This window comes from Sceloporus occidentalis, unplaced genomic scaffold (assembly GCF_023333645.1).
Source record: "Sceloporus occidentalis isolate IW3139 unplaced genomic scaffold, rSceOcc1.0.p SCAF_22, whole genome shotgun sequence".
In the NCBI taxonomy this organism is placed as follows: domain Eukaryota; kingdom Metazoa; phylum Chordata; class Lepidosauria; order Squamata; family Phrynosomatidae; genus Sceloporus; species Sceloporus occidentalis.
The window spans coordinates 12,723,933-12,796,021 of NW_028317002.1; positions in this window are offsets into that span (position 1 = coordinate 12,723,933).

Below are 72,089 nucleotides of genomic sequence, written 5' to 3' on the forward strand. Positions count from 1 at the left end.
AGAGGAAAGCCACATCTGAATTGTGTTCATGAGGTGTCACGTTCTGCCCAGGCTGCGGAGCTGCATATCTGTCTTGCTTCAGTTTCCCTGTTTTGCTTCGATCCATTCCTGGATTTCCTTTTGCGCTGTTCTGATCTTCCATTCCTTGCTTCTGCTTCAGCTCTTTGCTTCAGCTCTGTTTCCTTTATAAGGTGTGCCCCACCTGTGTGTTCTGTTTGTCTCAGTCTGCAGTCTAAGGTATGTCTCAGTGCTATGTGTTTTGATTACATGTTTGGTTTGTTTCGTACCACTGTCAGCAGGGATTAGCGTTAGGACCCACCGTCATTAGTGGTGGGCTAAGCATACTATGGCCATATGATGTGACGGAATCTCCAATTGTTATCACATAGTTCTAGGCTAGTTTCTGTATTCTTGTTTGTTTGTCTGTCTCTTATGTACCTTTGCCCTTCTTCCTTGTATCATCTGAGGATTCTGGTTCCTCTCTCCTCTCCCTTTGTCCTAGTCAATATGGCCTATCCTTGCTTAAAGGAGAAGCGCCCGAGGATTCCGGCTCCTCACTCCTTCCCCTGTGTTCCTTGCCTTGTTCCCTGTGCTTTGTTGTGCCCTGTATTATGTATATCTTGTCTAGTAATGTTTATTCCTTGTCTGGTTCACTGTAGTGCCCTGTAACATGTATATCTTGTCTGGTTATGTTTCGTGCCTGGTCTCCCTGTCCCTTGCTTGTTATGTTTCTGCTATATCCTTTGCTTAGCTTCTATACTCCCAGCATGCAGCATCCTGCACGTGATTCCAGTGATATGTTTCATGCCTGCTCCAGGGTGCCTGCAGGATATCACTTTGTTTCATTCTGGACTTCATCCGCTGCTATATCAGGGCGCTGGTGTTTGGCTGCACAACCCTAGGTGCTCAACACCTGGGTGAGTGTGGTCGCCCTGCAACCAGGCCCTGTTTAACTCCACTACTGCACTGTGACTCCTGCACACAATCTTTGGGCGCGCTGGGTCCTTTCAGTCATCTGTTTGGACCCAGTCCGTGACATGAGGTAGGAGATAAAGCATTGCACTTGGTTGCCACAAAGAAAATGTAGCTGTATATTTGAGGTGGATCCTGATATAAATCGAATCCTAATAAACACAGTGTGAAAAATTATCCGTATGGTGTCTCATGCTACTTGAAATATATTTTTAATGACCAATTTTTGCGAGAAAACACTTATGCTTTAGGATATGTAGGGAACAAACAACTATGTTTTCTGATTTCTGGCATTAACTGTAAATCATGTTAGGAATAGTGATAGTCATACAGATTGATCAGGATGAAGGTCCAGATGCATGTTAGTATTTGCCAAGTAGTAAGAAAAACAAGCAACAAAAAACTTTTTTTTAATAGACTTTGAAGCACATGTAAGTAAACATACTGTTTATTGTGTTAAATCATGATTCTACTACACACATAAGGTAATTTGAAAAAGAAGGTACATCATCAAAACACAGATTTTTTTTAATGCTTTCTTTAATAGCGTAAAGTCTAATTTAGGTGACAGATCAATGTTAAGGCACATCTCATTTCTTTTCCGGCCTCATCTCTGCAGCTAAATATAATACTATAAATGATGACCATGATAGATTTATATTTTTTAGCATTGGATCTAATTTCATTATGCTTATTAATTGCATGGATTGAAATAATGAGATATTACATTTCACTTGATTAGTATACAGTGCTTATCCACGGTACAATATTAAATCTCTGATCCTTCACATTTAACAGGAAAGGTAGATTAGACACAGTGAGATTAACAGATGGTTTTCCAATACAGCAACATGGAAAGTAATCAGCACAGGCCGGTAGTGACTCAAAAATGAGTGTTCTCACAGCCAAACAATCTAGCTCCAATTTTATCAAACATTTTTGAAGTATATGAATAGAAATTTTTGGTTTAGCAGGCACAGAGATGAATAACATTATAAACTTCCAGCATACAAAAACTACAAAGTACAATTATTACCAACAAATCAATCATAATGCAACAACCACCAGTTTATTCTTTAAATGGCTTTCAGAGGAATTCTTTTTTTGCAGTTTCCATTGTTTTAAGTGAAATTAGCCTACCTAAGTAAGTACCCATCTGAATTTACACACAAGTCTATTCTAGAAAAAGGATAACTGTGAGGGAAGTTTACAGGAGAGCTGTGTTTCAAGTCTTTGACTGAAAGGCCAAGACCAGTTAGCTCCTGCTCAGGAAGAGCTGAGATGGCCTAGTATAGTTAAATCAGCTAGATTTATTCAGTCTCTTAAAGCATTGCATTATGCTAAGTCAGCTCAGTTCTTGTTGCTAGAGAAATGTGTTAGGGATTGCCTTTCCTATTGAATAGTGAATTGAGTAAGCTGAAATCACCTGGTGACTCTCCCTTTAGTGAAAGGACATTGCTACTCAAGAAAAAAAATAAGGGCCAGCCAAGAGCCAGAACCAACCAAGCTCTTAAAACTGGTCTGCCATCGACTTCTCATGTGTGTCTCAAAGGATGACTTCTGGGAAGTCATATCTTTAACTCAAGACAAATTTTACTATATTGTTAAGTAATCTAATAAAACATTTAAAAAAAAACATTTCATATTCAGTTGAAACTCATAGCAAGTCAAATCAAGAGAAAACTGGATACCAGAGCACCAATAACCTTCGGCCTGTCCACTCAAGATGTGTCTCTTATTTAAAGCACCTTTAAACACTGAAATTGAACATAGAACATAAATAAAGTATCCCGCACATTAGAGTTTCTTCATAAGAGCAGATGCAGTTTATGATTTTTTTAGTTGCTATTCATTTAATATAATAATTTGTGATGCCATACACATGGTTATAGATACTAATTAAAATATATTGATTGAGGAGACTGAATCAGGGTTTACTCCAGTTGGGGTCATTTGAAATCACTATGTGTCATTTTTTTTTGCCTCCTTCACTAGGTACTCCAAAAAATAAGAAACATGGAATTTGATGACATATTTTTGTTAAATGCCACCAACACAATCATTTTGTAACAAAGTTAATAATAATGAAACATATCATGCTATTCTAAAGACAAAGGCACTGGCTTGGGGCTACTCATCAATGTGACACCTTAGTAAACAGAAGAACAATCTATAAGCACCATGCTATTGGCCATGATACACAAAATAATAATAATAAATAAAAGTAGCAACATATTGTTTGTAAACTCCATTTTCATTATATTTAAAGTAAAGTGGGATTGGATGCAAGGATGAGAAATATCGAAAGTCACTTTCCATTGCAGAAAAAAAATATAAAGCAATTTTTCTAAAGCAAACTTCTGCACATTTGGCATGATTATATCATCCATACTATGTGAAAATATTTACTGGAAATCTCATTTACACAATATTTTTAGAAAAAACTGTCTGCTATTTTATTGCTGTAAAGGATGCTCTCAATGGGCTGCATGTAATGCTCAGTGATGACATTTATCAATTAATCTGAGCAGCATATTTTTAAAATGAAGCTCAAAGTATACCATGTGTAGAACTGCACCATTTGTTCAAATTAAAAATAACTAGCCCAAGTCTACCAAAGTCTACCAAATCTACCAGTTTCAAAGATTCACATCAATCTATTTTTATTTTATGTGATAATCTAATGGTACATCCCTGTTTTAATAAATATTTATTCAAATAAAGGAAAACAACTTAAAGGGATACCCTGTAGAATTTGATCACAATATATATGATACGATATGGTATGAGAAACAATATTCTTAGTGGTTTTGATGCAAATGTCAAATTCTAGCATTTGAACAAAACAAGCCTTTTCCACATTACTTGTCTTTATATAAAGCAATATTATTTATTATTAAAAATCAGAAATGTTAGAAGAGTTTAAATGATATATAAGAAAGTATTTTTCTGTAGAACTACTGATTGAGCCATGTATAAAATATGTTACACAGTCGAGTGAAAAATAAAGTACACCTTCTTTGAATTTGATGAGTTTCTTGAGTTTTACATATCAGGACATAATAACAATCATCTGTTCCTTAGCCGGTCCAAAAATACAACCTCAGATGAACAACAACACATGACATATTACACCATGTCATGATTTTTTCAACAAAAATAAAGCCAAAGCTTTATACACAGACACACATGCTAACATACTCAGACACACACACAAACCCAGACAGTAAGAAGCACAAATATAACAACCTCCAGCTGCAGATGTGCATTAAAGATAGAGTTCACCAAGAGGAAAAGAGCTTGATGATCAAAGCCCATAGGTTTACTCTTCATCATATCCTGATATTTTTCAAAATATAAATAACCAATCCTTCAGCCATTCACAGCAGCACATTTTCTAGGAACATTTCCATGGCACAAGTCCCCTGTTCCTGGAGGGTTCTAATCACCCAACCTGGAACAAACATATGACTAGTTAACACTAGTTAAACCTCCATCCTGTACTTTTTTAAGTGTTTCTGTTACACCTCTCTGTCGTCTCTCCTCCGAGCTACACTTTATGACATAAGTATGTGAACACCTGACCATCACACCTATGTAAACTATATTCACCTACTGTGAAGTATGTGGACATCCTATTCTAAAATAATAGGCATTAATATAGAGTTGCCCCCTCCTTCCCTTTGCAGTTATACTAGCCTCCACTACTCTGGGAATTGTGGAGTGCGTCTTTTGGGATTTGTGCCCATTCAACCAAAAGAGCATTTGTTAGGTCACACTTTGATGTTGAGCAAGAATGTCTGGCTCACTATTGTTGTTCCAATTTATCCTAAAGGTTTTCAGGGACGTGGTTAGTGGGCCAGAGAAAATAGCCTCTTAACTAGCATGCTCTGGCAAGAAGGTGCTGCATATTACTTCATAATGGCATCAGATGACACAAGGTTTGCACCAGATGCATCGCCAGCTAGCATATGGAATACTGTGACAGCACACATAAAAAAGAGGAAAGATATTCCGATTTGTGTAGCAAGTGGCAAACACTGGAAAACCTTAATGAGCAAACCTTCAATGCAGATACCCTATAGCAAATTAAACAAAAAAAGTCAGAATTAACACATTGGATTAAGTAAACAGAACACATGGTATGCTGTCTTAAACAGCAGTACTATGCCAAGAGTAATAAGACAGACTCCATACTTGCAGGAAAACTTTGAGTCTGTACTTCCCAGACCCAACCCCCTTATCTTCCAGACAATAGGGATAATATGGTTCTACACCCTGCAAAAATTGCTGATCAATTAACAAAATATTATATACTTCTCTACAATTTAAAGGAGGCTTCTCTTTGATTGATATTAGCCTTGCCATCAAGCAATTGAAACCTGATCGTCTGTCAAATCTATATTTTAAGACCTTTAAAGGTGTTGGGCCCTAAATTATTTCAGTTGTTTAGCCTTATAATGGGGAGGAGGAAGTCCCAAGATAAAATCTGGGGGCCATTATAGTCGTTGCCCCAAAATGAGGCCAATTTTCTGCTAAATTGTGATATAAAAATCTATGTAAACAGGCTCACTCCTATCTTACCCAATCTACTGCATACAGACCAAGAATGATTTGTCTCAGGTGTCAGCCTTCAGTCAATATGCAGAAGGTTGTTAATGTTATAGCAGATGCATCCAGATCCAGTGGCACCAGACAGGAATGCCCAATTTCTCCCTTGCTCTATGTGTTTCGGAACCTCTTTTGCTGGGAAAAAGTTTGGATTTTGTTTTTTTTTGATTGGGGGGAATGAGGTCAATCAAAATGATGACCTTCCCCAAAATATGACATTAAAACGATCCCAGTGCAGATTTTGGGGGCTCAATTTAAAAATATCATGAAGGGGAGGACAAGTACAAAGGGTGGATCAGGAAAATGATTATGTGTGTGTATACTCATCAGATCAACTATTATAGCTCAAAAAGAGTCAAAGCCTTAACTTGCCAAATGCTCTACCCACAACCCTCCTCTCCCCGGTGACTTGGGATGGGGTCTTCTGTAAAATCCCATCTTTGACATCACTTTCCAGAACTTTGTCTATAGAGTCCCTATAACTTTTTACAGAAACAAGGTCCTTACAAGACTAGAAGAAGGCCAGGGTCAGTAGCATAAGCAATTTATTAGATAAAGGTCAGCTGTTAACCTACGGATAAATGTGAACACCATTTGGCTCCCACCCTAGAGGTCTATGTATACATGATACTTATGTGTGCAAAGCCATCTCTAGATTCGTGCTTGATAATGCTGTACTGTTCAACCAAACTTTCATATATGGCCACATGAGAAAAAGATCTAAAACGCATGTGCCCCTAGGATCAACAGGCATGTGCAGAGGAAAGCAATGCACAAATTTGATTGAAACACAGAAAAATGTGGCTGGTACATAACTCCATAGCGTCTTGATAACCACATTTCACCACATTTCTTTCCAAACACATTATTAACATTTTAAAAGAAACTAGCTGTAACACTCTAGCCAATATGGCTTTGCACATAGATATCTTAGCCTTGTGCTACTTGGCCATGGAAACCCATTTCATGAAGCTCCAGAGGTACATTGCTTATACTGAAATTGCTGATATTTAAACTTGTATGAATCACACAAGTATAGTCCCTTGCACCTTTCAAGGTCAGACTGCATTTCAGACAGTTTATCCCATGAAAGTGATCAAGGTATGGTGTACAGTTATACAAACTTTGTGAAAGCAGTACAGGATATACAAGTAGACTTTTGCATTTGGATTTGTACAGACATGGACCAAATGAAACAAACCAAATTAAATGGCAAAACCATAAAAAAAAACTATTTAAATTTCATTCATTTGTTTGCCTGTTATAGATGAGTCATCTTTCCCTCACACATTTTCTGGGACATTTGCCAGTATTTAACATGTGGTCACCCGGGCTTAAACAAGCTGTGATTAGTATTTTTGGCAGCATTCACAGAAAATGGGGTTACGATTCAAAGTGGGTATTTAGTGTCCAATAAATTGGTGCTGCTTATTAAGTATTACCAAATGCAAACTACTCAGGAAACAATTAAGGCCAGGATGCAAGAGGTTACATACAGCATAAAAAAGTATAGTATCTATTCTGAAAAAAATTCCTACTTCAGATTACTCTAAAACTAACTTTTTAATAGTATCTGTCAGGGCCCGGGTAATCAGGTTGGGTAGGAGCCTCATTGCAGGGGATACCTGGGGTTCTGTCTGCACACAGTGATGCATGATAACTGAAGGATAAGACAGACAGGCACAAAGGAATACACCACAGGCAGAATTCCAGGTATGCTATGTATTGTATATTATGGCAGGACAAGCAAATACAGGTTAAACAGTCTCTTAGCAAGAAAACTGACGTATGGCAGAAAGCCCACTGGCAGGGGAGACGGCAGGAAGCCCTCTGGAGGGGCGCACGGCAGGAAGCCCACTGGACAGGGCACAAGGTAGGAAGCCCACTTGGAAGGGCTGAAGTTAGGAAGCCCACTTGGAAGGGCTGAAGGTAGGAAGCCCACTTGGAAGGGCTGAAGGTAGGAAGCCCACTTGGCAGGGCTGAAGGTAGGAAGTTCACTTGGAAGGGCAAAAGGTAGGAAGCCCACTTGGAAGGGCACAAGGTAGGAAGTCCACTTGGAAGGGCACAAGGTAGGAAGTCCACTGGGAAGGGCACAAGGTAGGAAGCCCACTAGCAGGGCTGAAGGCATGAAGCCCACTTGGTAGGGCTGAAGGCAGGAGGCCCACTGGAAGGGCTGAAGGCAGGAGGCCCACTGGAAGGGCTGAAGGCAGGAAGCCCACTTGACAGAGCTGAAGGCAGTAAGCCCACTGGAAGGACTGAAGGCAGGAACAATTCAGGATCAGGTACAAGTCAGGATGGTATAAAATGTGTGCCGTTTACCTGACCCAGGTTGCCATGTTCAACATGTATGTGCAGTACAAAAATTCTGAACTAGAAATAACTGAACATTCTTAGAGCTGATGTTAAAAATTCCTAGAGACATCATCTTTGAGAAGTGAAAAAAGTGCAGGAAAGAGACACAAACTCTTATGGGACCTTGGTAACATTAAGGAACTATTTTCGCAGGATCCCTTATCTAGGTGGTGAATCTTATTGGCTTAGAAACTGCCTTTGTTGAGAGGATTTTTCCCGCTACCGTCGTATTTTATGTCAATTTAACAAATTTAGTGAGGATTTCCATAAGAAAATGTGTGAAACTTGTTTTTTTTTCTTTTTTTCTCTAGTGTTCAATGAATTACTCATACTAAATGTCACGAACGCACCCTACTCCAAGCTTGCGTGTGACTTGGTTCTGGTGGTAAAAGGGTTAAAATCGACTATCGGTCTGCCCTAGACCGGAAATAGTGATAAAAATATCCACCCTTAATACCACTCACAATTAACTATAATGATATAACTAATATCAAAATAACGCTTCCACCACCAAGACAATTTATAAATGGGGTGCCTTGGTCTCCCATGTGAATGAGACTAAGAAAACCCACACCGAAATACTCTAACACAATAATTATGTGATTACAAATTACAATAAAATGGTCTACTCAGGTAACGTGAGTCTTTACCATACAAAGGCAGAACTTAATAAAGGAATATTTATTATGAACAAAAATAGTCACAGTGCATACAAAAAAACAGATCATAAACAGATTATTTACGCCAAACAGATAAAAATAAAAAGGAGAAATTACAGAAAACATAACTACTCACTTGAATGGTAAAGTAACAGTTTTTCTGTCCGTAGGGCTCCGGCATGGAAAGATGGCAACTTACTAAGAATTAGTAAGCACACTGACCAATTTCCTCTCATTAAATTAATAGTTTTTCCCAGTTCATTCACGCTTCCAAGCCGGCCCAGAGGTGGTTAAAACAGGCTCTCCCCCATTACCAATTGCCCACCTTTTTATCCCCCCCCCCCAGACCACCCTTTAGAACTATTACCTTCTGAAGGCGGGGTTACGTCTGCTCAACTTTGGTCTGGAATCATAAAATGTGATATGACACCGGCCGAGCTTGGCATAATTGTGACACCAGGATCATCATAATTCTCTGGTCCTAGTGATCATTTTCATACCAAACTCCACACTTGGATCAGTTGGCACAAGGACATGTTCGCATAACATTTGTTATGGTCATGCCTGCATGGCGTTTTTGGTTTCCCTGAAACCAGCACATCGCTCCAGAAATGCCTTATACCCCTATATGCTACTGTGGCATATAGGGGGTTAAAAGGCGTATCATGGGACAGAGTGGCATATAAGGGGTTAAAGGGCATTTCTGGAGGCAGAGTGGCTTACAGGGGGTTAAAATGCATATCATGGGGCACTCTGCCTCCAGAAAAGCCTTATGCCACCCATACAACCCCCCCCCAACTTACCAGTGCTTTTGACTTCCTGGTGGGGGCAGCGGGTGTTCCGCTGGAACTTCTATGAGCACCGGAAGGTCATGTGATGCCGGTGCTGCGCCATAGAAGCTACGGCGGAAGTAAAAGCAATAGCAGGGGTTGTCTGCGTTCATCGAGCGGACAGAGAAGAGAAATCCCCGCAGCGAAGCAGACAACCCCCACTGCTGCCGGCGCTCGGTGATAAACGCCCGATGGAAGTGCCAGCAGCAGCTGAGGTTACCAGACAGGAGGATCCAGGTCCCCTGCAGCACCGCGGGGGATCTGGATCTTAGTCTCATAGTCAGACCTCATTTGGGTTCTGATTAGAAGACGACCTCGATTATAAGACAAGGGGTATTTTTCAGAGCATTTGAAAAAAACCTTATCTTATAATCGAGCAAATACGGTAATTGTTTTTTAGCACCTGTTTGGTATTACCGTATTTGCTCGATTATAAGACGAGGTTTTTTGCAGAGCAAATGCTCTGAAAAATACCTCTCGTCTTCTAATCGGGGTCGTCTTCTAATCAGACCTCAAATAGAGGTCTTATTATGAGACTAAGATCCAGATCCCCCGCACTGCTGCAGGGGACCTGGATCCTCCTGTCTCCCCCCATTTAACACCCCCCCACACACACTTACCGGTGCTTCCTGCTGTATTGCCGGGGCAGCGGGTTGACGTCTACGCGATGCGCGTAGACAACGTCCGCTGCAGCCAGAAGTCGGTGTGGCTAGCAGCGGGGGTTGTCTGCGTCCGTCGCGCATACCTTCCCTGACTGTCAGAGATCAGAGTTCCCCGCACCGATGCCGCACCGGTGCGGGGAACTCTGATCTCTGACAGCCGGGAAAGGTATGCGCGACGGACGCAGACAAACCCACGCTGCCAACTCCACCTCCTTCCGGCTGCAGCGGAAAGAGACGTCAACCCACTGCCCCGGCAATACAGCAGGAAATTGGAAGCACCGGTAAGTGTGTGTGTGTGTGTGTTAAATGGGGGCATAGGGAATTTCTGGAATGCCTTATACCCCTATATGCCACTCTGGCACTTAGGGGGTTAAAAGGCATATTATGGGGCAGAGTGGCATATAGGGAGGTATAAGGCATTTCAGGAGGCAGAGTGGCGTTAAGGGGGCATTTAATAGAGCACTCTGCCTCCTGAAATGCCTTATTACTCCCTATATGCCACTCTGCCCCATAATATGCCTTTTAACCCCCTAAATGCCAGAGTGGCATATAGGGGTATAAGGCATTTCTGGAGGCAGAGTGCTCTATACAATGCCTTTTAACTCCCTTAATGCCACTCTGCCTCCTGAAATGCCTTATACCTCCCTATATGCCACTCTGCCCCATAATATGCATTTTAACCCCCTAAATGCCAGAATTGGATATAGGGGTATAAGGCATTTCTGGAGGCAGAGTGGCACATAGGGGGTCAAAAGGCATACCATGGGGCACAGTTGCATATAGAGGGTTAAAAGGCATATCATGGGCCACAGTGCCATATTGGTGTGGCAAGCCTGGGGGCAGATGTGCGTAACTGGGGGACAGGTTGGGAAATACAAGGAAATAAAAACAAAAAAAATATTTTTCTCAATCATAGCTTTTATTTAAAAAAATAGTTTACATGAATTAACATTTACTGGTAAAACTTTTTTCCTTTAGGGTCGTCTTATATTCAGGCTTTTTCTTTTTTTTCCTAAGTTAATATTCAGATTTTGGGGGGTCGTCTTATAATCGAGCAAATACGGTATTGTGTAAAATGCCTGATTTTGTGCAAGTGTACCTAGAAGTAGTTCTGTTTTGAAAGGTGGCCACATCAAATATTGATTTGATTTTGATCTTTCTTCTCGTCGCTTGCTTGGCATTTTTTTAAATGATAAAAACTATACATATGTCTATTTTTGAACGCATTCCTACTTTACAGCATTTTTTCACGCCTGCCTAAAACTTTTTCACAGTACTGTATATATATAACCCAGTGGCCAGTGGCGGATCTACCGGGGTCGCAGGGGTCGCGACTGCGACCGGGCCCCGGCGGCAGGGGGGCCCAAGCCAAGGGGCCGCCCGAAATCTTTTTTAAGTTTTTTTTTTAAATAAGGCAGGGGCGTCCAACATGCGGCCCGCGGGCCAAATGCGGCCCGCGAGACCTCGAGATGCGGCCCGCGTAAGATCGGCAGCCAGGGCAACCGATCTTACACGAGCCGCACCTCAAGCCCTGCTACTTACTTGTGGGAGGGTCTTCTGGACAGCACAGAGGAAGCGGAGTTCACGTGACATCCTACTTCCTCTGTGCTTTAGCAGAGAAGGCAGAGGGAGGCCGCGCCCCCTGCTGAAGTCTGTGAGCGGCATCGAGGGGAGATGCAGTGCAGGTAAGGGGGTGGGGAGGGTGTTTGAATGAGTGTGTGTGATTGAGGGAATGAATCTGTGAATTAATGATTATATGAATAAATGAGTGTGTGTGTGTGATAGCATGGATGTGTAAGTGCTGGAACCTAGGCATGATGGGACTGTGATTGCTGTTAGCAATCACACTCCTATCATGCCAAGTCAGCCAGTACATGCTGAAACCTGGCCAGCTGCCCCCCTTGTGTATTGATGCTGCTAGCAGTATGGGGTCTGCACATCACTTACAGCCATCCTGTACCAGCGTGTATTGGCTGACTTGGCATGATAGGAGTGTGATTGCTAATAGCAATCAGAGTCCCATCATGCCTAGGTTCCAGCATTTACTGGATGGATGTGTAAGTGCTGGAACCTAGGCATGATGGGACTGTGACTACTGTTAGCAATCACACTCCTATCATGCCAAGTCAGCCAGTACATGCTGAAACCTAGCTAGCTGCCCCCCTTGTGTAGTGATGCTGCCAGCAGTATGGGGTCTGCACATCACTTACAGCCACCCTGTACCAGCATGTACTGGCTGACTTGGCATGATAGGAGTGTGATTGCTAACAGCAATCACAGCGAGCACAGTCCCACCATGCCTAGGTACCAGCATTTACTGGTTGCCTGGGTATGATAGGAGTGTGATTGCTGTTAGCAATCACACTCCTATCATGCCAAGTCATATTGCTAATTTTGTCCAATTGTGTGTTACCTACTTTTATTAAACATGTGAGTTTTTATTATTATTTTTAAAGGTGGGGGTCATTTTCAGTTTTGGCTAAGTGAACCCTGAATGTTTTGGTCCAGAATTTTCATTTTAGTTCATCCCTAGAATAAATCTAGGGAATCCTGAATTTGTAATCGCAAAACTTTCAAGGCCCAGAAATCAGTGAGAGGAAGAGTAAAGGTTTTGTGTCATTTTACTTTATTTTAATCTGCATATTTTATTAAAGGCCATATTTTTTGTCACAGTGAAAAATGAGTGCGGCCCGCGCACGTATACAATTCTGATGAAGTGGCCCACTGCAGAAAAAACTTGGACACCCCTGGATTATGCCCTTTGTACATGCGCCCCTTTTTCTTTGATTTTTTTACAGATATGATTCAATATGTAAATTGAATTTGTTGAATTAGTTGAAAAAAAATTGTTGGGTAAAAATCATGTTTTTTTGGGGGGGTGGGGGGGTGAGGGGGTGGGGGGGCCCTTAACAGATTCTCGCACCCGGGCCCTGAGGCGTCTAGTTACGCCCCTGCCAGTGGCTCCAACCAGTGCTGAGTGCTAGGAGGAGGACAGCAGCCATCAAGAATGTAAATTATATTTCTAAGTGAAACACCACTTGACTCACTGAAAGATGGACAGAAATGCTTGAAATACTGCTTGCTTTAGTAATGCCAGTAAAGAGAGGGCATGGCAGCCCTATTAGTGCCTATAAATACACAAGGTGGAATAACAGTAGTTTCTCACCTAGAAAATCCATCCCCTGAACTTTACTGTGCCCTCCTTATTATCTTGTGTGATCTTTTCTAATAGACTCTTTTTGCTAGTTTTCTTCAATTGCACCTGATCACGACAGTTATTTCATAATTATTTTTCAACTGGTATTATCTGCTTTTAAAAACAACATCTATTCTGTCTATACATCTACCCTTCTTTTCTATGGGGTGGTCACATTCCCACTTCTCTTTCGCTTCTGTACACACTCAATTTGCATAGCTATTATTCTGATAAATATCGACCACACCCCATGATCAGGTTTTACGAAAAAACAATACACCCCAAACATAGATGTTTCTATAAACCCAGGGAGAAAAAAAACTTATTTTGGAAGTTATTGTTTGGTAAGAATTAGACTTGTGCATTCATATTCGGGAGAGTATGAAAACGAACACAATGTTGCGTTTTCATTGTTCAAACCGAATACCGAATAAACTAATATGGCGGCGGGTAAATGTACACAAAGATGAAGAAACACAACACTAAGAATCTTCATCTTTGTCTTCGTAACAATCTCCTAGAGCAGCTACCCTTTATTGGTTGATGCCAGAGGAGGCCCCTGTTGGCGACCAATAGAGTCGCTCTTATGGACCTTTAACTCCTGACGCCAAAGTCATTAGTCTCCCCATTATTAACCCCTGCTAGAAAACCAAGGGAAAAAAACGAACATGAAGAACATACTTGAATATTCCCCCCGAAAAGAACGCGAAGGTTTTTTTTTCATGAAGACAAACGCCGCCCAAGTCTAGTAAGAGTATATATAGAGTCTAAACATGAGAACATAAACTGACAGCAGAGTCAGAATAGAACTGTCCTAAATGCTTCTTATCAATCTCCAATTGGGTCCTTGCATTTCCAGGAGCATGCCTATAAATAGATGCATTTTTTTGAGGTAGGCAGCATCAGCTTTTCAACTTGAAGTAATAGCAACAGGAAAGATCTATATATCATGTCGGGAAAAAACATTTATGATTACGACTCACTTAAATATTTCTTTTTTGAATCTGTGAAGATTAAGCTTAAACATGGAGACTTCTCAATATGAGTGTAAACACCTCTTGCAATCTCAAAGTACACAAAAACAAATAAAACAGTAGTGTACCTCAGCATTTGTAACAGCATTAGCTACTCTTAACCTTGCCACTTTGCTGGACACACAAACTAGAGCCCTGCGCGGGACTGCTTTTTTAATCCCGCTCCCGCCCGCTCCCGCCCGCTCCCGCCCGCTCCCACTGTTTTTAATCCCGCTCCCGCCCACTCCCGCAATGTGGGTGTTCCGCTCCCGCCCACTCCCGCCACATTTGTGGCCAATCCCGCCCGCTCCCGCCACATTTGTGGCCAATCATGCCCGTCTCCTTACCTGATTTCCCGCGCAGTCCCGCAAGGCTGCCCTCGAGTTGTTCCTTCACAGCGTCTCTTATCTTGCTCCGCCCAGGAACAAGGCGGAGTCACAGGAAGTTACGTCACATCACATGACTCCGCCTTGTTCCTGGGCGGAGCAAGATAGGAGACACTGTAATGGAGCAGCGAGAAGGCAGCCTTGTGTGACTGCGCGGGATTACCGGGACCCGCAGGTACAGTGCCTGACCGCCCGCTCCCGCCCGCAGCCCCAGCAAGACCGCCCGTGTCCGCAAGTTTTTTGGCAGGTCCCAATGCAGTCCTCTAACACAGACCATACCACCAGGGAATCTACTGCAATTGTCACCACGTAGAATGCAGTTAAAATGTTAATTATTATTTATTATTATTATCCTTTATTTATATAGCGCCAACAGTTTACGCAGCGCTTAATACAATACATAAATTCAAGGGATATGACAAGACAAGAATTGACAGACTAAGACAAACCGATACATTTGGTGGAGAGAGCCCTGCTCGCAAGCTTACAATCTAGAGGGAAATGGGGTGACAAACATAAGGCATAGAGAAAGGGTGAGAGGTATTGTGGGGGTTGTATCGATGACAAGGAAGTTCTAGCAGCTAAGATGGTATGCTTCTCTGAAGAAGTGGGTTTTTAGATGTTTCTTGAAAGTTGGGAGGGAGGGAGAATGCTGAAGGTTCCTTGGGAGTAGATTCCAGAGATATGGGGCAGCTCGAGGGAAATCTTGTAGACGGGAAAAGGAAGAGGTGATGAGTGAGGAGGAGAGCCTTAGCCCATGGGAGGAACGTAGGGATCGAGTAGGAGAGTATTTGCTAATGAGGTCAGAAATGTACGGAGGAGCAGTATTATGGATGGCCTTATATGTCAGTACCAGGATCTTAAATTTAATTCTAAAGGTAATTGGGAGCCAGTGGAGGGTTTCACAGAGGGGGGAAGCAGAAGAGGAGCGACGTGCAAGGAAGATGAGCCTAGCAGCGGCATTTAGGATAGACTGTAAAGGAGAGAGTCGAGACAGTGGAGTGCCAACCAGAAGAGTGTTGCAGTAGTCAAGATGGGAAATGATAAGGGAATGAACGAGTGTTTTTGTGGATTCTTGGGTGAGGAATGGGCGGATACGAGAGATGTTTTTTAGGTGCAAGCGGCAGGATTTGGCGAGGGACTGAATGTGAGGGATGAAGGAGAGGTTTGAGTCAAGGATGACCCCAAGGCATCGGGCCTGGTTAGTAGGAGAGATAGTCGTGTTGTTAATGGTGATAGAGAATTCAGGTAGTGGAGTGGAGATGGAGGGAGGGAAGATAATGAGTTCAGTTTTAGAAAGATTAAGTTTCAGGTAGTGTTGTGACATCCATGAAGAAATAGCAGACAAGCAATTGGTAATACGGGACAGGAGAGATGGAGAGAGATCAGGAGAAGACAGGTAGATTTGGGTATCATCTGCATATAGGTGATACTGGAGGCCAAATGAGTTGATAAGTGTGCCAAGAGAGAAAGTATAAAGAGAGAACAGCAGAGGGCCAAGGACTGAACCTTGGGGGACACCAACCGAAAGTGGAAGGGGTGATGATGTCTTGCCAGAGAAGTTGACAGAGAAGGAACGGTTAGACAGATTTGAGGAGATCCAGGAGAGAGCTGTATCTCGAATGCCTATAGAAGCAAGTGAGTGTAGAAGAAGGTGGTGATCAACAGTATCGAAAGCAGCAGAGAGATCCAGTAGAATTAGAATAGAGAAGTGACCTTTTGCTTTGGCAGAGAGCAAGTCATTGGAGACTTTTGTTAGAGCTGTTTCAGTAGAGTGAAGGGGTTTGAAACCAGACTGTAGAGGGTCAAGGAGGGAATTAGAGGAGAGGAAGTTAATGAGGCGGTTGTACACAATCCGTTCAAGCAGCTTAGAGATAAAAGGAAGCAGAGAGATAGGGCGGTAGTTAGTCAAACAGACGGGATCTGAGGAAGGATTCTTTAGAATTGGTGTGATTAGCGCATGCTTGAAGGCAGATGGTACAGTTCCAGATGATAGAGAAAGATTAAATAGGTGGGTAAGTGATGGACCAAGGGATGGATATAGAGACTTTGTGAGGTGTGAAGGGATGGGGTCGAGGGGACAGGTTGTTGGGTGAGAGGAAGAAAGAAGAGTGGCTATCTCTTCTTCGGTTGTAGGGGAAAAGGCAGTTAGTATAGTAGGAGTGGAGAGAGTGGTGTTGAGTGGTGTAGGAGGGAGTTGTAAGGAGGAGAGGTCTTTTCTAATAGTCTCGATCTTCTCTTTGAAGTGGGTAGCAAGATCTTGGGCAGTGAGAGAGGTTTGTGGTGTGGGTGTGGAGGGACAGAGAAGGGAGTTGAAAGTAGAAAAAAGGCGTCGTGGGTTGGAAGAAAGAGAGGATATGAGAGTGGAGAAGTAGAGCTGTTTGGTGAGAGAGAGGGCAGAGTTGTAGGTGTGGAGCATGAATTTATAGTGATTAAAGTCTTCGCTGGATTTGGATTTTCTGAAGTAACGCTCAGCCGTGCGGCAGCACTTCTGAAGAAACCGTGTGGTTTTGGTATGCCATGGTTGGCGTTTAACTTGTCGGGGGTAACTTGTAGTAATTGGAGCTATGGTGTCGAGGGATGAAGCAAGTGTGTTGTTATAAAAAGAGGCTGCTGTGTCTGGGCAGGAAAGGGTTAACATGGAAGGTAAGAGAGGTTCAAGTGAGGCTGACAGTTGGGTAATGGTATTGTCTGGTAATGGCCTACAAGTATGAGCTGAGCGCTGTAAGTATGTCTTGTTAGGGGTTAGCACTGGAGAAAAGGATAGAAGGTGGTGGTCAGACAGAGGGAACGGGTAGATGGAGAAGTCTGAAAGGGAGCATGATCTGGAGAAAACCAGGTCAAGTGAGTGTCCCTCGGTAATATTTGTAAAGCTTTAATTTCTAGGGCTTTTGGGTGTGATCATGTACCGTATTTGCTTGATTATAAGACAAGGTTTTTTTCAGAGCAAATGCTCGGAAAAATACCCCTCGTCTTATAATCGGGTCGTCTTATAATCAGACCTCAAAGTCTGACTATGAGACGACTAAGATCCAGATCCCCCGCAGCTGCAGGGGATCTGGATCCTCCTGTCTCAACCTCCCCGCCCCACTTACCGGTACTTCAGAGTCCCCGGTGTGCAGCTGTCATGTAGCTGGGACAGCGTGTAGACTCACGCTGCAGCCAGAAGGAGGCGTGGCTAGCAGCGGGGGTTGTCTGCGTGCATCGCGCAGACATCCCCCGGCTGTCAAAGATCAGAGTTCCCCGCCCCGCTGCTAGCCACGCCTCCTTCTGGCTGCAGCGTGAGTCTACACGCTGCCCCAGCTACATGACAGGAGACTCAGAAGTACCGGTAAGTGGGGCGGGGAGTGTTAAATGGGGGCATAAGGCATTTCTGGAGGCAGGGTGCTCTGTGAAATGCCTTTTAACCCCCTTAATGCCACTCTGCCTCCAGAAATGCCTTTTTAACCCTCTATACGCCACTCTGCCTCCTGAAATGCCTTAAACCTCCCTATATGCCACTCTTTCCCATAATATGCCTTTTAACCCTCTAAGTGCCAGAGTGGCATATAGGGTTAAAAGGCATATCATGGGGCACAGTGGCATATAGGGTTAAAAGGCATATCATGGGGCACAGTGGCATTTAGAGGGTTAAAAGGCATATCATGGGGCACAGTGGCATATAGGGGGTATAAGGCATTTCTGGGGCAGATGTGCATAACTGGGGGGCAGGTTGGAAAATAGAAGGAAATATTTCCAAAATATTTTTCTCAATCATAGCTTTTATTAAAAAAATAGTTTAAATGAATTAACATTTACTGGTAAAACTTTTTTCCTATAGGGTCGTCTTATATTCAGGCTTTTTCTTTTTTTCCTAAATTAATATTAAGATTTGGGGGTCGTCTTATAATCAGGGTCGTCTTATAATCGAGCAAATACGGTACTTTGCACTCAGTTATAACTGTTTTTAGGAACTGTAATGTTCACACGGGGTATATGGAGCTGAACACAATATATGATCCCTTATCAGGAACCTGAGAAATGTCAGGCATAAGATGCCTGCTAAATGGGATGTCTTTACCTCTCCACAGACTGACATCCAGAAGTAGATAAGCATTGGTGAGTGAGAAGTTTGATAGATGGAGGTGAAGGATCTGGAACACCTTATGCCGGATGATAACTGCATACAGAAAGGATCGTGACAGGTTCCACGCCTGGCTCTCTGCTTGTCTCCTGGAGGGTATTGAAGGTTTAGTACTTGTTGAGTTCAGTACACATATATAGAATAACTTCCAATATCACATCAGTATATCAATATCACTTTTAAATTATATGTGCTGGTCCATTTGTGCAAGCTTTCCTATATCGTACACCAAGTTGCTGTAGGTTAAACATGTGTCCAATAATTATACATTAATAAAGGACAGTTTAAGTATATAAAAGGAACTAGAAAAAAGTATGAAATGTTGGCCCATCAGAATGCACGTTAAGAACATGGACATTGATTAATCACAGATTAAGTTAGAATAAAAAAACAAACAGAAAGTGTGATCAACAGAAAAATGCACATTACTATACATTGACCCATATAGCAGGCACAGATCACAGGTAGCACACCCAAAGGCCAGCTCTGGCACCCAGGTTGCACTCACAAGACTTGTCAAGCACCCAAGTTGCACCCATACGGCATGTCCCAACACACAGATTGCTCACATGGAACTTACCCCAGTACGCAGATTGCGTACATGGGGCTTGCTCAGCACCCAGATTGCATCCACGAGGCTTGCTCAGCACCCAGATGCCACTCATAGGACTTTCTGCAGCACCCAGGTTGCATGCACAGAACCTGATGCAGCAACCTGATTGCACATACAGGACATGTCAGTAACCAGGTTGCACTCATAGGACTTGCCCAGCACCCAAATTGCATTGAGACTTGCTCAGCACCCCCCTTACAAAAAATTACTGCAGTTTTTCTGAAGTAATACTGCAGTTTTTTGGACATGAAAAAACTGCAATACTGCACTTTTAGTGCACTTTTACTGCAGTTTTACTGCACATTTACTGCACTTTTTTTTATATTGCAAACCTACAGTTGTACTTCAATGTACTGCAGCTTTATTGCATTTGTACTTCCTTACAAAAATAACTGCAGTAAAAGTGCAGTACAGTGAAGTACAAATGCAGTAAAACTGCAGTAAATGTGCAGTAATACTGCAGTAAAAGTGCAGTATTGCAGTTTTTTCATGTCCAAAAAAATGCAGTATTACTTCAGAAAAACTGCAGTAATTTTTTCGTAAGGGCCAGATTGTACTCAAAGGACTTGACCTTCACTCAGATCATATCCAAAGACCCTGCCCCAGCACTCAAGTTGAGCTCAGAGGACTTGCCCCAGCACCTAGCTTGCACTCAGAGGACTGGCCCCAGCACCCAAGTTGCGCTCAGAGGACATGTCCCAACACCCAGATTTCTCACATGGAACATAAAAAGCAACTATTTTTGCTTTAATGTCAGTTAAATGTATTTCCCATGATCAACAGGATTATAAAAATCCCTACCAAGCAATTTACTTTGTTTAATACTGTCCTAAAAAATAGCAATATTTATACCGAACATAATATAATTTGTTATGTTTTTACCTCAGACACAACATTTTGTATTACTTTTCCTTTATTTTGGATGCATATTTCATTCTACCAAATATGTTATATACTTCTTGCTTTTCTTCCTGTAATTTGTTGGAATCCTATATAAAAAGAACATAAAAATGTCTTTGTATTTAATTTTAAAATGGGGGTCAGCTTATTATAGGACAACTGGGACCTTGTGACCCCTTCACTTGTAACATACCAATATAAAGGGAAGGCAAGCTATAAAATTAATAACTATCATTAGTCCATAAGAATAGAAAAGCCATAGGGGACCATAGATCAAAGAGCAATGGAAGATTTAAAACCAGGCTGTCATAAGTGAAATAGCTGTTTACATACAAGGCTTGAATGTGTTTATTACTGTCAGAGTATGAAGAGGAGAGTCAGGAACACTTCCTGATATTGTATGCAAATCCATGTACAGTATTTTTATTTTACGCTCTCTATATATACATACAAACTAATTTATAAGATTAGAAAAAATGAATAACGTACGTGAAAACATAAGGTGTTTAGTATTACAGCGTGTTTCTAGAAGCAATGAAAAGGTAAAATGTATATCTGCACCCAATTTGTGTCCTTTGTATTTAATATTAATTTGAAATCTTGTGAAAATTTTTATTTATACATATCTGTGTATACATTATATATATATATATATATATTAGACTTGGGCGCCGGCCAACTCTTTGTGTTCGTGTTCGTGGGGAAAAACATATTCTCCTGTTCCTCTGTTGGTTTTTTCTTTGTTTTTTTTTTTTAGAAGGGGTTAATACGGGGTTAACGCGGTACGCAGCAGCTTTTTGCGCCAGGATTTTAAAGGTCTGTATGAGCAACACTATTGGTCGCCGCCATGGGCCTCATCTGCAATCAACCAATGAAGTACAGCTGTTCTTCATTTGTTGATGCCAGAGGAGCTCCTTGCTGGTGACCAATAGAGTCGCTTGCACCTGACGCTGAACCTTGGCCTGGGGAGGGAACAGGAGTTAAAGGTTCATAGGAGGACCCTACTTGTCACCGGCAGGGGCCTCCTCTAGCATCAACCAACTGGTCATACGGATTTCTGTTCCTGTTAACCCCTGCGATGCTGCGTAGATAATGTTTGTTTTCATGTTCGCCCAATTACAAATGCACAAATAAAAAAATAAAATATTATATATATATATACTGTACATATTATTACTCCTGCCCATTCTTCTTCCTTCTGCGCAATCTCTGTTTTTGTTTTTCACCTCTCTTGTTGTTTACTTCCCTCTGATCTGTTTTTTTTTTCTTTAACAGCGCTTGATATCTCCCTGACACCTATTTCTGAAGCCTGTACAACATCAGAGCAGCAGCCAAGCCAGGCGTGACAGCTTGCTAGTAGTGGAATACATCTGAGTTTAATAGAAGATGGTGGGCAGTGTTATGAGAGGTGGCTAGCCCATCCTGCAAGTTCTGCCTTATAAAGGTTTTTTTTTCTGGTAGTCAACATCAAGGTACATCAAGGTCTGCGCAGGAGGTACATGTTAGCCACTTCCCTTGAGATTGTCACACAGACAAACAACAGACATAGAATGGGATGTCAAACAGAAACAGACTACACACATTGTTTAATCTGAGGCCTTTATGACGAACCCCAGTATGAGTCTGTTGGGCTTGGAGCTGTAACAAAGTTACATAGACATATTGTAACTATATATATATATATATATATATATATATATATATATATATATATCAATATATATATATATATATATATATATATATATATATATATATATATAGTATTTTATAAAGGAGAAGCTAACCATTTAACCTTCAAATTCTATGTAAGTCACATTTGGGAACATTTTTTCATATAGATGCAGATTATGGTAAATTAATGTTCAGAAATATGTATATGTATTTTAGAAACTATCCTTTTTTTTTTACTTAGAGGAGAACACATGGACTTGAATATATGGTTGGTTCCTTATACTGAAATATTACATTATATACTGAATATATTGTAGAGGAGTATAGGTACATGAAAATAAAATAGATGTGTAAAATTTATTGCAGTGTTGCAGTTCCAATATTTGGATTGTGGCTCCAAATAGCACATGATTTCATGGGTGTAACTAGAAACCACAGGTGCTAAAATTGCCACGGCCCCCCAACTTCACCAAGCAACATGTGCCACCTTTGCTCCCAAGCAGCTTGTGAGACCCACACTCATACTAACATACACACCCACTCTAACACACACACTCCCTTTCACATCCATACCTCCCAACATTTGAAAATGTGAAAGGGGGACACATTTTTTAAAAAAAATCTTGCGGAACTCACTGATACAAACAATTGCACTTTACAATGTCGCGCTTGGATCGCCACTTAAAACACACTTAGTTTTTGTCAGCAGTCATGCATATTAAAAATAACCAACACATACTACTTCCATGATGCTGGCTGAGCTTCATGGGAAGTGCAGCAACAGTAAAGCTGCAGATGCTAGCTGTGAACAAAAATTCCCATAATTCTCAGACAGCCAGGTGTCCACCATAATACTGGTTGAGTATCATTGGAAGAGTAGTCCACAGCAGCAGAGATTTTTTTAAATGAAAAAGGGCTAATGTTAGCCACCCTCCCAGGACCCTTACACATAAACACACGTATACACATACACTGCCCTTACACACACACATACATGTACACTGCCCTTACACATATATATATATATATACATGTATACTGCCCTTACACACACCTGCCCATAAACACACATATACACATACACTGCCTTTACACACACATACACTGCCCTTACACATACACATATACATGTACACTGCCCTTACACACACACACACCTACACTGCCCTTAAACACATATATACACATACACACATATACGCGTACACTGCTCCTAGACACACATATACACGAACACTGCCCTTAGACATACACATATACACGTACACTGCCCTTACACACACATATACATGTACACTACTGTCAGGGTCCTACTTCAATCCCGCGGTGGCAGCAGAGGTCTCCACCGATGGTGGAGTCACGGGACGTCCGGGACTTCGTCCACATACAACGCGGCTCTGTTGTACGCGACCGTGAGCCATGTGGAGTGATGGCGGGGAGGCGTGGCCTGCGCCTCCAATAATGAGAAAGTCCTGGCTAGGGGCGGGACGAGTAGTGATTGACAATCACTACTCCATTGGACATATTGAGGAGGAATGGGTCTCTGTTATTGGTGGGGAGGAGCTGATTTCTAGAGGGCTATTTAAACCCACAGCATCTATGCCTCATTACTTGATTGTTCAAGTCCCTGCATACCTGTTTGCTGATACCTGTTGGAACCTGTTTGCTGATACCTGTTGGAACCTGTTTGCTGATACCCCTTTTTGCATTTACTGGACTTTTGACCTCGGCTTGTTTATGGACTTTGATATACTTCTCCTACCCTGGACCACAGGATTGCTACACGGTACCGTTTATGCCTTTTACTATTCAGTGGAATAAACTTGCTGATATTCCTTATATTGCCTGTTTGCCTCTATTGCATATCTGGTATCTCACTGCGCTACGCTCCAAACCCTGCATACCCTACAAAACAGTCAAGTCAATATGGAGCCTGCAGGAGTCACTGACGCCATACTAACCCTCACACAACCGCCTTGGCTCATACTGTGCAAAGGAATGCAAGAGAACCAACAGACGTTAAGGGCTGAAGTGCGAGCCTTACAAGCAGGACCACCCCTACCCGCTGTCGCCCCTCCTGTGGTAGAAGCCATGGCCGTCCAAGCACCTGAACCCCAAGTACCTTTACCTGAACGCTTTTCAGGAGACCGATCTAAGTATACAACCTTCATCACGTCATGTGAGTTACTGTTTGTTCTCAAACCAAGAACATATGCTACTGACTTTATTAAAGGACTGTTATCTCCCTACTCACGGAAGCCCCTATGACCTGGGCTCATCATCTCCTACAGGTGAATCACCCGTCTCTTCATGATTGGAATGATTTTCGTCAGGCTTTGAATACGCTATATGACGATCCCCACAGAACCTCCACAGCAGAAACCACATTAAGGTCCTTAAGACAAGGAAGGAGACCAGTTGAGGACTATATATCTGATTTTCGAGGAGTAGCTTTAGAGACCCAGTGGAAGAAACCCACTCTCGTTAATCAGTTTCGCCTGGGTCTGTCAGAACACCTGAAGGACGAATTAGCGAGAGTAAGCGTACCAGAGACCATGGAAGACTTGATTCACCTGGTTACTCAGGTGGACCGGCGATTCCGTGAACGACGCCTAGAACGCTCTAATACTACAGGTCCTTCACCTCGTTACACTCCATCTGTTACCTCCACCAATGCTCCGGTTCCTGATACCGCTGTGGAACCAATGCAGATCGGACTTACTCGTGGCCCCTTATCATCCGCTGACAAAGAGAGAAGGAGGAGCGCTAACCTATGCCTCTATTGTGGTGGTCCGGGTCATACTGCTTACACCTGTCCAGTGCTAGCCTCCAGAGGTAAGCCAACTCTGCCTCCATCTCCTTGTCTATCTTCTGTGTTCCTAGGAAACCTGACCACTCACCTGTCTCTCCCTGTTTCATTACAGTGGGGAGGAAAAAGGATTCACCATAATGCCTTCATAGACTCCGGAGCAAGTGAAAGCTTCATGGATCTCTCCCTGGCTCAAGCCTTGAACATCCCTACGCAAACCAAGAAGCAACCTTTAACCATTCGCCTCGTGGATGGAAGTCCCATCCAATCAGGACCGGTCACCAAAGAAACTAAACCCATCTCCATCACGGTCGGGACCGGACATCGAGAATACCTTTGTTTCAATCTGGTACAATCACCCATGTTCCCTATCATATTGGGATTACCCTGGCTTCGCACCCATAACCCCCACATCAATTGGGCCACAGGTGCGGTGTCCTTTTCATCAGACTTTTGTATGAAATTTTGCCGTCCTTCCTTATGCTTGAGATCAAGATCGAATACCTTGGGTTCATCATCACCCCTGGTCAGATTGAGATGGATCCCAAAAAGGTCGAAGCCATTCTACAATGGCCAACACCTACCTCTGTTAAAGCTGTCCAAAGGTTTGTGGGGTTTGCCAACTTTTACAGATGATTCATCAACAGTTTTTCACAGATAATACAACCCATAACCCAACTGACCAAAAAACAAACACCGTTCCACTGGACTCCACAAACTCAACATGCTTTCGAACTCTTAAAACAAAGATTCACTAATGCACCCGTCCTTGTCTTACCTGATCCAGAGAAAGCTTATTTTTTGGAGGTAGATGCCTCCGGGACTGCTGTAGGTGCTGTACTATGCCAAAGATACGGGGAAAAGGAAACACTACACCCCATCTCCTTCTACTCTAAATGACTCAGTCCCGCAGAGAGCAACTATTCGGTCGGGGATCGTGAATTACTTGCCATTAAGATGGCCCTGGAGGAGTGGCGTCACTTGCTGGAAGGAGCCCAACACCCTATAACGGTCTTTACAGATCACCGTAATTTAGCGTACCTTCGTACTGCGCGAAGACTGTGTCCCAAACAGGCTCGTTGGGCACTCTTCTTCATCCGATTCCAGTTGCATATAACCTACCGTCCTGGTCGCAACGGGAAAGCAGATGCCTTGTCACGCCTATACGAGGATCGCGAAATGACCAAAGGAGAAGGAGACACCATTCTTTCGTCAGGCCATTTTCTTTCCCTACAGACATCTCTTTTCCAAGATCTCCAAACACATAGCAACTATCTTCCTCCTGTGGTAAACAATATCCCTCTACATTCCGAAAAGGGACTCCTGTATAAGGACAACCTGATCTATGTCCCTCCGCCAGTCAGAGCCGACGTCTTGCATGCAGCTCATGATCATCCCTTGGCCGGTCATGGAGGCGTACTAAAGACCTTTTCTTTGCTTAACAGAACCTTCTGGTGGCCTAAGATGAAGCAAGATGTCCTCACTTATGTTCGTTCCTGTGACACCTGTGCCAGGGCAAAAAATCAAACGATAAGACCCGCTGGCCTGCTACAAACTTTAGCAGTACCTACAAGGCCATGGGAAGACATCACAGTGGACTTTATAGTTGACCTACCCTTGTCACACCAACACAATACCATCATGGTTGTAGTTGTTCGTCTCACGAAGATGGCCCATTTTGTTCCTGTCCGCCACTTACCCACAGCTGCTGAGACAGCTGACCTGTTTATAGCTCACATTTTTCGTCTGCATGTAACATAGTAACATAGTAACATAGTTCATAAGGTTGAAAAAAGACCAAAGTCCATCAAGTTCAACCTATATACATATTGTGTCCCTACTGTGTTGATCCAGAGGAAGGCAAAAAAAACCCTATGAAGCAGATGCCAATTGCCCCATACCAGGGGGAAAATTCCTTCCCGACTCCAAATATGGCAATCAGAATAAATCCCTGGATCAACGTTCTGTCCCTATTAATCTAATATCCATAACTTGTAATATTATTGCTTTCAAGAAACACGTCCAGGCTCCTTTTGAACTCTTTTATTGAGTTTGCCATAACCACTTCCTCTGGCAGAGAGTTCCATAATCTCACCGCTCTTACTGTAAAGAACCCCCGTCTGTGCTGGTGTAGAAACCTTCTTTCCTCCAACCGTAGAGGATGTCCCCTTGTTATAGATACCGTCCTGGGTATAAATAGGTCCTGGGAGTGATCTCTGTACTGTCCCCTTATATATTTATACATAGTTATTAAATCCCCCCTAAGCCGTCTTTTTTCCAAACTAAATAACCCTAATTCTGATAATCTTTCTGGGTACTGTAGTCCTCCCATTCCCCTTATTACTCTGGTTGCCCGTCTTTGAACCCTCTCCAGCTCCACTATATCTTTCTTGTACACTGGTGCCCAGTACTGTACACAGTATTCCATGTGTGGTCTGACTAGTGACTTGTACAGTGGTAGAATTATTTCCTTGTCGTGGGCATCTATGCCCCTTTTGATGCACCCCATGATTTTATTTGCCTTAGCAGCAGCTGCCTGACACTGGTTGCTACAGGTAAATTTACTGTTAACTAAAACTCCTAAGTCCTTTTCCATGTCAGTCGTCCCCAGTGTTTTCTCATTTAATACATATTCCCAGCCTGGATTTTTCTTCCCCATGTGCATAACCTTACATTTATCTGTGTTGAACCTCATCTGCCACATCCCAGCCCAAGCCTCCAACCTATGCAGATCCATTTGTAATCGTGCACTGTCCTCTATTGTGTTAACCACGTTACAGAGCTTAGTATCGTCTGCAAAGATTGATACTTTACTATACAATCCCTCTACAAGGTCATTAATAAATATATTAAAAAGAATAGGACCCAAAACTGACCCCTGTGGTACCCCACTAGCAACAGTAACCCACTCAGAGTATGTACCATTAATAACCACCCTCTGTTTCCTATCACTGAGCCAGTTACTTACCCACATACACACATTCTCCCCCAGCCCAAGCATTCTCATTTTATGTACCAGCCTTTTATGTGGCACCGTATCAAATGCTTTGGAAAAATCAAGATATACGACATCCAGCGATTCACCCCGATCCAGTCTTGAGCTCACCTCCTCATAAAAGCTGATCAGGTTAGTTTGACAGGACCGATCCCTTGTAAACCCATGCTGATATGGAGTCATACACTTATTTTCATTGAGATACTCCAAAATAGCATCTCTTAGGAAACCCTCAAACAGTTTACACACAACAGAAGTTAAACTAACAGGCCTATAATTCCCCGGGTCACTTTTTGTCCCCTTTTTGAATATTGGCACAACATTTGCTATGCGCCAGTCCTGGGGAACAGACCCTGTCACTATAGAGTCCTTGAATATTAGAAATAGGGGTCTGTCTATTACATTACTTAACTCCCTTAGAACGCGGGGGTGAATGCCATCTGGACCTGGTGATTTGTCTATTTTGATTTTTTTTAGGCGGCACTGCACTTCTTCCTGGGTTAGACAGGCGACATGTACTGGGGCAGTTATCTCATCCTGCTGTATATTACCTGGCATTTCATTTTCCTCTGTGAATACAGCAGAGAAGAATATATTTAATAGATTAGCTTTTTCCTGATCCCCGTCTATAACTTCTCCCTCATTACTTTTTAAGGGGCCAACGCTTTCATTTTTAACCTTTTTACTATTTATATAGTTAAAGAACATTTTGGGGTTTGTCTTACTCTCTTTGGCAATGAGTCTTTCTGTCTCCACTTTTGCTGCTTTTATCTGATTTTTACATATTTTATTTTTTCCCCGATAGCATTTTAGTGCTTCCTCACTGCCTTCCTGTTTTAGTAGCTTAAATGCCTTTTTTTGCCATTTATTACCCCCTTTACATTTTTATTTATCCATATTGGTTTTCTCTTGTTCCTGACTCTTTTATTCCCATACGGTATGTACCTTTCACATTGAGAATTTAAGATATCCTTAAAAATCTCCCATTGAGTGTCTGTACTCTTGTTTTTGAGGACATTTTCCCAATTTACAGTGTTAAGGGCTTCTCTTAGTTGATCAAACTTTGCCTTCCTAAAGTTCATGGTTCTTGTGGCTCCTCTAAGAGTTCCCATATTGAAGGACAAGTTATAATGTATCATATTGTGATCACTATTTCCTAGATGCCCCCTGACCTGCACATTAGTTACTCTGTCAGGTCTGTTGGTCAATATTAAGTCCAGTAGGGCGCCCCCTCTGGTCGGGTCCTGTACCATTTGGGACAGATAATTATCCTTACTTATAGTCAGAAACCGGTTTCCTTTATGAGATTCACAGGTCTCTGTTTCCCAGTTTATGTCGGGATAGTTAAAGTCCCCCATAATAACCACCTCATTGTGATTTGCTGCCTTGTTTATTTGCTTTAATAATTGATCTTCTGCTGCTTCCATTATATTTGGTGGCTTATAGCAAACCCCGATCAGTATTTTATTATTTTTCTTTCCATATATTTCTACCCATAATGACTCCACATTATCATTTCCCTCACATATATTCTCCCGCAGTGTGGCCTTTAGGCTGGACTTTACATAAAGGCAAACTCCTCTCCCTTTTCGTTTTTTTCGATCCTTCCTGAATAGACTATAACCCTGTATGTTAACCGCCCAGTCATAGCTATCATCCAACCATGTCTCTGTTATACCCACTATGTCATAGTTTTCTTCAGACATTATTAACTCCAGTTCTTCAGTTTTATTGGTCAGACTTCTGGCATTAGTAAGCATACAATTTAGAGGTGTATGGTTTTTTTCACCCTGCATGGAGTTCCTCGTTCCATTCTATCCGATAGAGGGGTCCAATTTTCCAGATTTTGGTCCGCCTTTTGCCACGGTCTCCAACTCCAATGATTATTATCCTCAGCCTACCACCCACAAACCAACGGACAGACTGAAAGGGTTAATCAACTTCTAGAACAATACCTCCGTTGTTATATATCCCATCACCAAGACAATTGGTTTCATATGCTACCTTTGGGAGAATTCGCCTTTAACAATCAAATACACAGTTCCATCAGGATGTCACCCTTCGAAGCCAACTATGGCTATGATCTGTTGTTTCATGTGAACTTACCCCGTTCCCATACCGTTCCACCAGTCGCTGATCGCCTCCAACTTCTTCAGCACGGATTCCTTACCTTACAACGTCATTTTCGGAAGGAGCAACAGGACTACAAACGACACGCAGAGAAAAGGAGAAAACCTGCACCGACATACCAAGTGGGTGATTAGGTGTGGCTTTCATCCTCACACATTAAACTCCCGGGGCCCGCAAAGAAACTCAACCCTAAGTTTTTAGGTCCTTTTGCTACATGGCGCATACACCCTACTTTTCATGTGTCGCTCCTCAAACGAAGGGTTCCTGATCCCTATCATAGAAGTCCACAGACTCCTCCGCCTCCACTCACCGTGCAGGGTTCTGAGGAATACGAGGTAGACAGCATCCTGGACTCTCGCATAGGGAACGGAAGGTTGGAATTAGTGAGCTGGAAAGGATACAATCCTGAAGAAAGTACCTGGGAACCTGCTACACATGTGCACACCCCCTCCAGGGTGCGTGCGTTTCATATGACACACCCTAGCAAACCATCACCGGAACGCCCCCGGAGGTCGCGTATACGGAGGGTCCTATCAGGGTCCTACCTCAATCCCCCGGCGGCAGCAGAGGTCTCCACCCGATGGTGGAGTCGCGGGACGTCCGGGACTTCGTCCGTGTACCACGCGCCTCCGTTGTACGCGTGGCTCGCGGTCGCGGCCCAATGCGGCCTACGGTAGGCCGCATCCCCCGACTCCAGTGCGGCGAATGCCGCACAGGAGAAACGCCACACGTGGAGTGATGGCGGGGAGGCTAGGGGCGGGACGAGTAGTGATTGACAAGTCCCTGCATACCTGTTTGCTGATACCTGTTTGAACCTGTTTGCTGATACCTGTTGGAACCTGTTTGCTGATACCCCTTTTTGGATTTACTGGACTTTTGACCTCGGCTTGTTTAGGGACTTTGATATATTTCTCCTATCCTTGACCTCGGCTTGTTTATGGACTTTGATATACTTCTCTTACCCTTGACCTCAGGATTTCTACACGGTACCGTTTATGCCTTTTACTATTCAGTGGAATAAACATGCTTATATTCCTTATATTGCCTGTTTGCCTCTATTGCATATCTGGTGTCTCACTGTGCTACGCTCCAAACCCTGCATACCCTACAACTACCCTTATACACACATATACACATACACTGCCCTTACACACACACACATATACACATAAACTGCCCTTACACGCATACATGTACACTGCCCTTACACACACATACACGTACACTACCCTTACACACACACATACATGTACACTGCCCTTATACACACACACACACACATGTACACTGCCCTTACACACACACACATATACACTGCCCTTACACACATATATATATATATACACATACACTGCCTTTACACACCAGCTAACAAATATCTATACTGCTCTTACACACACCAGCCCATACACACACAAGCTTACAAACACATACATACACATACACTGCCCTTACACCCCTTTCTCCCCATCTCTTACCTCTTTCAGCATCCACCATCCTTCTACCTCCATTCTGTATCTTGCGGTGGGAGCGTGAGGTCTTTCAGTTCTCGCTTTACTACTCCCTCATCACTACACGCTGGCTATTGCTGCCGAGCACAGGTATGACATCATATCCCCGCTCTCGGCATTATTTGCCAGCGGGTAGTGATTAGGGAGCAGTAAAGCGAGGTCTGAAGTGACAGACCTCGCGCTTCCGTAATGTTGAGCCGACTAGAGGGAGATTGCGATCTCCCAGCTCGTCTGTAGGCTGCAGCTGCTGATCAGGCGGCTGTGCGCCCCCCCACAGCTACACCTGAGGTGAGTACGGATCTCACCTCACCCTTCCTCTGCCCATGCAAAGTGGGACAGAGACCCAAAATCGGGACTGTCCCGCGTAAATTGGGACAGTTGGGCGGCATGCACACCACTAATGCTAATACACACTACATCTCACACTACTTACAGATACATGCTTACACACAAACACACATACATGTGCACACACACTTACACATACATGCTTACAAACTTATACATAGACATTCATGCTCACATACACTTATACTTGACATTCATGCTCACATAAGCTTATACATAGACATCTATGCCCACTTACTCTTATACATAAGCAATCACGCTCACATACATACAAACATATCTATCTCCTCCCTCCTGCATCCCCTTACCTCTCATGCATTTTTTGTTCTCTACAATGTGCATGCACCCTTGGTTTCACCACAGGGTCACGTGATGTAATGTCATGTGACCCTGCTGCATTCCTGTCTACCCGTACCTGTTCAAGTTTGCCTCCTGTACTTAAATCTCTTTAGGTATTTGAATGTTTCTGTTGCATCCTCTCTCTCTCTCTTCTATGAATATTAAGATCCTTTAATCTTTCCTGGTAATTTCTGTACTGCAAACCACTTTTTGTAGATTTCCTGTGAACTCTCTCCAATGGTCTCCAGATCTGTACACAATACTCTAGGTAAAGCCTGACCAGAGATCTGTAAGTGGCATATCACCTTCCTCTTCCTGCTACTAATGCCTCTCATTATGCAACCCAGCACCCTGCTTGCTTTTTGAGATGCTTTATTGCATTGTCGGCTTACCTTTTGAAATAATTACTCCTAAATCCCTATCTTCCATTGTCATGACAGAACAGTGCCCCCAATGATATATTCTGCTTTGGGATTTTTATGTCCTAAATGGATTATTTTAAATTTATCAATACTAAACTGCAGCTGCCACACTCTCAAGCATTCTTTTAACTTACTTAAATAATATGCCATTTAAGTTGTTCCATCCAGAATGTATACTCTGTTGCAGACCTTTGTATCATCTGCAAAATGACATTGCATACCATTAAGACCTTCTGTAATATTACTAATAAAAATATGAAATAGTACAGATGCCAGTACCGATCCCTGAGGTACCCCACTAGTTAGAGGGGGAGCGAGTATACATGTATGTAGGTATGTTAGAGTGTATGAGTGTGTGCTAGTATGAGTGTGTAAGTGTGCATTAGAGCAAGTGTGTGTTGGCATAGGTTTATGTGTATATTTATCAGCATCAGTGTGTAAGTTATGCCTCACTGGCCCTTACCTGGCACAGTCAGGGTTCCCCTTCTCTTTTCCCCCGCTTCACAGCTTTCGTAGAGTAGGCCAAAGCCGTGGCCTAAAGTTGTTGTGGCAGCTGATGCCCTTCCTGAGCAAGGGGTGGCTGTTTTCCCCTGTGAAGGAAGAGGAGAGCCTTATACCATTTCTAGGACTCAAATAGCCTAAAACAGTCAGAGTGATTTGTGCTATGGAAACAAACCCCTCTGCCACCCAATCTGATAAGAGCCTCTATGGATGAGGATTTGATACCTGTACTGAGAACTATAACAACCCCGCAGACTTCTGCCACATTTCCCCAGTGTCTCACAGCTTTGGTCCCTGTATGCCCTTGGATTTCACTCTTCAGAGCTACCCTCCTGCTGTGCTACAGGTCTTCTTTGGATTACTCGATATTTGGTCTCTTGCTTGCCTCCTTAATTGCCCTGTTTGTCTTTGCCACCTGCTTGATATATTCTTGTCTCATTGCAGACTACTTTGACCATTTGGACTGTTCTTGACTACATTGTTTGTTCAGCTCTCAGGTCCCATTCAGGCTGCAGAGCTTCTTATCTCCGTTATTTCCTTTTTCACTACAGTTCCCCTGTCTTGCTACAGTTCCCCCTTTGCTGTAATCCATTCCTGGATTTCCTTGTGCGCTGCCGTTTACTTCTGATACTTTGTTTCAGTCCTGCTCTTAGCTTCAGCTTCTGTTTCCTTTACAAGGTGTGCCCCACACATTTGTTATGTTTGTCTCAGTCAGCAGTCTAAAGGTATGTCATTCTCGGTTCTGTGTTTAGATTCAATGTTTAGTTTCAGCTTATTAGTAATTCAGTAGGCAGGGTTTAGCACTAGGACCCACCGAATATTGGAGTACTTTGGCGTAGTGGTGGGCTAAGCACACAGTCATCTGTATGGACCCAGTCCCCTGGCCAGGGGTTTGCAAGTGGAGACTGCAGCGCTTTCAGCTCGTCTGCTGTTCCTGCCCGGAGTCTGCTTCTGAGTTATGCTGGTTTCTGTGTCCTTTCAGTTTGTCAGCTCTTCCTGCCACTTATGAAGCATACTTGTTTCTGGACCTGAGTCTGCAAGAATTGGCTTCCTCATCCCTGTTAAGTTAACCTGATTCCTGCGTTGGAGGAGGTCGGTCTGCTAAGCAGTGTTCCAGTCATCCGGTGGTCTCGTCTTCTGGTCTGCCTAGACCGCCCTTCTATGAGAGTACTTTTACTTGAGCCTGAACATCCGCTAGACTGCTTCCTCGTTCTCGTTCGGATATGCTGATCCTTCTTTCGGAGGAGAGTTCGCAAGAGGCGGCTTCCTTATTCCTGGTCAGATATGCTGATTCATGCTTTGGAGGAAGTAGGTCTGTTAAGCTTTAATGCTGGTTGCTGAAGGACTCCTTCTGAAGAGATTCCAGAATCCTGAGAAAGCTGGTTCCTGGGTTGACTTGTTCAAACAGTGCTTCCGTCAGAGAGTGGGCCTTCATTCTGTGGATGTTTCTGTTCATGTCCGGATGCCGCTCATTCAGAGGGGGATACTGTCAGGCCCCATCCCTGTCTCGCTACAGTTTCCCTGTCTCGCTACAGTTTCCCTGTCTCGCTACAGTTCCCCTGTCTCGCTACAGTTCACCTGGCACGCTACAGTTCCCTCTTAGCTGTCATCCATTCCTGCATTTCCTTGTGCTCTGCCGTTTACTTCTGATACTTTGTTTCAGTCCTGCTCTTAGCTTCAGCTTCTGTTTCCTTTATAAGGTGTGCCCCACACGTTTGTTATGTTTGTCTCAGTCAGCAGTCTAACAGTTCTGTGTTTAGATTCAATGTTTAGCTTCAGCTTATTAGTAATTCAGTAGGCAGGGTTTAGCGCTAGAACCCACTGTATATTGGAGTACTTTGGCGTAGTGGTGGGCTAAGCATACTATGGCCATAAGATGTGACTAAATCTCCAATTGTTATCATATAGTCCTAGGCTAGTCCTGTATTTATGTGTGTTAGTCTTTTATTTATTGTGTAAATATTTGTACTAGTGTGTATGATTGTTACCCGAGGACCTTATCTTGGGAGGTTTATTTTTATGTTAGAGAAGAGAAGGTTACTTCCATGACCTCAATTCTAGAAAAGGGCAAGCTTCCTTATGTTAGCAACCCTTTCTCTGAAATGATATGACTTTTTCTTCATATTGTTTGGATCAGGTGCAGAAAAAAGCAAACTAGAAGATCTGATTGGTCAGATGGTCAGAGACAAGGGTGGCATATAGATGTTTGTATGTTAGCATAGATGTAGGCATGTGTAAGCAGGTGTATGTATTTTAGCATGAGTGTGTAAGTGTGTGTACACATGTGTGTCAGTGCTTTGGGAGGGCCCATTTAGTTTTACTTGCCCCAGCCAGAAGGTGCATTTTCCCTGCTGCAAGCTGTGTCTAATTGTGCAGGAAGTGACATCACATCTAATTACTGCATGCTGGATGAGTCTGCACACTGCACTTAAGAGGAAAGACACATCATTCCTGCAGGTAAGTGGTGTGGGTAGGGGCACAGATAAGTTGTTGGGAGCAAAAATGGCACGGCAGGGTGTTTGGGGCAAAGAGGGCACAGGCAGACTGTTTTGGGTCACTGACAAGCTGCTGGCAAAGATGGCACAGACAAGCTGTTTGGGGGCATTGACCAGTTGTTTGGGACAAATATGTCTTAGACAAGATGTTGGGGGTGCTGACAAGCTGTTTGGGGCCAAAGATGACAACGTTGTAGAAAGCCATGTGACATTTTTCTAGTTACTTAATCTTGCGAGATACACATCTCCACTAGATTCTATAACAACATTTGCCAGTCTACATGATAGAATCTGGAGCATTTTTTTGACTACTGAGTGTCAAAGGGGGGAGCTACACTACAATAAAATGTTAACTCTGTGGCATTTTTTAAAGGTCTAACTACTAAGATTCCAAGCATTGGTGAAATTGCCATCTTTAGTTTTAAGTTTTCATGCAGTTCATTCCATGTTGTTGCATTCAAGTTAATGCCAAGATGGATGCCTGGCAATATGTTACTGCTAACACTGACTGTATCACAGGCTCCCTGAGAGAAGCAGAAGTATATCATCATTACATAATTACATGCCAGTAACTGAGGCACTGATAATGAACCAGAATATTACTGCTTATTAATTTTGTAGAGACCTGTCACTCATTGCTCAGCACTGTGCACATACGATAAAACTAGCATTCCCATGTACTTGTGTAAGATAATGGTTACTGAGATAAATCACAGAAAGCATGTGTGTTTCACAGGGCCATACTTGATTATAAAAGGGTTTTTATATCTTTGACTATATGCATGGTCATAAAAAGTGTTGGACGAGAAGGTCTGGCTCATAATTTCTGTTTCAGTTCATCACAAAGTTGTTCGATAGGGTTGAGGTGAGGGCTCTCTGCGGCTAGTCAAGTTCTTCCACATCAAACTCATCCAACCATGCCTTTACAGACTATGCTTTTGTGAACTGGGGCACAGTCATGCTGCAAAAGAAAAGGGCCTTACCTAAACTGTTCCAACATAGTTAGAAGCATAGCATTGTCCAAAATGTCTTGATTTGCTGAGTTGTTATGATTCCCCTTCACTGGAAGTAAAGGGCCTAGCCCAACCTCTGAAAAATAGCCCCAAACGTTACAGATGGCACAATGCAGTCAGGCAGGTAACTTTCTTCTGGCATCCGCCAAACCCAGACTTACCCATCAGGCTGCCAAACAGAGAAGTGTGATTCCTCACTCCACAGAAAACATTTTGACTGATTTAGAGTGCAGTAGCAGCATGCTTTATACCACTCAATTCGACGCTTGTCGTGGTGGTCGGTGATGTGAGGCTTCTATGCAGCTGCTCGGCTGTGGAAACACATGAAGCTCCATGAAGCTCCTACAGCATAACTTTTTCACTGATATTAATGCCAGTCGAAGTTTGGAACTCTTCAGCTATGGAATCAGCAGAGCTTTGGCGACGTTTACACACCATGCACCAGCACCCAGTCACCTTGCTCAGTTTCTGCTGTTAAGCATTATCTAATAATTTCACTTTCCCAACGTCTTACCAACATTTTCCCAGAAGACAGTCAATATCAACTTTCCTGTCGAAAGGAAAGGTTGCCTCTTAAATTTCTCTGGTACAGGAGATGGTGGATGCTTCCACTGCATACTGCCACTTGATCTCAAGCTTGTAATGGTGGACCCATGTTTTATCACCAGTGACTATCTTCTGCAGAAAATCAACACCTTCTTCACGATAACGGGCCATGTGTCGGGAACAAATGTCTAAGCGCTTGCGCTTATGCTCCTCTGTCAGCTCCTTAGATACCCACCTGGCACACACTAAAATTAAAGCTGTCATGAATCAGGACATAGGCAGATCCAACACTTACATTTAGCTTTCCTGCAACCTCTACAGCTGTTATTTTTCTGTTTTTGTGAATCAGTTCCAGGGTTCTTTCTTCATTCCCTGTGGTCATGGCTGTAGCTGGACAGCTGGACTGCTCTGCATTTGCCACATCAGTATGGCCATTTTAAAAGTTTTCAATCCACTCATAGTCGACTCTACGAGATAGAACTTTATCCCCATACTGAGCACAGATGAGAAGATGAATTTGTGCTCCCAGCACAGCTCCTGCCCACAAAAAGCATATGAGAGAAGCCTGTTCCACTTTGGTTCAATTGATGAGTTTGACAGCGATCTTCACCCCGAGGTGAAAACTCTTACACTAAATTACAAGGGCAGGTGGCTTGCCAGACAGAACTAGTCATATGACATGCTAAGACAAAACCAATTACTAGTCCTCCCGTCTCCACCATTTCAAACATCCCATATATATATATATATATATATATATATATATATATATATATATATATATATATAAAAATATATATGTGTGTGTGTGTTTTACTCCTTAGTCTTTCGTCATCCAGGGTCTAGATTGTATTTCAGCACTTGTTATTGTATAGTGTTACAATATAAGATGAATACAACGGTAGCTTACAAGTAGTTCTTGAGAATAGCTTCTAAGATGCTTAGTCAACATTCTGAAACAGGTATGTCCATTACTATGCATTATGAAATTCATAGCTCCACAACAACTGAATAGTTATCTTTTGACAACCAGTGGTCTAACAAAACTTGACATGTTCTTTAACTGTGCATCAGTAGTCGTTGCAGGCTTGTCTTACACAAACAGATGCCAATTAAAAATGGACATAAAGATGGCCTTAGATCAAGAAAGCATGGAGGTTTATGTCAGTAACAAAAAGAATGAAATCACACCAGTGTGTATGCATGTTGTTCTTTCTCTAATAGTGTTACAGTGTATGTCATGTCTTTTCATGTAGGTCAGCATACAGCCGGAAAACTATACATGACACCATAGAACATTGTTTTATTGTAAGCTGTGCTATTGCTTGCATTCATATGAGCAAGCTATAGTTGGAAATGTACAATGCATTCTTATCCTTGTAATTACTGCATAGTACAACACTGACCTCATTTTGTTCCTCCCTTATTGGAGAGATTCATCCTTTGTCCTCTTTACCCTCTGTATTATGCTTCCTTTTTCTGCTAATCGTGCAGTTAAAAGTCATTATTATAGGAAGCTGGTTTCATTTTTGCATGCTTTGTGGATCAATCTGACAAAGTGGGACTCCCAGGAGGGTAGATTACCTGTTTAAACAGGTGGTACATGATACAGAAAAAGAGGTTTCTAGCTGTGAGATCACTATGGTAATATTGCTACTGTAATGCAACTCTATGGCTGAATGAAAACATGAAAGCATAGTATCTGGGAGATGAGAACCATTTGTCACTTTTAGTGTACCCAAATGTGACTTAATCCTTGGTTTTATAAAATTTTGCTTTCTTCATTTTCACATAGAATTTGACTGCAGACAATCATTCAGAAGCATTCAGTCCATCTAGTCTACCCATTGTTTTCATATACAAAAGCAGACCTCAATCAGTCCATAGTCTTGTCTTAGATTCAAGATATGTCAGACTCCATTCAGGCTGCGGAGCTGCTTCTCTCTTGTTCCCCCCGCCTCCCTAGAGTTTCTCCCTGTCTCACTAGAGTTTCCCCTTTGCTGTAATCCTTTCCTGGATTCCCATATGCTCTGTTCTGTGCTTCCCCTTACGACAAAATCACATAAATCAATACCAAAGTGAAACCGTCCGTGGAAACCCTCCGGATGCGGGTGTCAGTGTGGCAAAGCCTGTCCTGGTGTTTGTGTTTGGGTGTCAGTGTGGCAGAGCCTGTCCTGGTGTGTGTGTTTGGGTGTCGGTGTGCCAGAGCCTGTCCTGGTGTGTGTGTTTGGGTGTCAATGTGGCAGAGCATGTCCTGATGTGTGTGTCTGGGTGTCAGTGTGGCAGAGCCTGTCCTAGTGTGTGTTCGGGTGTCAGTGTGGCAGAGCCTGTCCTGGGGTTTGTGTTTGGCTGTTGGTGTGGCAGAGCCTGTCCTGGTGTGTGTACGAACACAGACAAGAATTCCAGCACTCCAATCAGCTTACAATCCTTAGGTTAATTTATTCAGAGAAAGCTAAACAAAAAAGCAACGTTTCGGCCAAACAGGGCCTTTGTCAAGCTCAAAAGGCCCTGTTTGGCCGAAACATTGCTTTTTTTGTTTTGCATTCTCTGAATAAAGTAACCGAAGGACTGGAAGCTGATTGGAGAGCTGGCATTCTTTTCTGTGTTCGTATACTTCAAGAGGCTTTATGCTGTTCCTTTTTTCCTGCTAGCACCCAGCTTCCTGGGAGTTGAGTGCTGAACCATTTTTTCTTTTTTAACTATCCTGGTGTGTGTGTCTGGTGTTGGTGTGGCAGAGCCTGTCCTGGTGTGTGTTTGGGTGTCGGTGTGGCAGAGCCTGTCCTGGTGTGTGTGTCTGGGTGTCGGTGTGACAGAGTCTGTGTTGGTGTGTGTGTTTGGTTATCTGTTTCCTGGCACCTAATTTACAGTAGGAACGATTTCATTTTTACTTATCCAGAGATAAAACGCCCTCCTGAATTTGTAGTGACTTCAAGGGACAAAACATTCAAGGCCCTGAAATCATTTAGTTGAAAAAGATAAGGTATTGTGTTATTTACTCAATAAATAATATTTATTTCAAGGATTAGTCGCACTAAATTGTGGCTTCAGGCTTCCATGTTGAATGACCAAGTATTATGTATGTGTATGACCAAGTATTATGTATGTATATGTTTTTTCAGAAAAATGGGCTGCTCAGTCTGAAATGCCCGGGCCTATTTTTTGTCCCAATCCGGGCCTGACTGTAGGTGAGGTCTGACCTGAGATCTGTAAAGTGGCAGAACCACATTTCTCTTCCATCTACTAAAGCCCCCTAACTATACAATCCAACTTTGTTTATGCTTTATTGCATTGCCTGCAATTACTCATTCTATTTTATAGTTACTGATGCCACCACTGCTATAATCTGCTTTGTTTTGTTTTACTTCCCAAGTGCATTATTTTACATTTACCAATATTAAGCTGCAACTACCATACTTTCAACCATCCCTCTAATCTACCTAAATGATTTGTCATTTCACTGGTCCATCAGGAATGTCTACCATGTTACAGATATTTTATCATCTGCAAAAATACATAGCATACCATTAACACTTTTTAGTTAGAAGTTGCTTATTGGCATTTATTATTTAATCCCAGTTCTTTTGCTTTCTGCAATTCATAACAAAAACAATATTCATAATAGCCTTAAATCTATGTCCATGAATGTTTAATTTCCTCGTTGACATAAAACTTGTGATTTCTACTAATTCTGAAAATAGTGATGGTGCATTATAGTTTATACAGTTTTATCTGAATTGTATAAACATGTAAAATGTATTTTTTTTTAAATATATTTTTATTATGCTTGGTAAATATTCAGGCTGGAAAACTGGGGCTGGAACACACTGGGAAAACTGAGGAATCATGTAACACACAGAACTGCAGGAGGAAAATTTCACACCATTATGCCATCAGTGAGATTGGGACCAGGAAGTGAGTGGTAAAATCACCATTATTTAAAGAAGGGAAGAACATGAGTCGAGCACACCAGATGAAGCCTGCAAGAGGTGAACACATAATGTGGGAGAGCGCTAAGAGGTAGACATTCTATCTAAAGTTGTAGAACTGTGTGCTCTATACAGAGATGGCTTGAAGAACTTGAGAGCAGCGATCATGGTGACCCTTTTGTGTTTAAATTGTAAGGTATTTTCTTAAATGTAATAAATCCTGTTTACTTGAATGCTTCTCCATTGCTCTGTTTGAGAATAAAGACTAGAGGAATGTGAGATCTCATATTTGACACAGAAGTCTGAGAGGTCCAATTGAAAGTGCTGAATATAGTAAACGGTATGCTGATCCATAGTTGCCAAGTTTCCAGGGACATTTTGTAGCACAGCTAGCAATTACGTACTTGAAAATGCACCACACACACTTCAAAGATCCACCAACTCTACGCAAACCACAGAATTAGCAAAAATGTGCTAGTTGTTATGGCACACATTATATGAACAAGTTCCAACCAACACTACCATACCTCTTAGGTATAAGGTACATACATTTGCAGTGCAAATGAGAAGAAATAAAGATAAATAAATAACAAGGAAATTAATAATAAGAGCTGCCGAGAATTAAAAAACAATAGTAACACAAATTATCAGATATTTAATCACTTTTTGATACAAGGGAGGAGAATGGAGCAGAAGGAGATGTGAGACACTGAAGCAGAGCTATGAGACATGGAAGCGGAAGTGGTCGGCAGAGAAGGTAGGTGTCACGATCTTGACAAGGTAGTCAAGGAAGAGCCTGGATGCAGGATCAGGGACTCTTCTTGACAGGGACTCACCTGAGACTATGGGCGTTTACAATGTTATTCATTGTTTCGCTTGTTTCTACTAATGATAGCAGTAACTCCATCAGTGATCATCCCATTAAATTCCAAATGTTCTTTATCTCAGCCAGGGACCCGATGAATGAGAGAAAGGTGAAGTCAGACCAATGGCAGACACCACTAGACTCTATTCCAACTGAGCTGGATTCGCGACAGTCTTATTTTCTGCTGCAGTGGCTTAAAGTCTCAACTCAGATGCACTCCAGGCCAAGGAACCTTAGGGACAGTCCATGGCAGAGCCAGCACCACCACCCTCAAATTTCTCTTCCTTTTCTCCCCCCCACCCTGACAAATGCTGCTTGAAACAATCAGTAACTTAATGGGGAGGAATTATCATTGTAAAAACCAGACAACTGGCAAACATACACAGACACATTGATTTACATAAATATATTTGCTTTTTAAATTTTCATAACAAAATGGGCTGATTTGTATGGACTATGACCCACATAAAACAGTCATGATTGTTAACGGGCAGTGATTTATTTACCATTGGCACAGTGCCAGGATATGACATTAGATCCAGACACTGAGTGACTCGGAAATGTAATATGGGATGGATGAGGGGCTTTTAACAAATTTTGAATAATTAATATTAAAAATAATATTTAATGCACACCTGGATCTTTTTCCTTTTCTATCTTGGTCTGCCCCTACACCAGCTGATTCTATCACTTTTGCCTTCCTCTCTTTTTGGACATTGGGAAACTGTCCTCGGGCAGCCATATTTTCGCCATGTTTCCTCTTTTCCTTGAATACTCTCTCCTCATATCTAGAAGTGTTTCTTGTATTATTTCGATTGGCGCAGTTTCATACTAAGTTTTGCATACTTGTCAGGTATGATTTAATCTCTGCTAAACTGCTGGGTGCAACCTACTATGAAGCAACCTACATGCAAGATTCGGATCTTTAAATTAAGCACTGTTATGATAGTGTAAACCACAAATGGTAATTAAAGAAAAAATGATGGTAATTTGGTACCATTTATTACACTTCTCACTATGAAGCAAGTGTATCTAATTGTATTTAAATTTCATAAACATAGCAACTTGAAGTCTTTGTTTTAATTAGAACAATTTTAAAAATGTTTATTTTTATTGAAATATGAATCTACCCTGATGAGTTTAACACTTTCTTTTTTAACTAAAATATCACATTAGAAATACCACTCCCAATGAGAGCCTAAGAAAAATTACTTTCCCAGAAGGTCTTCACAAATCCCCCACTCGTCATATACACAGCATCAAGTTCATAGAGGGACTTTGAGTATCCTCCATATGTGTTTCCCTGTTCCTCATTCCCCAGCTATTTATTATGCAGGAGATGTGCTCGGCAAAACACAAGTTCTGGCACATGATATTTTACCTCCACTTATCTACAGTGCTGGCTCAGCGAACACTGTGGGCAGGGGTTCAAACAACTGCAGCCAATCAGTTGTAAGAATAGTCAAACCCGCAGAGGAGGGAGGCTGCAGCTTCTACCACAGGTTTGGCCTTTATTATTATTATTTTTTTGCTTTTAAAGAAAATATGTTAAAGTACTCACAGGGTACTTTAATATGAATTATTTAGTTTGTCAGGCACATTAAGCTGCCTCTTGAATATGTGGTAAACTAGATTCATTTAGACTTTTTTAAGACAGAATAAAACATTTGTGATTTTGAAGACCAAGAAATTGATGTATGTCTGGCTCTGGACTGCAATAATGTAAGTATAAAGTATAACAATCTGGCGTTGCCATGTGTAGAATGCAAGACAACTGGTTTAATTCTGGAAAATTGAATTTATGAAATGAAGCATTCAATGACAGATTATTTACTGTTATCCTGTGATATAATAGAATGAATTCAATTATGGTTTCTTCTTAGCAAGTGCATAATGTGTCAGAAATGCAAAGATGAGGTAAGTAAATACGTTTCCTATATAAATAAGTTAATAGATTTGAAGTGGATATGAGGATTATACCCTTCGTACCAGCTGAAATCCTGGCAAATTAAGATTTCTATTCCATCTAAAAGCTCCTTGCACACCAGTAATAAAAGTCAAAGAGATTTAGGGAGGAAGGGGTCTCAAAAGGGTAGGGAAGAGCTATTTTATTCTCTGAGTTGAGGTCTCTACTGAGGTATAAAATAGACAGATGTGCAAGGAAGGAAGAAAAAGGTTAATAGAAAAATGGTTTCATAAGAGGTTCTGTGTTACAGTGCAGTCTCAACATGAGGGAAATTATATTATAGACCACATTACATCACATTGTATATATATAGAAGCAGGAGATTCTGTAGGACTATTTAAATTATAAAAAAATAAAAAAAAAACATAAACATGTTAATTTTGTATATTGTCAAATAACATGAACACATCTAAGGCATGCTGGTACAGAAGACTCAATACCCAATTGAGGAGGGCCCACTTGCTTAGCGGGGTCTAGTAATATGGATGTGACTCTGCAGAAGTAGCACAGCAGTTCGCTTGCTGTAGCTCAGTCTTAAGTTCCATGCAACCCAAGTGATTTTGTGTATGTAGATTTAGGTTTCCTGTTTGGTTACTGGTTTCTCTGCAACCCAACTGTAGGTATACGTACTACTCAGCAGGTACTGGACTTGAGTGTGCATGGGGTAGTAGTGAGCAAGCAGGGAACCTAAATCTTGGCCTTTTTAAGGAGGCTCCTAGAAAAATGTTTAATACAATTAATATGACACCAGTGCGGTTTTGAGCTGGATCATGTCAAGATGGTAATCCTATTTGCAGGCAGATTGCTTCGTTTTTTGGGACAGGCTGGCTAGTTCGGCACTTTATAAGAAACACTGGGATATGCCCCCCAGGGGTTGATCCCCAGGGTTCATGCGGCCACATGGACTTTGCTGATCTACTAAAGTGCAGGAAACAGAGGGAATAAACATAGTTCATAGCAAGGGAGGGCAGACAGCCTAAGGCTTGGGAGGCAAGTCTAGTCAAGTGGCCCGTGTCACCACCGAATCAGTCCACCATCCATGCCCATCTGTTCCTTGATACAGTGGGCGTTCCCATTGATGCATGCATATTGATGTGATTGGATTGGGAGTACATCAGTATACTGAAAAAAAAAAGTCATCATACACGGGACGCCACTAATCCTTTTTAATAAAATATGCAGATTGAAATAGAGTGAATAACACAAAACCTTTATTTTTCCTCTCACTAATTTCTGGGCCTAGAAGGTTTTGTCCTCTGAAGTGACTACAAATTCAGGAGGATGTTTTATCTCTGGATAAGTAAAAAATACATAGTTCTAATTATTCCTACAGAAAGTAAAGCACCAGGAAACAGATGACCAAATACACACACCTGAACACGTTCTGCCACACCAACACCCAAACATATACACCAGGACAGGCCCTGCCACACTGACACCCAAACACACACACCAGGACAGGCTAGCCCCACATTGTATATTTATCCCACCATCCAGCCCCACCTTTAGTATTGATGTACAGTATGTCATGCCCCCAGCCAGCACCCCATTGTGAATTAATGCCCTACTTTAATGTAATTTAGTGTAATGTCAGCCCTGGCCCCCTGATTGCATCCAAAGGATCTGCCACACACCCAGATTTTTTGCCCCCAAACAGTCTGTCTGTAACATCCGTTGCTCGCACACACTGCACAGGTAAGCAGCAGGGCCCCTGAGGAAGTGATCACAGAGTGGCAGGCCCGGTCGCAGAAGCAACCCCTCCGATTGTGGTTGCTGCAGGCTTTTGCCCCTCATTAAAAACGGCAATTGACCCCCAGCCCGGCCCTGGTTCATAGTAAGGGATAGCAAAGCATCTGGATTAATGCATAGTCTAAAGGCAAGCTGAGGTATGTACATGCCTGAGAGCTCTCCAGGTTTTGACCACGGTTCTCTGGGTCAACAACCTAATCTTCTGGGTTTCGAGAGTGGGGTCTTGACATGCCCTGCTCCCTGCCCATTTTGGCTTTAAATGAGGGTGTTTCCCATAATGCTGACTGACATCAGTGGGAATGCCCACTGACATCAATGGGAACGCCCACTGGCATTGGTGGGAATGCCCCCAATGTCAACAGGACCACCAACTGACATCAGCAGGACCACCCTCAGACGTCAGACGGCAGTCCTGGTCGTGTCCCGCAAGGGTAGGCTCCAGGCAGCCAGAGCTCAGAAGTTCCCAGGTATGGGTATACCGATGGGAATACAGACGCACATGTAGTCACAGCAAAGCCAATGGTTGGTTCACAGGAAATCAGGAACAAAATCAACCTACAAAATGTTAGTGACACCTTAAATGATTTACAAAGTGTTAATACCTTTTTCTTAACAGGTAGATGCAGCCCCCTCTTAAGTATTCCTTCAATACTTTTATCAGAAACAAGTCTTCATAAATCGGGGTGCAACTACATGAAAATAAAACATAAACACATGATCATAGTGTAATATGGGAAGAAAAAAATTATAGTGAATGGAATGTTGGAGAGACATACAGATACCAGGAACTGGATACTTTTTGCACAAGCACTTTTTGCATAATATTTTTTGTAAAAGCACTTTTGATTTTGGAATGTTTTGAATATTTACCTCTTAAAGAAGCTGGGTATAACCCAGGGAAATGTATTGAGGAACTTCCGATGGTTGGCATATATTCCAGTTTATCTGTTTGTTGCTAGTTTTGCACTGTTTGCACATGGGATCATAAGCTATGATACCGTGCCATTGGGATTTTTTTATTTGTTTTTAGAATCAAGGAATAAAAGGATTGGTTTTGATGAGCGGCATAGAGAAACATTTCATTCACTATAATTTTTTCTTACTATATTACACTATGATTGCATGTTTAAGTTTCATTTTTATGTAATTGCACCACAACTTATGAAGACTTGTTTCACAAAATCAACCCACCCAGAGTAGAGGAACTAAATTCTTTGAATGTACAAGGCAGGACTGAATAGAGTTGCCAATTAACCTTGATGCAGGATAGCCTACAGCTGAGGCCACAAGCTGATCAGTATACAACTCATACTTAACTTTGCCACCTTATGTGTAACTTCACTTTGTTACTCCTTGTATCCACTCCCTTTGTGCCGTCCCCACTCCAGTTGTCTGGTACAAATGGAGGAGCTAGAGCCAGGAGTCTGGAGGACTTATATACACTATATGAACCAAAGTATTGAAGTATTGGGGCACCTGACCATTATAGAGTCTTAAACTTTAATGGGGCACTTGAACCTATTAAAGTAACAAAATTTTGTTATTAAACTACCTACAATGTGTGCATTTGTTTTTCAGTTTGTTTAATTAGTTTATAGAACTTTTGTATAAAGTACCTTTCTCACCCAAACCTTGCAACCTGAGCAATTCTGCTGCCGCCAACAAGCAACTTAATAAAAAGGAGAAGTCACTTAAAAGGAAGGAATACTTATACACATCCTGTGAAAGTACATTTAGATAGTTTCTCCAACCAAACAGCACCAAAGTGCACTTTGGTATGTCACAAAGTGACCAATATTGCAGTATAAAATCTTATACTTTTTCAAGTTCAGCTTATGCAATTTCAGTTTTCATAATTTGCCTAATATGATCAGTTCCTAAAATGAATTCCTCTCTGACTTGCATTAAACTTGATGGGAAAATTCAGGTAATCTTAATTCTTGCAGACTAAACACTGAATTTTGCAGGTTCATATCTGATTAATTTGCATTACAGATCATACTGTTATAAACTAGGGGCAACTCCAGGACAAGTGAATTGACCTTTGTCACCACAGGCATAAGGCACCAGTGAGGGACCTCTAGGAGGCCTGCTGTGACCCCTTGTTCGTGTCTCCTCATACCGATGTGTGAGCATGGATATGTAATTGTGTGTGTGTGAGCATGGATGTGTAATTGTGTGTGTGGCTGAGTATGGATGTCTAATTGTGTTTATTTGTGCGTGTGTGTGTGTAAGCAAGGATGTCTAAGTGTGTTTGTGAGCATGCATGTGTAATTGTGTGTGTGTGAATGTATGCGTTAATGAGTATGAGTAAGTGTGTGTAATTTGTGTAAGCATGTCTGCATATATGTGCCAGAGTGTATGTTGGAAGGGGGCAAGGCACAGAAAAGTTGTTTGGGGGCAATGACGGCACATACAGCTATTAGAAGGGGGTGTCACACAGAGGTAAGCTGCAGGTCCGTGACAAAATGGTCGCAGGGGTCGCCTGGGTCTGCAACTTTAAGACACAGGCAGTTATGACCACTACTAACATGGTTCAAGGTGTAGCTCAAGGATTGGATTTCCCTTTAGGGAAATTAGGCATTATCTAGAGCATTATAATTTTTGAGGACCCAAAGGTGGCAGGGACTTAATTTTATTCAGCACCAGAGTCATCCCTAGGATTTTTGAGACATTCGATTACTGTGTCTATAATTCCCTCCTCCGTGGTTTCTCATTAGCTAGCAGCCAAGATCAAAGCAGTTCCACCCAAAGTAGCAGTGCTGGTGTGATTAGCCTGGCATTTTTCTTAGTAAAAGAAAATGTGCAAACTTGAGTTATGGCAACACTTTCATTGCAAGTAAGGTGAATCTGTTTTCTTTGTGTTTAAGGAATCCATTGTGGCAATCTGTGACTAATTTGCCTAATACTACATTTAATGGTTTTAGTAGATTTCCTCTTTTTTTGCAGGCTTTTATTTTCATACCAATGGATAGATGTGGTCAGCTTCTACTGAGCAGTATCATCATTGGTTTAGGAACCTGTCACGGTCAGGACTACTTGCCAAGCCGTGACTGTGTGGAGGGCGTGGGCATGAAGGGGTTAATAGCACCAGGCCTCTGGATTTACTAACTTGACCCCTTAACAAGGCATAAGCTATACCAAATTAACCCCCAAATCCTGCCTGTATCCCCCCAGGTAGTCTGCCACCACTCACGATTTTGATACCGGATTCGTGAGAAATCCGAATTAGAACCTTTATCTCTATATATATATCAACCCACCCCGGGCAACTAACATATATATATATATATCCTGTAAAACTTAATAACAATATGGTAACGTGTTATCCTCTCTTAGGGTTTGTGGATATCGATACTAGAGCCCAAAGACAGACTTGGATTATGAATATTTTAATAACAAAAAGACAAAGATTACACAGTGCCAGAATTACAAAAACAAGACATACAAAATAAAAGTAAAACAGCAAACAGTTCTTAAAAACAATAGGACTTAAACACAGGACCCTCACTCACGAGTTTCTCCAATAAGTAGGCCTGTGGGAACTCCTTAAGTCCAGATGGTTTCTTACGATGTTGTTCCGATCAGAGTATATCATGGAGTTCTGCTTTGAGGTCGCTGCTTTGTCCCTAAATCAGACTTTTGCAAGCAAACGCCCCTCTGACCACATGACTGATTATATGACACCATCCCCAAGAATCGGGTCCCATCTTTGATGTGCCAATAAGTTATGGTGGGGTAAAGGTGATGGAAACCCCTCCACTTAAGATAGGAATGGAATTCCTATAACTAAGGATCCTTATCTGTTAGGCCATGAATCACCACAGGGGTCCTTTGGGAAGATGACACCTCTAGCCAGAACAGATACAGAGGGCATTCACAAAGAAACACATTAAATCAACCTCAGATTAACTCATTGAATGCCTAAACAAATAAACTAACCACCTCTGCTGGGTTACCCTTCCATGCATCCACTACGTTATATGAGTTAATCATGACAGAACCTGTGCAGCAAAATGGTTGAAGCTATGTGGTAAATAGCTGGTCACTTTATTGTAAATAAGGCATTTCGAGAATTATACAACTGTATCGTACAAAATATGATCAAAACTAGACTTGGGCACCAGGGGGCTCTTCGTGTTCGTCTTCGTGCTCGTCTTCGGGGGGGGAAAAAACCTTCGTATTCCGCGAATATTCGCCCGTTCCTGTCTTCTCTTCGGGCGAATATTCGCGGACATTCTTCGTGCTCGTTTAATCTTCGTTTCCTTCCCGGTTGCCTTGCAGGGGTTAATACGGGGTTAACAACACATCGGAGCAGCAGCAGCTGCCGTGAAGGAACGTGTGTGCAACTCTATTGGTCGTTTCGGCAGGGGGCTGGTCTGGCATCAACTAGTGAATTGCAGAACGCACTTCATTCGTTGATGGCAGGCCAGCCCCCTGCCGAAACGACCAATAGAGTTGCACACACGTACTGAGGTGTACTGTACACAAAATGACCTAGAGACAAATGCTCCAAGGAACTTGGCCTCCGTTTATCATACACAATCACACATCCATAGATGTTTAATAAAAGAATAGGGATTATTTTACATTTTTAAATTGATTTTGGACCACTTGTAATACATGCCTAACATTTGCTACCTATTTACAATGGCATACTTTGCAACAACCCAACTTTTACTGGACAGGACTGGAAAAAAGCAGGACTGTCCACCAAAATCTTGGGTGTGTTGGCAGGTATGCGGATGGAAAAATGTTGGACAAGAACTAAAAAATAGCTTAGGGTTAATGTACGGTTATGTTTAAGATTAGTAGCAGTGCACTGCTTTGGTTAAAGATGTATTATGTCTAAATAATAATTTAATTTTAATGGGTTTTAAAAAAAAATTAGGGGTTTATTTAAATGTATTTTAAAGTTAGATTTATTATTTAGTACTTTATTATATTTATTTATTGTTTATACTAGTGCTACCTACCGAGCTATAACTACCAACGTGTATTTGCATACCTAGTTTAGCTAAATTAGATGGGACAGGACTGGAAAAAAGCAGGACTGTCCCTGAAAAAGTTGGGTCTGTTGGCAGGTATGTGGATGGAAAAATGTTATAGTATGAAGTGTGAGTTATAGCGTTAATGCTAGTGAGTGTAGAAATGAAGGCCAGGACAAATAACAAGAGGAAAGGTCCTTGTGATTTTTGCATTGTACGTGTATGTGTTATGTGTGTTATGTGTGTTGTCACTTGTCACTGTGTTATATGTGTTATGTGTGTTATGTGTTATGTCACTGTGTTATTTGTGTTATTGTGTGTGTTATGTTTGGTTGGTTGTGTATCAGAAGGAAAATAATGAAATGGAAATGGAAAAGGAAATGGGAAAGGCGAATGAGTGGGCAATTGGCGACCCACTCACCTGTTTCACCCCAGAGCAAAGCATCCGAACACTGTCAGTCCTAGACGTTTGGCAGCGGACTTCCAGAGCTCAGACACAAGGCCCTAGCGTAAGCTGGCCACTCCGGCGGAGGTAGCAGGCGTTGCCACACCGCAAACAGACGCAGCCAGGGGGGAGAAACTGCCCTTACCATTAGGGACATTTGAGGCATGACACTAGCCAGGAAGCGAACTGGCATCGAAGAGACGCTGGCACCACCACCAGCAGCAGCAGCAGAATTGGGAAAGGCGAATGAGTGGGCAATTGGCGACCCACTCACCTGTTTCACCCCAGGGCAAAGCACCCAAACACTGTCAGTCCTAGACGTTTGGCAGCGGACTTCCAGAGCTCAGACACAAGGCCCTAGCGTAAGCTGGCCACTCCGGCGGAGGTAGCAGGCGTTGCCACACCGCAAACAGACGCAGCCAGAGGGGAGAAACTGCCCTTACCACTAGGGACATTTTAGGCATGACTCTAGCCAGGAAGCGAACTGGCAGAGAAGAGATGCTGGCACCACCACCACCACCAGCAGCATTGAAAAATGGGAAAGGCGAATGAGTGGGCAATTGGCGACCCACTCACCTGTTTCACCCCAGGGCAAAGCACCCAAACACTGTCAGTCCTAGACGTTTGGCAGCGGACTTCCAGAGCTCAGACACAAGGCCCTAGCGTAAGCTGGCCACTCCGGCGGAGGTAGCAGGCGTTGCCACACCGCAGACAGAGGCAGCCAGGGGGGAGAAACTGCCCTTACCATTAGGGACATTTGAGGCATGACACTAGCCAGGAAGCGAACTGGCATCGAAGAGACGCTGGCACCACCACCAGCAGCAGCAGCAGCAGAATTGGGAAAGGCGAATGAGTGGGCAATTGGCGACCCACTCACCTGTTTCACCCCAGGGCAAAGCACCCAAACACTGTCAGTCCTAGACGTTTGGCAGCAGACTTCCAGAGCTCAGACACTAGGCCCTAGCGTAAGCTGGCCACTCCGGCGGAGGTAGCAGGCGTTGCCACACCGCAAACAGACGCAGCCAGGGGGGAGAAACTGCCCTTACCATTAGGGACATTTAAGGCATGACACTAGCCAGGAAGCGAACTGGCAGAGAAGAGACGCTGGCACCACCACCAGCAGCAGCAGCAGCAGCAGCAGAATTGGGTAAGGCGAATGAGTGGGCAATTGGCGACCCGCTCACCTGTTCCACCCCAGAGCAAAGCATCCAAACACTGTCAGTCCTAGACGTTTGGCAGCAGACTTCCAGAGCTCAGACACTAGGCCCTAGCGTAAGCTGGCTACATTGGCGGAGGTAGCAGGTGTTGCCACACCGCAGCAAGTGCAACCAGGGGGGGAGAAACTACCCTCTCCATTAGGGACATTTAAGGCATGACACTAGCCAGAAAGCGAACTGGCAGAGAAGAGACGCTGGCACCACCAGCAGCAGCAGCAGCAGCATTGGAAAAGGCGAATGAGTGGGCAATTGACGACCCGCTCACCTGTTTCACCCCAGGGCAAAGATCCAAAGACTGTCAGTCCTTGGCGTTTGGGAGCAGACTTCCAGAACTCAGACACTAGGCCCTAGCGTAAATTGGCTACACCGGCGGAGGTAGCAGGCATTGCCACACCGCAGCAAGTGCAACCAGGGGGAGAAACTACCCTCTCCATTAGGGACATTTGAGGCATGATTTCAGCCAGGAAGCGAACTGGCAAAAGATGCTGGCACCACCACCAGCAGCACCGTTGGAAAAGGAAAAAGGTGAATGAGTGGGCAATTGACGACCCGCTCACCTGTTTCACCCCAGGGCAAAGCATGAAAGTCTGTCAGTCCATGGCGTTTGGGAGCGGACTTCCAGAACTCAGACACTAGGCCCTAGCGTAAATTGGCTACACCGGCGGAGGTAGCAGACGTTGCCACACCGCAAACACGTGCAACCAGGGGGAGAAACTACCTTAAACATTACAGATAAAAAAAATTAACTTTCCAAGCTAAGAGCTGGGTAACCCAACTTGGGCAGATTGAATTTAAGGAAGGCAATCTGCTCCATCAGATGAGGTGCCATGCGTGAGCGCTGTGGACTCAGTATGTTTCCAGTCATAGAAAACACGCGCTCACTTTGAACAGTGGTTGGCGGACATGATAGTAGCTGCTGCGCAACCCATGAGAGTGCAGGCCACACACTCTTCTTTTCATCCCAGTAGCTAAGAGGATCAACATTAGGCGCAGAAGGAACTTCACAGAGGTAAAGTTTGACCATTTCAGCAGCACTACTCTCCTTTCTGCTGCTAGCTCTGTCAGATGGTCCAACTATACTCCCAAGTGCCTCTTCCCAAAACGCAGCTGCTCCACTCAGCTGTGTTGTGCTGCTTGTGGCACTGCTGCTGATGCTGCTGCTAGGAGTAGCAGACCACATCATCTCTTCCTCCTCCTGCACCTCTCCCTCCTCGGACAGCATTCCCATTTACGCTGCCAGTCACGCACCTTGTTGACCAATTGCTCCCGGTAGCTACTGAGAACATTAAATTTCAAAGCTAGCTTTCCCTTAATTCTTGGATCGCAAAGGCACGCTAGCATCATTTCGGGACTCTCTTCCATTCGTTTGCGAAGGTGTACTTTTAGCAGATCCTTCAGCTTCCTGACTATGGCTGCTATGTCAGGATGTAGAGTGCCACCTTGAACAGCCTCACGGTTTCCAAGGAACACATCCATCTTGCTGCCTAGATGGGAGAACACTGGGATTACCTGGGCCAGACTGGCAGTGTTTGAGCTTAAATTTTCTGTGGCATCCCTGAATGGTTTAAGGACTGCCACTAGCTGGGCGATCACTGTCCAATCCTCCCTATTCAATGGAGAGGTAATCCCAATATTGTGCTCTGAGGCAAGATTATGGATTGCCCTCTGCTGCTCCAAAATCCTCTCGAGCATGTCTAACGTGGAGTTCCACCGTGTACTGACATCCTGACGTAGGCAGTGTACGGGAAGACCTGACCTCTCTTGCTCTTCCCTCAAAAGTTGGCTAGCCTTAACACTATGGTGAAAGTGCCCAGCGATCTTTCTGCAGCGGGACAGAACTACTGCTGCCACATTAGTTCCTTCTGACATTGCTGCCTTCACTACAAGATGGATGATGTGGGCTGCACAGCGCACACCAACAATATGACCATCTCGCAGCGCTTTCACCATATTGGCACCTCCGTCAGTTACCACAAAACCAACTTCAACATTGGTGCCCGCCTCTGCTCCCACCCAAAGGCTAAACATTTTCCTCATCGCATGCAGAATGTTTTGGGAAGTGTGCTTTTCATCCATCACTTCTGCATGGAGAAGGAAAGATCGGTAGCCTGCTGCAGCAGCTTCCTTAGACACACCGGGCTGCCACCAGTGTGCTGTCAAAGAAAGAAAGGCATGCTGGCCGCTAGGTGCACTCCACAAATCTGTAGTGAAATGAACAGACTGACCAGCAGCCTTGGAAAGCTCCTCTTTCACTGCTGCAACACAGGACCGATACAATGAGGGGACAATGTTCCTGCTGAAAGTGGAACGTGACGGAACTGTATATTGCGGAGCCACAGCCGCCATCAATTGTTTGAAAGGCTCCCCTTCGATCATAGAGAAGGATGCCCCTCCAACAGCAATGAACTGACCAATCAGTCGCGTTACTTTATTGGCCTGCTGTTTGGGCATTGACCTTTTGGATTGGAATGCCACAAATTGTTCCAGGGTGGGCTGGACATGCAGTGCTCCAACCTGCCTTGGTCTCTGGCTGCCAGCACTAGTTGCTGCTGCTGCTGCTGCTGCTGCTATTGGCTCAGAAGAAGAAGCTGTTGGGGTTTTTCCACGGCCACCAGCTATGCTGCCTGCACTAAGTTTTCCCTCTGCATCTTTCCCCAATAGCACAGCGTTGTGTTGAGTGCTGAGGTGATGCTTCATGCTAGCACTGGTAAAATGGCCAGACACTTTCCCTCTGCTTATTAGCTTCCCACAATGTTTGCACTTTCCATAGCGCCCTTCTTCAACATTTTCAAAGTGCTCCCAAATTGGGGCGCGCATAGCCTTGGAGTGTGCCTTGGGTGCTGCTCCTACTGCTCGGGGTGGATGAACAGAGGCAGAACTAGTGGTGGTGGGACTGGTGGTAACAGTACTGGCCATAGTGGGACTGCTAATTGCTTTAGATTTGCTAGGTTTTGCTGCTGCTGCTGGTGGTGGTGGTGGTGGTGATGATCGTAGCGGAGAAGGTGGAGGCTCAGGGGAAAATTGTGCACTAGTCATTTGGACACTGCTCCCTGAGGAATCTGATTCCTGACCACTCATCTCCTCTAGTTCCTCTGGCTCATAGTCTAGCTCTTCATTAGCCAGATCGAATGGAATTCCTGCTAGGCTGGAGCTAAGACTGATATCGTCGTGAGACTCGTGACTAGTAGTAGTGCGAGCAGGAAGAATAGACTCTGCACTTGGCCTCTCAGTCTCAGGCTCCTCTGCTACCTCGCTAGGTGGAGTTCCTCTCTCTAACTGTCTTTACAAAAATTTTGTAAGGACTTGGTGGCTTGCTAGAGGTACTAGGAGGACATGGCGTGGCGGTACCAGTGGGAACAGTAGGCGCAGCACTAGTGGTGGTAGAGGCGGTAGAGGTGGGGGTGGTGGTGGTGGTGGTTTTCCCTACAAAGGAATGAGATCGCTTTGGTTTGGGACCCCTCTGAGTCTTGCTGCTAATTTGGCTCTGCTTGGTACCTTGCATGCTGCTGGTGGATGGGGAAGATGCTGCTTGGGGCAAAAGGCACTTCTTTTTAGTCACTGGGCTGGTACTACTTGTGCTACCCTTTAACTTTGAACGTGCTTCTGGTGCTTTAGGCTTTCCGTAAAAAACCATAGAGCTTGTGGGCCTAGCCGCACTACTACTGCCTGCTTTTGGTGCCTTTCCTTTACTTGATGATCCTTCAAGCAATGCTTCCCCAAATGATAAGCGAGAGCTTGGCCTACTTGGCCGACTAGACTGACGCAAAGGCTGCATCTTAGAACTGGTGGTGGTGCTGGTGGTGGTGCTGGTGGTGGCGGTGGTAGATGGAGCTTGTCCCTCCTTAGTCCCAAAAGGAGGATCCATTTCAAATTTTGTGTTGTGTGTGTAGTGTAGTGTAGTGTTTAAAAAACTATAAAAAAAATTAAAAAAAATAAAAATAAAAAAAAAGGAAAAACGAATTAAAGACAAAAAATTAGAGGAAGTTCTCTTCAGTGCTACTGCTTAAAAAGTAAAACTATGCACTACTGCACTGTGCTGTGTGCAATCTGCCAAAGTGCTAAAGTTATTTAAATTATTAACTCAAGATTAACTATTTAATAACTAGCAGTATTTTATTTTTAATTTGAATTTACACGGGCCTAAGAGCTTAGCCTACTACTATGCTAGCCTAAAGCTATATTTCCTTACTATAAGTCTACCTCTAGGCAGACGCTCTCAAACCCACTAAGCTAAAGTGAGGTTAAATCAGATTCAGTATATGATTTATTAATTAATATTAAGTTATATAATATTAATAGATTAGAAATAATTTACTTATATATTATGTATTATAGATAGAAGAATATAGATTATGAATTAGAATTTAGAATTAGAATTACTTATATTATAGATTATGAATTAGAATTTATATTGTTATATATTATTTATAATATATTATAGATTAAGATTAAAGAAGATTAGAATTATTTTAGTACTACAGCTAGTAGCTTGAAGCTTTGCTTAGTACAGCTCGTCACAGTCAATTTTTCTTGAAAAGAATTAGAAATAAAATAAAATGTCACAGCAAAACAGTTAGCTTCACTGCTGGCTGCACTCACTAGCCCAACAAGTTCACTTCACTGATGGACTGAGGTGAGCAAAACACTAAGGGTACTTTTAATAAAATTGAAATAAAATGTAAAATAAATGAGAAAATCTTTGCAAAACAGTTAACGTCACTGCTTGCTGATCAAAAAAAAACACAGCACTTATGCGGCTGCACTCACTAGCCCAACAAGTTCACTTCACTGATGGACTGAGGTGAGCAAAACAAATGAAATAAAATGAAAGATTAATTAAGAAAAATTGACTTGGTCTCTTGCTGTTGCTAAAACAAAGCACAAACTATAGAGCTGCAGCACCAGTACTAATAAGATTAGCTGAACTATACGCTAGTAGTAATTATTTAATATTATTACTTTTATTTATAGCTAATTTAATTAACTATTAAGACAAGAAAGAATTATAGAATTATTGATATTACTGATTTTAGATTAGACACTAGTAGATGTCTTGAATGTCTACAGTACACTCTACACTAGTATACTATTACTAACTATAACTGACAAATATATATATAATTTTATAATGAATTCAATTATTAATTATATTAATTAATATTACTGATTTTAAATTAGACACTAGTAGATGAATGTCTACAGTACACTCTACACTAGTATACTATAGAATATATATATATATATATATATATATATGACTGACAAATATATATATATATAATAATGAACTATTAAATTATAGATTCTATTAAATTATTATTTATAAATTCTATTTAATTTATTTAAGCAGGACAGGCAATAGGCACTAGTGCCAGCCCAGGGCAAGGGCACCCCAGTGCCACTGAGGCACTGGGTGCACTGTCAACTCAACAGCACTTACACTACAGTTGATGACAAATTAAATAAAAAAAATTAAATTAATCAAATTATTATTATTAATTATATTAAGTAGCACTGAAGTGAGGATGAAGTACACTGTGAGAAATGGCAGGCTAAGGCTTACCAGTCTCACACAGAACAGAACAATCTCTCTCTGTAAAGCTCGGATGCAGCACAGCAGTGTTGCCAAAGCAGTCACAGCGAAAAATGAATGGATCTCTCAGGCAAGCTCTGGTCTTATAAAGGCGCCTTCAGAATTCAAAAAACAGCAGCACAGGCATTGGACGAGACCCTTAGCGTGACGTCACAAGAGTGAGCTGATTGGACAGACGAGATCAGCTCACTCCTGTTTGAAATTTTGGCGGCTGCGCGGCAAAAACGAAGACGATCACGAAGAATCTTCGATTCTTCGTGGTTGTGAGTCTTCGTCTTCTCCTACGTTTTGCCGGCACTGTATTCTCTTCGGCGTGTCTTCGGAACGAACAAAAAAACGGCCTCTTCGTGCTCGTTTTCATGTTCGCCCGAAGACGAATGCGCAAGTCTAATCAAAACTATGTGGCTAACCCTCCTAATTATTCAGGCACATAGGCAGCCATCTCCATACACAATCATTAACAGTAGAATGGGTCACATTGAGAAGTACAGTGACTTTAAATGCAGCACTGTCATAGGATGCCACGTTTGCTACAAGTCAGTTAAAGTTTCTCTCCTGGTAGATTTGCCCAAGACCACTGTAAGTGATGTTATTGGGAAGTGGATGCATCTGGGAGTAACAACAGCTCAGCCACAAAGTGGAAGGCCGTGCACAGCAAGTGCTGTAACATGTAAAATTCACCTGTTCTCTGTAGCATCATTCACTACAGAGCTTTAAACTGCTTAAAGTACTGTGAATAGGGAGCTTCCTGAGGTGGGTATCTATAGCCTGGAAGCTATGCGGAAACCATAGATCACTATGCACAGTGCTAAGCATTGGCTGGAGTGTCGTAAAGCACACTGCCACTGTAAACATGTTTTATTTTGGAATAAAGAATCACGCTTCACAATCTGAAATGCTGATTGGCTGAATGGGCACAACTTCCCACATTGACAAAAAAAAAATTCCAAAATCTTGTAGAAAGTCTTCCCTGAAGAATGGAGGCTGTTTTAGTCTCAAAAGGGGGCCCAGCTTCATAATAATGCCCACGGTTTTGGAATGGGATATCCAACAAGCTCATATAGGTGTGATGGTCAGGTGTTACGTATGTTTGGTCATATAGTGTACCTACAATGCCATTTATTGAGCGCCTTAAAATAGCACTGCCCATACATCACACTGTGAACTAAACTGTCACTGTCCATAATTAAGGCCAGTTTTAGAAACCTGTCCCTTATCTGAGATTTAATTTGCCTATTTTGTGCGTGAGAATTTGAAGATTCACTCCTAGTCTGTGAAAAAAGCTAATTCAAGGAACTCATATAGCACTGCCAGAACATCCCTGGTATAAGAAGTTGAAAGGCATATTCCACGAGGTGGCTGTGGGGAGGAATTTTAATGCTGTTCTCCTAGATAATGATTTTTTTTCTGTCAATTAGCTGTACAGACACAAGGCTAAATTTTCTTGAAGCTGACAAAGATCAGGTCTAAAAAAGCATTTGAATTTCAAAGAAAGTCTCTTTTCTGTCTGAGTAAACAGTAGAGAACATGACATGAGAGATCCTGACTTTATAAAAATGCTGAACTTCTGCTCCAAGACTCTTCTCCCTCCTTCACAAGATCTGGAGCAATTGTACTTTTGTCTGTTTGTTTTCTTTCCCTCCTTCACAAACAGAATTACTTGTAAATGTTTTCCTTGTGGGATCTACTGTGGAACATCAGACATTATCAATGAACAGCCATGTGAGCAGTAATGTCACGAAGAGGCTTGGGGAGAATTACATCTGTGCTTGATTTTATATTCTACATCTCAAACATCCACACTTTTAGCTTGTCTTTAGCTCAGGGGGAAAGAGAAAGTATTTGTGTAGTAATCCTTTCAACTTTTCATGTTATATTTTTTTGTAATTTATAATTCTTCTGATTGTCATCATGCAATGATCATTTCACCACACTCCCAATAATATCTTGGGTTGTTAGAATAGGTAAGAGTGTATTTACTATAGAGAAATAAAGATTGGGACCTTGGAATAGGCAAATATCCAATTATTGAAATACCCTTTGGAGTGACACATGTGTTTTTCACAGTTAAATAGTTACATAGGTGGAAATTTTTTTACACAGGAGCATGTATATATAAACCCCTCCCTCCCCACATTAAGGTGCTGCATTGCATCCACCATTGGCTTGAATGGCTTCACTCATGATTATGGACACCATTAAAAAATCAAATACCCTATTTGACAGGGACCTCAGTGAGGCCTCCAAAGGGCTATGGGGGTAGGGGTGATACAGTTGAGGTCCTTGCCTCCCACAAGATACCTAGTTTTAACTAAATTCCCTAAACAGGAGATGGGGGTGAGAGGGAATTGCATGGCAATATACCTCCCAGGTTTTTTTTTTACATCCCATCACTCATGGGATGGAGGAAGATGGGGGGGGATGTTACTCCACAACTTGGTTGATAGTTTTATGGGGGCATAATTTTGCTAGTGTTAGGCAAGGACATGTGATTTGCGAAAATTGACGAAAAACGATTCAAAAGTTTTTGTTTTGTTGTTGATCCATTTGTTTTTGAATAATGAATTTTGTTTTCCAAACAAAAAACCCTCTGAATTTCTTCCAAACCAAAAGGACAGGAAACAAAATTTGCAGTCTGGAAGCAAATAAGCCAAATAAGCCAAGACAAAATAAAAAAAAAATGTCAGAATTTAGTTTCTTCCTCAAACACATGTCTAATATGCCGTATATCGACACTTTATGAAGTATATGGCACTCCTCCAAATGATTAAGTGTCAGGCACCAACCTACTCACCCTGGACCATGCTGTGATTCTATACCCTCAAGGATTATCAGCAACCACTAGTGGCCGCCCTGGAGCACCCAGACCTCATTATTGCTAGCAGCTGTGCCTGGTTTCCTGGATTAGCCTGCTTAAATAAACCTGCCCTTCAGTCAGGGCCTTGGCATTAAGGTTTGAGGACCGCTTTGCTCTGGCCCTGTACCTGAACCTGTACTGTTCCTGCCGTCAGCCCTTCCAGTGAGCTTCCTGACGTGCGCCCTGCCAGTGGGCTTCCTGCCGTGCACCCCCCAAGTATGCTACTGGGCTCCTACCTGACCTGCTTGCCCGGTTCCTGACATTAAGTTTAGGTGTGTCAGCCGCACCCATTGATAACAGGTGTATAAATTCAAGCACATAGGCATGCAATTTCCATAGACAAACACAAGCAGAAGAAGGAGTCCTACTGACAAGCTCAGTGACTTTTTGGACTGAATTTTCATCTCAAGGAAAAGGGCCATCAAAAAGAAGCTTAACTCCTTTGTGCCCCTTAGGGCATACCAGTACGTCCTAAATAGGCTTGGGACGTACCAGTACACAGTGAATTTGTTACAACAGCAAGAATATCACCCTACTGGCATCCTGAACTCTTCCTACTGACCAATCATGTGTAAATGAGTGCTGGTGCACCATTATATAGATCAGAGGTAGGAGAAGGAGAAACAAAGTTCCTCCTTAATCCAAAAAATACTAAAAACATAAATAAAATAAAAAAATACAATAAATAAATACATTTATTGTGAGCACAGTGATGTCACCATGACATCACTGGCATCAAAAAGTATAAGAGAGCTCCCCATAGGGATATCAATCCATACCCCACTGGGTGCAGGAAAATAATAAAACAATTTTTTTTGAGCGCTCCAATATCCCTACACCTACAAATAAAAAAATTATATAAAAAAATTAATACCTACCTAAATACACAGTCTGACTGGTGGCAAAGATAGAACAAGCAAGCTATTTAGGGCATTGCCAAGCTGTTGGTGGCAAAGATGAAACAAGCTGGCTATTTAGTGATAAAGATGGCACAGGAATGCTGCTTGTGGGCAAATATGGCACAGACAGGCTGTTTGGGGGAACTGAGAAGATGTGTTGTGGCAAAGATGTCCCAGGCAATTGTTTGGGGGCAAAAATGACACAAACATGCTGTTTGATGAAAAAGATGGCACAGACAAGCTGGGGGGCAAAGATGACACAAGCATCTTGTTTGGGATCAAAGATGTGCTGTTTGGTGCAAAGATGTCTGGGGACAAATATTGCACATACATGCTTTGAAGTAAAGGTGGTACTCAGAACTGTTTGGGGCAAAGGTGGCCCCAGGGAAATTTTCACACCATGGCCCTGTGGGCTCTGGTTTCACCCCTTGGTATTATAGTAATCAGGGGATGTTGCCGAACATAAATTGGGTCAGCTTTTGCGAGACACATTCCGTTCCGGTCCCAATATGTCCCTCCAGCAGGGAGGAGGCAGGCGTGCTGTTAGGTGCTGCTCCTGATTTCCACGTCAGGACAAGAATTCACTCACAAACTGGACTCACAGAGTTTCCTCACCCTGCTATTAGAAGCAGCTGGTTGCTTGCACTTGGTTGCCAAGAGGAGCCTCCGCCAAAATCTGATCCAGATCATGATTTGTAGGAGCCCTGCACTCTCTATCAACTGTTTTGCCTCACAATGGATTAATTAGTCTTCAAGGTGGCAAACAGCACACCCTTTTGTAGGGCCTACACACCAGCACTTTAAAATGTCCTCCTCCAATCGGGGAAGAGAATGTCACGGCAGTAGCGTACCTAGCGGGGGAGGCTCGGTTGGGGAGATCAAGGATCTCCCTCTAACCGGCTTAAAAACAATCAAGGGATCGGGAGGTCCAATCGGCCAAACTACAGCATATCGATCCAAATAAGACAATCTTATTTTGATCTGGTAATGAGTCGTACATGTGAAGTATCTTTTCTTAGTAAAAAGCAGTTAAATGCCAGCTGCTGGCACTTTTCTCATAGCGGGGGCAATTTCTGCATACCAATGCAGCTTGTCTGGGCACTCGAAGTATTAATCATCCATTCCATGCTTGACTCTCATACACCAGACTCAGAAATATATCTTTTAACTCTGGCTTTCTTTCCATTCCTCACTCTACTGATCCTTCCAGCAGAGATTGATGGGAAACAATTATTGTGAGGTACTTTAATGTAGCAGCCATTATGCCAGAGACACACATCTCACCCCTGCTGTTATACATGTTGATAATATATGGAAGGTGGGCTGTTCTGAAATGTCACACATCTGCCAGTGTGAATCGCCACTGCTCCTTCATCTATAGTGCCACATGCTTGAAAGGTCACTATATGCCTATTAATTTTAGTAATGCTGACTTTTTCTCATACATTGGTAGTTTCACAAAATAAAATAACAGTGATATGAGAGGTTGGGGAGTTTAATGAAATAACTTTTTATGAATGGTTGTGGTACACCCCTCACATTTTTGTAAATATTTTATTATATTGTCCAAATTGGGCCCAAAGTGTCAATATTTTGTGTGGCCACCGATATTTTTCAGCACTGCCTTGGGCATTGAGTTCACCAGAGTGTCACAGGTTGCCACTGGAGTCCTCTTCCACTCTGTTTGAGGATGCCCCAAAGATGTTCAATAGTGTTTATGGCTGGAGACATGCTTGGCCAGTCCATCACCTTTACCCTCAGCTTCTTTAGCAAGGCAGTGGTCATCTTGGAGGTGTGTTTAGGGTCGTTATCATGTTGGAATACTTCCTTGCAGCCCAGTCTCTGAAGGTTGAGGATCATGCTCTGCTTCTGTTTGTCACAGTAGATGTTGGCATTCATGGTTCCCTCAATGAACTGTAGCTCCCCATTCCCGGCTGCACTCATGCAGGCCCAGACCATGACACTCCCACCACCATGCTTGATTGTAGGCAAGACACACTTGTGTTTGTACTCTTTACCTGGTTGCCGCCACACATGCTTAACACCATCTGAACCAAATCTTGGTCTCATCGGACCACAGGACATGGTTCCAGTAATCCATGTCCTTAGTCTGCTTGTCTTCAGCAAACTGTTTATGGGCTTTCTTGTGCATCACCTTTAGAAGAGGCTTCCTTCTGGGACGACAGCCATGCAGACCAATTTGATGCATTATGCGGCGTATGGTCTGAGCACTGACAGGCTGACCCCCACCCCTTCAAACTATGCAGCAATGGTGGATATGATGCTGAGCACGTGCACTCAACTTCTTTGGTTGACCATGGCAAGGCCTGTTCTAAGTGGAACCTGTCCTGTGAAACTGCTGTATGGTCTTTCCCACCGTGCTGCAGCTCTGTTTCAGGGTCTTGGCAATCTTCTTATAGCCTAGGACATCTTAATGTAGAGGAATTATTTTTTTCAGATCCTCAGAGAGTTCTTACTTTACATTGTAGCAGGGTGTCATTTCCGCAGTGTTGTCACATGAAAAGATATAATAAAATATTTACAAAAATGTGAGGGGTGTACTCACTTTTGTGAGATACTGTATATAGGAAATTACATAGAAAAATGATAATTATTAGAATTATTAGGGTCAGCAAGTCCTGGACTCGAGAGCTAGGACAGGGTTTAAGGAACATTCAGAAAACTGTGCAGTTTAAAGGATTACTATGAAAAATGTGTGCTACCAACAAGAAGCAAATCTATACACATGAAACATAGAATTTGATGGTAGATGGTAGACTCAATTAGCTCATCTAGTCTGTCCATATTTCCACATGTAAAGACCTTAGACCTTAGACCTGAATCGGTCCTTTGTTTCATCTCACATTTAGGTAGTTTTATGCATATGCCATGCGTGTTTAAATTCTCTCACTGTATTAGCCTTTACCAATTCTGCTTGGAGGTTGTTTCACTACCAATCTTTTGTTAAAGTAAAACCTCCATTACATTTCTAGTAAGCCTCTGACCCTCTAGTTTTAGATTAGACCTCTTATTCTAACACGTCTCCTTCTTTGAAATACATTTCCCGCTTGTACTTTCTTAAATCTCATTATGCATTTAAATGTTTCTATCACATCTCCCCTCTTTTTTTCCTCCAAGTTTTACATATTGGGAGGAAGAATGCTAAAGTTATCATTTTGAAAAAACAACAACAATTTAATCAATCAGCCAAGACATGTAGTATCAGTCTGAATCAGTAAATGACAAAGTACAAATGAGGAAATGCCAGAGGTATCTAACTGTGTAAGTGCAGGTTATAGAGGACAAAGCAGGACAAGTGTGTAACGACATCACTGGCATAAAAATGCATGAGAGATCCCCAAAGGGATTTCAGACCATACTGCACTGGGAACAGTGCAAGAAAATGAAAATAATAAAAAAAAATGTTTTCTGAATAAAAAGTGCCCCTTAGCCCTTCCAAATATATATATATATATATATATATATATATATATATATATATATATAAAATCACTACCCCAATCCCCAAGTCAATATTCTTAAAAATTTGTAATATGGTGTAATATGTAAAGCTTGAACGTGGCCTTGGAACATAAAAATAAAATATGTAAGTGGAGTATGACGGTAATCAGCAGATGTAGCTAACATAAATTGGGTTCATTGTTCAGCTGTGGCGCTTACAGTACAGAAGGAAATTTAGGCAAAATTCCAAAAAGGTGATTTTTTTCCTGTTTTAGTATAGGGTTAGTTTTATCCATATTCACGAGTAATTATTATGTTTTGTGTATTTCTATTTATTTTAAAGGAAGGCCCTTCATCCTCTGAACACAATGATGTATAATTTGTGTGGGTTCATCAAATATGGAAAAAGGGAATCATGTTTTAAGACACATATGGTAAAAATTAAAAAAAATATTTTGGTCCTTTGGTTATGAAAACTCCCGGGACTTTAGGGGTTAAGCAAAACACAGTTAATGTCTAAGGAGCTATGGGTAAGTTAACAACAATTTTTATTCTAGTAAAGCACAGTTTTGTTAATTTAATTTTTCTTGGTTTTTTATTCTCTTTCTTTTTTTAACTTTGATCTTTATTTTTCTTTTCAGCTTAACATCAATCACATGCAGATTAACTTGTTGCAGCAAGCTCCTCCGAAACCGAATAAATACAAGGTTACATATTTTCTCTCCAGTATCTTGAAATAGACCTTGATCATTTCACATACAAATAAAGATAAGCAAAAACAAACAGCAACAACCGATTTGGTGTCAGTTATTTCCATGCATGCTATACATATAATCATATCTGCAAGCTTCTTTAAATGTCTGTGTACCCTGAGGGGACGTTGGTGAGAACAGTTGACCCTTCTATGACCTATTTATTACTAGGAGATGAAAAGTCCTCACTGCTGGATGGGGATCATCTCCCTATGCTATCCTCTGCCCCCATGCACCATCTGTCTCGCATACAGGTGCCGCAAGTTCCCAATCTTTAGATGGTTGGCCAGTGAATTAGAAGCCAGATGGGCTGTATGCTCATACCCCTCCTGTACCTCTATGAGTGACACAACTTGACCCATCGTAGGAATCTTAGGCGTTTTTCAGTTTCTGGCAATCAGTCACTTTGCACTGGGACAGGGAAGACCTTGTTGGGAAGAGACAAAATCTGGCCCCAGAATCCCTGAAGGAGTGGACATTCCAACCATATATGGAATATAGTAGCCACAGCACCCCATAGGCTATATTGAGACTAAATGGGCCACCTTGGCAGCAACATAGTAGGAGCATAGCAACATCTGCTTTGAACTTTATAGAACATACATGGGATAGATATAAGATAAAACCAGGGGCTAAGGAAAGTCTTCAAAAGTTGGGAAGATCAGATGGACTTTCCTTAGCCCCTGGCCTTATCTATTATCTAGGGTAGCCTTATACCTACCCCACGTATGCTTGAACTCATTCACTGTATTAACATCTGCCCAGTGGCAAAACTTCAGGGGTCACAGCGGTTACAATTGCGTTGGGGCCCGCCTCTCTACTCGCAACCACTTTTTCCTGTCTGTTCGAACCACTTTATAATTGCATAGAAAGGGCTCTTCCAACTTGAACTTCCACAGAAGGGCCCTTTTTAAGAAATTTTGAACTGGCACGGAGAGAGACAGGCATGCAGTTGGGTAATATTATGTCACGTGAACCTGTAGTGAAACTGAGGCTGCTCGCGCAGTATTCGAGCAGCGGACTGAAAGCTACAGGACAAGTAAGGAGGTACAGGCAGGAGGGAGGAGGTATGTATTTTGTATGCATGTGAGCATGGATGTCTATGTATAAGTGTACTATGAATGTGATGTGTATATATAAGTGTATGTGAGTATACATGTCTATGTATAGGTTATGTGACCACGCATAATGTATAGGTGTGTATGAGCACGGATGTATATGTATAAGTGTGTGTGGATAGATGTGTAAATGTGTGTGTGAGCATGTGCGTGTAAGTGGTGTGAGATGGAGTGTATGCAAGAGTTGTGTGAAAGGGAGCGTGTGTTAGATTAGAATAAGACTTGGGCTCCGGCAGAAAATTTGTGTTATATTTTTTTTTTTGGTTGGGGGTGAATTCCTTCGTATTAGATGAAATTTGTCCGTCTCCATCTTCGGTACAAACTAAATTTGCCCAACATTTTCATTTTCGTGAAAACCTATTTGTTCGTCCAGTTGCCATGGAAACAAGAAATAAACGAATAGAAGAAGTTAAAAGGGAAGTTGAGACCAATGGATGGAAGAAAGAGGATCAACATTAGCATAGTTATAGGGTTATTATATAGGGTTAGGGGAGTTATAGGGTTAAGGATAGTAGTGGACTGGCTAAATGATCTTAATTAAATTCATAATCTTATTAAAAATGAAACTTTAGAGAGTCTTAGACACTGTGAGAAATGGCAGGCTGAGGCTTACCAAGTCTCACACAGAAGAATCCCACTCTGTAAAATGCTCAGATACAGCACAGGAGTTACATAAAGCAGTCACAGTGAAATTAAAGAATCATCTGCCTGCTCTGCTCATATATAGGCTCTCTTCATTACTAGTCTGCTTTTTTTCTTTGAATAACACAGCATAGCTATTGGACAAGCCCTCAAGAGTAAGCTGATTGAACAAACAAGGATCAGCTCACTCAATTGGATGAACCTGTAAAATTGGCATGGAAACCCATTCCTACAAAAATTAATGCGCAAGTCTAATAAGAATGAGTGTGTACGTGTGTTACGGTGAGTATGTGTAAGTGTGTGTGTTAATATATGTAACTTTGTCTAAGCATGTTTACATATGTGTACCATAGTGTATGTTGGAGGGGGGGCAAGGGGCAAAGATGGCAAAGACCACCTCTTTTGGGAGTAAAAATGCCACATGCAGGCTATTTGTGGGCAAAGGTGGCACTCACAAGCTGTTTAGGGCAAATGAGGTACAAGCTCCTTCAGGAGATTGTTGTGCTTGGACCACTTTAACAATGGCTCCTTTAACATGGTAAAAGTGGACACTGTGGTTCAGGAATTTGATATGCTCTGTCGATGAGCAAATCCTGTATAGGCGTTTACTAAACCGGAGACGCAATCAGTAATAAAGTGGGGCAGTAAGCGTGATTGTATGTTTTCTGGGATGCTCCTTATTTGGATGTTTTTGCATCTGGAGTGATCCTCCAGGTCTGCCATTTTTAGCAAGATAGAGCTAAGTTCCTTTTACAATAAATTATGAAGGTCCACCAGCTCGTTATGAGCAGAGCAGCAAGACTCTTTTTGCTTCTGCCCACTGACATCTTGCTGGACCCTTGTTTTCCCTGGCAAGGCCCAAAGAATTGTGAAGCACTATGTTAGGGCATCCTCCGATGGCATCGGTACAGGTCCAGAAGCAACTGCTCGGCGCCCCCTCACTCTCCTCCACGAGGCCCCTGTCTTCAGGTCGCGGTGTCCGTATTTCATGCTGAGAGCCGGAATATGACATCATATTCTGGCGCAAAGCAGCTAAGCAGCGCACACCATGGCAGAGCAACAAGACAGAGGCCTCCCGCTCCCACCACAGGACTTCTACAAGGTAAGTAAACTACAAAGGGGGGAGAGGGGTAGATAGTGAGAAGGAGGGAGTTAGTGGTACATAGTGATAAGGGGTGTAGATTCAGGGATGAGTGAGAGAATGAATTAATTAATGTGTGCATGAATTCTGTGAATGAGTGAAAGAATGAATTAATGTGTGGATGAATTCTGTGAATGAGTGAGATAATTAATGAATTTGTGAGGATGCATTAATTAATATGTATAAATAATATGTGTGAAAGAGTGAGAACATAATTGATTGTGTGAATGAATTGTGTGAATTAGTGGAAAAGGCACAAGCAGGGTGTTTAAGCCTTGGGACCCAAGATGGCACAGGCAGGGTGTGTATGGGACAAAGATGGCACAGGTAGCGTGTTTATGGGACAAAGATGATTATTTATTGTTTTATATAGTGCTGTCAAATTCCGTAGTTGACTTATGCTGGGCTGTTTGGGGACAGAGATGGCACGTCCTATGTGTGTAACTTGGGTGCTAGTCAGGTTCTATGTAGGCAGTGTGAATGCCTTTGAGGTGTGCAACCTGTGATCTATGCCTGTTATTTAGGGGGTTTTATCTATACCTTTAATTCTGAGTTTTTATGTGAATTCCAATTGATCTATACCTGTAAAGCTGGGTTTTTGTGCGTTCTGTTGATCTATACCTGCAATGCTATTTCTATACATTATTTATGTATACCTACAAATACAGAGTTTGTATGTCTTATTCAGTTGATCTATACATGCAGTGCTGTTGAAATGTGTTGTTTATTTGATCTATACCTGAACTACAGGGAGTAAGTAAAAGAGAGGTGTTGCTTAGTGAATGAGGGGACAAGGGAGTCTGGGGGTGATTACGGAGGAGAGGACCTCCTAATGTCACGGTAGGGTAAGAAGGTGGGAAGACTGCACTGACTCTTATAGTCTTCCCCTAATCTAGTCAGTGTGGCAAATATTGTTTTTTTTGGTGTGGTAACGGAAGGAGTGATTGCATGCTAGGGAGCATGGAGCAGGGCCCAAGGAAATGCTTTCCTGGGTCCAATTTTTTCAATATAATATATATTGGCAGCAGGGTCTAATATTAATATATATATCGGCAACAGGGTCTAATATTAATATATATAGGCACCAGGGGCTAATATTTATATATATATATATATCAGCAGAAGGGTGTAATATTATTATATATATATATCGGCAGCAGGGGCTAATATTAAAGAATGAAAACTTACTGCCAGTTCAGCTGTTATTTTGAACTCATATTTCAATCACGGTCTTTGCTTCAAAGTATATATACCGTATTTGCTCGATTATAAGACGACCCTGATTATAAGACGACCCCCCAAAATCTGAATATTAATTTATAAAAAAAAAAGAAAATGCCTGAATTTAAGACGACCCTATAGGAAAAAAGTTTTACCAGTAAATGTTAATTCATGTAAACTATGTGAACATTTTTTTTTTCATAAAATCTATGATTGAGAAAAATATTTTGTTTTTATTTCCTTTTTTTTTCAACCTGCCCCCCCAGTTATGCACATCTCCCCCCTGGCTTGCCACTCTGCCCCAGAAATGCCTTATACCCCCTATATGCCACCGTGCCCCATGATAATGCCACTCTGGCATTTAGGGGGTTAAAAGGCATATTATGGGGAAGAGTGGCATATAGGGAGGTATAAGGCATTTCAGGAGGCGGAGTGGCGTATAGAGGGTTAAAAGGCATTTCTGGAGGCAGAGTGGCATTAAGGGGGTTAAAAGGCATTTCACAGAGCACTCTGCCTCCATAAATGCCTTATGCCCCCCATTTAAAACTCTCTCCCCCACCCTCCTCCAAACTTACCGGAGCTTCTGAGTACCCGTTGCGTAGTCCGGGCAGCGTGTAGAGCTCTACGCGATCCGCGTAGACAACTTCCGCTGCAGCCGGGAGGAGGTGCGGTTAGCAGCGGGGGTTGTCTGCCCGATGGACGCAGACAACCCCACGCTACTAACCGCACCTCCTCCCGGCTGCAGTGGAAGTTGTCTACGCGAATCGCTTAGAGCTCTACACACTGCCCGGTGGTTAGTCCGGGCAGCGTGTAGAGCTCTACACGAACCGAGTAGAGCTCTACACGTTGCCCGGACTAACCACCGGGGACTCAGAAGTACCGGTAAGTTGGGAGGGGGGGAGACAGGAGGATCAAGGTCCCCTGCATCACTGCGGGGGATCTAGATCTTAGTCTCATAGTCAGACCTAGTTGAGGTCTGATTATAAGACAACCCCGATTATAAGACGAGGGGTATTTTTCAGAGCATTTGCTCTGGAAAAAACCTTGTCTTATAATCGAGCAAATACGGTATATATATATATATATATATATATATATATACACACACACACACATGTATATGTAGCATTTTATATTTGCCCCCCCCTACTTTGGTCCCTGTCCCCCCATGTGCCCCCCCTAAATATGAAAGCTGGAGACACCACTGGTTACAGGTAAAACTTTAAAACCAATGATGCCTTGTTTGAAACTGCATTGGTTTCACTCTTGGATATAAGTTACTTTTCTTTTGCCGGTTTCTTGTGTTAATAGCAGAGAAGGTACAGGTTTTGTGTCTGGACATCTTCTAAAAAATGTGCAGATGTCATTTTAGATGTGTCAAGAAAGCAATGTTTTCTTCCTGGAAGACAAGTAGCATATAGCTTTTCAGAGAATAAACTTAGCGAAACATCACAGTGCCCATGGATCAATAGGACAGATACAATGTTTCGGGAGACAAATCCTCCTTTCATCAGCTGTTCCTATTTGTCTATTGATTCTGCAAAAAATACAAAATGTGTCTGAAATCAGCAACTAAAATGATGTGCACAGTTTGTCCTTGTGAGGAAAAAAAACATGTGTGTGGTGTGGAAGAGTAAAACAAAAAAATCAGTAATTGCCACAATAATCCTTACCATGGATCACACAGCTTTTTCAAGTTTATTCATTGTCATATTCAAGGAAATACAAAGTTTGCCAAAATGTAATTTTGACTGATTATTTAATCAAAACATCATGCTTAATAGGTTAATACCTTATAGGGCATGACTACTCAGTGATGCACAAATCCATTTTAAAAAGGCACTGATGACAAGGCACTGGGGGGGATTTTTAAATATGTAACTGCCACTGTCCACTTGAGTTACTATGTACAAGTATATATCTATGTATCTAAGCCTGTAAGTGAGTAATCTGTATGGCCAAAATCAACATAAAATAAAACTAAATTAAATAAAAATAAATTAAGTAAAGTAAAAACATTGAGCACTAAGCCCATGAAGTTCAACATATCCACGGGCAGTTAAAATGTTTCACATATAAACAACTTGTAAGGCATTATTTTAATTTTTATCTGAAATCTATCTTATCAAAATAGCTTTTTCATCTATT